At 38.1% G+C, this 72,089-nt stretch overlaps 3 protein-coding genes across 3 annotated transcripts; 2 read left to right on the top strand and 1 right to left on the bottom strand.

Annotated features, from left to right (window-relative positions):
• Nucleotides 1-15,106: 15,106 nt before the first annotated feature.
• Nucleotides 15,107-19,633, bottom strand: LOC139732853 (uncharacterized). Its single transcript, XM_071643692.1, has 2 exons — nt 19,425-19,633; nt 15,107-15,950 (listed from the first exon to the last, which is right to left on the bottom strand). The coding sequence occupies exons 1-2, from the start codon at nt 19,631-19,633 to the stop codon at nt 15,107-15,109; spliced, it is 1,053 nt and encodes a 350-aa protein (XP_071499793.1).
• Nucleotides 19,634-37,029: 17,396 nt separating this feature from the next.
• On the top strand, nt 37,030-38,127 carry LOC139732852 (E3 ubiquitin-protein ligase arc-1-like). Its single transcript, XM_071643691.1, has one exon. It carries the CDS (start codon nt 37,030-37,032, stop codon nt 38,125-38,127), a length of 1,098 nt encoding a protein of 365 aa, XP_071499792.1.
• A 31,265-nt stretch (nt 38,128-69,392) lies between these two features.
• Nucleotides 69,393-70,193, top strand: LOC139732850 (uncharacterized). Its single transcript, XM_071643690.1, has one exon. The coding sequence runs from the start codon at nt 69,393-69,395 to the stop codon at nt 70,191-70,193; it is 801 nt and encodes a 266-aa protein (XP_071499791.1).
• The last annotated feature ends 1,896 nt before the right edge of the window (nt 70,194-72,089 follow it).

Genomic DNA, 72,089 nt, shown 5'->3' with positions numbered 1-72,089 from the left:
GACAGTGCTCTTCTTTGTATAGCGGTTAGTTTCGATTCAGAAGTATAGGGATATAACAACGAGACCAAATTGGTTAAAAATTAATTTACTATGACTAAGCTACTCATTTGGAAATGCTATCATAGCTTGATAAGCATATCTATGCCCGGCAAACAAAATGACACCAAAAAGGTATTGCCACCTCAGATGGTACCAATATCTGGCCTGGCCCATGGACTAAGGGGGAGTGTTTGTACTTCCCAACCACCTACCTTGAGATATCTATTGTGGTATAGAGCGAGGCTTTTCTTTTCTTTTCCCCAAGTAACAAATACAATTGTAAGTTCAGCTGGAAACATACAGGCATTTGTACATACTGCTGCTGACATTTCCCATCGCGATGCTTTTAACATTGGAATTTTGGAATTTACACTCTTTGCCATTTGACAACTTGATGCCTCAACATTGTCACATTGTCACTTGCTGCCTTTTTGCCAGGGTGGGGCAGTCCACTCCGGTTGGACCGATTTGCTAGTGCATTTCAGTGTAATGAATAGGCGCAATGGACTTCTCGGTTCAAATTTTTGCCAAAGCCCCAATTTTGGCAAACATGGAACCCAAACCATACTTTTTCGATTTCTGACGGGCGCTAATGGCCATCCTCTTAAGCGGCCACATTGGCAAAATCTAATATCTCAGCTTGAAGGTAAAAAATGATAGTGAAAAAAACTAAAAGGGTTGCAATCATTTAGGGTGACCTTATTAGACAAAGTTGATCTCTGATCACAAAAATAACATATAAATCGGCTATATTGACCAAGAACACCTCTTTAACCAATTTTGTTAATCATTATAACCCTTAAGGGTTTTTTTTTTTTGAACTGCTATTAACCTTTCAAGCCGACACCATAGAGGGTGCTCTTCTTTGTGCCAGTCAAAAATGGGAATGCTGTGGTTATAAGGGCTATATCAATTATTGTGTGTCAAATGTGGTGTTTTTGGAAGGATTTCAAAGAAAAAATATTCCCTTTGCCCACCCCCAATAACACTGATAAGCGTATACCTAATTTGTCATAAATTAAAAGATTCTATCAAATATCCCCAGTTTGGTTTTAGAAAACATTTACAATACAAGTCTTACTCCATTGATTTCTTACAGACAAGGTAGCTAACGCTGTAGATAATAAAAAATACAAAAGTAGTTTTTCTTGACTTTTCGAAAACGTTCGATACGATCAACTCAATTTCAATGTGTAAGTTGAGTCCATAATTAATTATTATATTGAATCCGTGGGAGGGCTGTAGAATGGTTCAAGAACTACTGAACAGACAGAAAACGATTCGATTACATCAATGGCTATGACTCTAGGCTAAAAATGTATTTCGCGTGGTTTTCTATATAGGACTCCCTCTTGGGCCCGTTTCTGTCCAGTTAATGACCTCCGAAAATCATTGCAGATCTTACAATTCTTTTTTTTAAACTCAATTGAAGGCCAAAACTTGTTTCTTTCACACCATGACCTTAAAATATTACTGAACAGAATGAGCGATGTGAAGTTGAATTTATGCAATCTTGGATTTATGTCATAGAAATAAATAAATCTTCAAATGTTAAAAAGTCATATGATACGCAGTAATTCATTGAATGTCCGCTCAGATAATGTTGGAATAAATTATATTACTTTAACACAGGTAATTCTAGTGAGAAATACTGAAATAAAGAATAAACTGAACTGGAATAACTTACATTCTCTTTATGTCTTTTCATTGTTTCATCTACGCGCACACCCACCAAAACACACAAACACACATACACACACACACACACACACTCACACATACACACGCGCACAAACAAATATTGGTGATTGACATCATTGAAGTCAATGGTTTTACTGAAAAGAGCAAGACACGCATAAAGTATGATATTCCCTCAGGTATCTGTATACATACAAGTATATATATATATATATATACAGCGACAGTGACTTACAACATAACCAGCATATCAATGTGCAGGTCTTAAGACATGAACTGATAACACTGATAGTATGCACACAGTTAATAGCTCCTAGTACAAATCTACTTCGGAGGGGTTTAAATTTCAAGATATAGAAAAGAATATAACCATAGAAAAAAAAATCTGGTAGACGAACTAATATATGCGCAAACCAAATAAGAAGTTGTATCATTTAATCTACACTTGTCTGTCAGTAGCGTGAGGAAAATACATTCGATTCTTTAAACGTTTAACTTTTAACAATGTTCCTTAAAAACACCTCCGCCTGCTTGGCGTCAACCTCTTTTTAAAGATCAGATCTGACATGTCCTCCTTTCAGTTGACCGACATTCAAAACGAGCATAAGAATGAATATAGATCGGATAGGAAATCGACACACCCAGTTGCTGGCAGCGACAATGGTAAAGACAAACCTGATGAGGCATCCTCCGGCCACAAGTCTGCGAACACAACTGAACAGTCGCTGAGATGATTTTTTGTTTTTGTTTTTGTTTTTGTTTTTTGCTAGTGCCAGTTACCAGGTTAATGTCAAAAGGAACAAACAAAAATGAATAAAGAACAATAACAACATTATATAATAATGATAATAATAATGATGGTGATGATGATTATAATAATTATAATGATAATAATAATAATAATAATAACAATAATAATAATGATATCAACAATGATGATAATAATAATAATCACAATAATAATAATAATATCAACAATGATAATAATAATAATAATAATAATAGTCATTATGATAATAACAATAATAATAATAATGATAACAATATTGATAATAATAAAGATGATGATAATGACATAATTATGATATGACTGATATTTCACCAAATAGATAGAGTGCTCAAGGCGAATACATACTAGTACTATTATTTCCCAGAATTCTTTTGGTCAGTTTTTTGACAGTGTTTTGTTCTTCTACATCTTTCTGTTCTCCTTTATTTTTCAAGGAGAAAGATTAGCAACATCTTGGCTCAGGCTTTCTTTAACTCAAACAGCGAGGTCAAAATGGGGGGGGGGGGTGGTGGTATATGAGGAGCATAGCATCAAACACAATACTAGTTGAGTGATGAATCGACTTTGGGCTTCAAGCGCCCTGTCTCAGGCTCACTGACGAGAGCAATATGTGATCTAAATACATAATCACTATTGATTGACCCATACACAAATTTTCCTACAAAATTTCTCCCCTTTGGCCTGAGCTATATATATATATATATACATAAAATATATACATACATATATATATATATATATATATATATATATATATATATATATATATATATTTGTGTGTGTGTGTGTGTGTGTGTGTTTGTTTGTTTGTTTGTTTGTTCCTGTATGAAACGGGCATGTTTTTCAAAAGGGGAGGTTCAACCAAAAAAACAAACAAAAAACCAGCAGCAAATGTAAATGAAAGCCAACGTGCAGTCTTCGAAATTGGGGCGCACACATAGGTGTCTCGGGGAAAAAGCCTGTATAGTAAACTGTAGATTATTGATTGCGTATAGATATTCATTCTTTTAATCATTACCTAGAAGGCTTGAAACTGGACAAATGATATTTGTGCTCCGCAAATGACATGTTAGCCAACAAGAAGATTATTTTTTTTTCTTAAACGATTGCGGCATAATTATGTTTCTGTATGCATCCCTTTTTTCAGAACTGCTGGAGATATTCAACCGCCAGTTAATTTGTCAGAGTTTGGCGATCATGCATGCTGACACTTTACGCAACCCTTTCTCTGCCAATGAGTCAAATGTTCACAAATTTCACACACACACACACACACACACACACACACATACACACACACACACACACACACACACACCTATGAACAGGAAATTAATGTGGGAGGCAGAGGGTTAAAGTGCACCCTCGTCGTCACCGAGACTCGACTGTACTAGTGAAGAATAGAGAGGAAAGAAAGCGTGTCAGAATGGCGCCTTATTAGAAAGAATTTTTTTCGTTTTAAATTATACATGTACATGTACCATCATTTCTGTGGAGATGCTAAACGCACGTGATTTAAAAAAAAAAAGTATCCACGTTTCTTTCACGAAAGGTAATGACATTATAGATATTTAGCGTATCTCAACTTTCCGCCACGAGAACTTTAAACAGGATTTGTTATCATGATGAACCCAAAACAAAACAAAAACATTATTGAGATATCGCGGGATGTCAATACAAAAGCAATTTAGAAAAAAAAAAGCAGGCAGCGCCACTAGCGTGAAACGTTCCAACACGCACGTGCGCCGTCTTCGCTGTTCTCAAACTTATTCAGCCTGGCCATTACAAAACGTGGCCATACTACATAGCAATTATCCATTCCGATCAGGTTACAAAGGCTAGTGCGTTATTATTGCTCCCCTTTGCCTTATTTCCTTTATCCAAAGGGTTTTTTTTATCCATTTCGAGAGACACAGCAACAACGAGAGTGGGTGAGAGTGAGAAAAGCTGATCTGTCTTCGAAGTCCAATTACATGATATCGATGCCTACACAAATCCGCCAGAAGCTACATGCTTCTTCAATCATGGGACCCTTAATCTGACGGAGAAAATACGTGCGGCAGCGTCGTTAAACAGGTGGGCTCTCTGCGACCCTACGTGCACATGGTCAACTCGATATGTGTTCTGTGCTCTAGACTTTTCTCTTACATCTTTCCCCTAAGTAAAGAGAAAAAAGACTCGAATGAATCCTCGATGCTTGGTCTTCAGTAACCCAGGGGGAGAACATATACGCTGCAGTTACTTAATATCCTGTCAATAACGAAAGAAAGAAGATGAAAGTAAAGAGGATATTGGCGGCAACAAAACAGGATAAAAGAAAGTCTATAAAATTACAACACATTAAAGCAAAAACACCATACAGAGAGATTGGCAAATCGGTTTAGGGAATTGGTATACTTTACTGATTACTGTTTAGGGGTCATTTTACTAATTACTGATTTTACTTTCTTTATTGTTTGAAGGTCGTGTACCAATGGTCTAGGGATTGTATGTGACTCTACGTGTGCACAGGCACACACAAACACACACATAATTCATCCAACCTCAGACAGCACGCGACCCCCTGCTGATTTGGGGGGGGGGGGGGGGGAGATTACTGATCTCTTAAGTGAACACCAGCGAGATTAAAGGCAGAGAATGAGAACTTACCAGGTGAGATGGTTACATCTCACCAAGATTTTCTGCTTCGTTTTTTAACTTACATTCTATTTTACAAAATATTGTCAAATCACTTTTTCTTCCGGATGGGATTCCACCAACTCATTACAACTGATTATCAGTTCTTCACAGCTAAACAGTGAAATTAAGTGTCTGTGAACTGACATGTATATTACATAACATAGATTTCGTCTCACACAATAAGATACATTGCGTGAATTATGAACAACTGCAACTATGTACATAATAAAGGGCATATATATATATATATATATATATATATATATATATATATATGGAATTGATCATCTTTAAGCATATAATGTATTAAAATCTTTGTTTGTGTTGGAAGTATCTCTACACCAAGTGTCTGGAACTGCCTGTATTCTGAAGCCACTGGTCTGGTAACAACTACCTCGTAGAGGAAATCTTCTTTATCCATCAAATCTTCAACTTTGAAGCCACCTGCGGGATCCGAGAAAACTAAATCGAAAAACATGTCCAGATCATTCTCGCCGAGGAAAATGGTATTAGATAATTATCTGCTAAAGTTCAGACTGTCTTAAAGATCTTATAAAGACAAGAAACATCGCACCTTCAATCTGCATCTTCGTGAGTATCAATTTATGTGTATCAACGTGTCTGTATAAAATGACTCTTCCTTGTTGTTGATGGGTTTATTTTTTTCTTTTGCGTCTTCATCTCTGATGCCGAAGAAGAGGCATGAAAACATAATCTCCTTTCTGCACACCTCAAAAAAAGTGTGAATGTCACGAATTGAATGATCCGCGGTCTGTATTTCACGAGAAAGGAAAGAGATTTGGAACTTAACTTCAAGCAAGTGAGCTTTCCATGTTTTGCTTAATGTCGTCATGGAGTTCTTGCGAGCGGTGACATTATTCCAGCAATTTGACAACACTGACAATGGATATACACTCCGGCGAAGTTGGCTCTTACTTCCAGTAAAATGTAGGGTGAAATAATTGTTTTTCTAATATCAATACTCCTGGCTCCTTGGTTGTTTTGCTTGCCAGATCTGAAGTGCTAAATCTTCCAGGTATGTCGTAACGGGAAATTAACCGCTCTCCCAACCACCGCCATGGATAAAAAAAAGAATGAATATCTTGCAGCCTACAGGCGCAAAGGCATTTAAAGAACAACACGATTTCACCCATACCGCGAGAATAGCGGTCTATATTCGTGTAGAGCGCCCCCCCCCCCCATTTTGTTAAATTATTCTTTGATACTCTCTCCAAGATGGTGAGCCTACCTGAAAGGTGCTTGACTGTCTAAATAATGGTGTGAAGTAGAGGAGCTAAACATAAAATGAAGTGTCTCCTGTCGATGGGCGTACAATGTGAAGGGATTAATGTCCTGGACAAGCAGTATTTATACCATACGCCCAAGGAGGCAGCTTAATGCGTACTGTTCTGTTTTGTTCTGTTTGTCTCTTTCTTTTTGCACAGTTTTGCTGGAGGTTACGTTGATGTGTAAATGCGGTGGATCCATTTGCGAGGAAGGAAATTTCCGCCATCTTCACATCAAGTTCTCCTTAAGGACACCGCATCAGAATCATGCCGACCGATTCGGAGGGTGGGGGCTGGGAATACTTTTTTGTCGTGATCTTTGTGAATTCGAGGAGCATTTTCAAGGAGCGTTTCCTAAATTTTACTGAAGACTTCACTTTCCACTTTTATTCAGGATTAAAAGTTCCGAAACAAAGTCTTTTTTTGCGAGTTTCGCAGTTGCTCAGTGAAGATAAATCTCCTCTCTCTCTCTCTCTCTCTCTCTCTCTCTCTCTCTCTATATATATATATATATATATATATATATATAATATATATATATATATATATATATATATATATATATATATATATATATGTATATATTATATTTGCTTTATTCTCATGAATTTATGTTGCATCTTTTTGAAAGTATTAAATCTTACTTTTGTACCATCACTATTGTCGAACAGAAACATGCATTAAACTTTGAATTTGGAGAATGCTGTCTAATGTACCTCAAGTACATTTCAACTCATCTCTCTCTCTCTCTCGATCCCAACTTCACTTTCCTCTCTTTGATTCTTCCGTTCTATCTATCTCATTTATTCATTATTTTTTCCTCTCTCTCTCTCTCTCTCTCTCTTACTTTCATTCTCCCTATTCAACACAGGTTTCCAGACAAACACATAGATAAAATGTTTTGTTTAGCACTCATCCCCTCTGGGCCTATGTTGGGGTGTACACAGCCAACATCAAGACGGAACCTGCCGTAATGTCTTTGATGTTGGTAATATTGCAAGTGAATGTGCTGTTAGGTACGTTCGTGTTATCATTAAGAGTTATTTTGAGGAACACATGCTCGGGACTGTTAAAAGAAACCAAAGACAAAATAAAATTGTTCGGAGAACACCGCCATCAGGGAATGTCTGGGAAAAAATTGACAATTTTTCAAGTTTTAATGCCTTCATAGTCAGACAAGAAGACTACATCACCATGACGTCATTATGCACAACAATATAAAACAAATAAAAGGAGAAATCTACAAAACGCGTACTGCATTTTTATGAAAAGTACACCTGTTACTGATACTTTAACATGTTTAAGTTAAGGGTAATATCATTTCCCCTGCTTTCTGAAAGACGTAAGTCAAGCATTCTTTCATAAATCTAGAAAATTTAAAATAGGTTGCATTTTCTTCAGATTTTTCTATGTTGTTATGTATATAATGACGTCGTAAAGTGTAAAAGTTTCCTTATCCAACGATGATTGCACCAAAACTTTAAAAAAGTCATAACTTTTGAATCGATTGTCCTATTTTCCTCAAAGTGTTACTTACGTGTTTCTCAAATATTGCTGCCTTCACTCAAACGCATCTATATTTTGGATTTGGTTTCCTTTAATTGGCAGATTGATGTTTGTCTGTGCTCGCATTTGTGTATGTGTGTGTGTGTGTGTGTGTGTGTGTGTGTGTGTGTGTGTGTGTGTGTGTGTGTGTGTGTGTGTTTGAGGGCGGGGGTATGTTTGGGGTATTAAAATCGGGGACGGGGGGGGGGAGTGGAAGTATTAAGGTGGAAATTACGAGGATAGGGTAAGAATGTATCATGTCATATACTGTTATACATCAGAAGTGTGTGATTTCCTGGTTAGGCAAGAAGAGGAATTTTTGTTTTGTTTACAAGATAGACTTTGATAAGCTAACTTTTTACCATCTAACATTTGTATTTCTGTTATTTTTTATCTTATGACACCTTTATGTCAAGATATGACAATAATAGTTATGTTTAATATGTTCTCTGTTTTGTTTAATTAAAATACATGGTTGTATATATTTTCTATTCTTCTTGGTGTATTACTATCAATTATTTTGTAATCTCTTTAAGAAAAGTGGAAATGAGAAACTACATTGAGCTGAATCGAACTGAACATTTCATCCAATTTTTTTTTGTGTGTTCTATACTTTTTATTGAATGTATTTCGACAAATACATTCATTCAAGACGAGTTCTTTGCGATATTATCATCGAAATCAAAAGGGCTTTTTACACTTGTAAAATTTTGCTTAGCCCCGGACCAACGGTGGGGCTAAGGGGGGGGGGGGGGCCTTAGCCCCACCGTTGGTACGGGACTATCCTTAGCCCACTTTCTGTTTACACTCGTTTTTGCCAAAGTGGGCTAGCCCCACCGATAGTACGGTACTATCTGGCCCTGCAAAATAGCAGGGGTTAGCACCGCAATTGCGGTGCCAAGCAAGTGAGTGTAAACAGAACGAAAAAATAATCCTGGGCTAAGCGACAGAGACGAAGTCCGACCCTCACTGACCAATCAGAAACGAGGTAATCAAGTGCTGCCGGTGCGTGCGTGTACGTGTACAGTACACAGCGTAATTATGAATATTCATGTGGTTTGGAAAGTCCGGGGCTAAGAAATACGAGTGTAAAAAGGTCAGTTTTCTCCTTAGCCCCGGACAAGAGATAGTACGGGACTAATTGGCGAGTGTAAAAAGCTGAAAAAATTGGTACGGGACTAACGATAGTCCTGGGTCAGAGAAAGTCCGGGGTTAAGAAACAAAAGTGTAAAAAGCCCTATAGTGGTCTAAAGACCGTATGGGGGATTATGTTATGTGTGTGTCCTTTGTCTGTTGTGATCTGAACACTCTGTAAAGGACGATTGAAATATGGGAGAGGGGATGAATGTGGAATATTTGAAATGGTGTATAATGAGGACCGCTGAAGCCCCCCCCCCCCCCCCCCCCCCCGACATCTTAATCCACTGCTTACAACAGCCGGATGCGCCACATATTAAACGCTTGGGAATTTCGTTATCTCCGAGTCATCTCGAAAGGACACGACCTATATTTCTGGTTTTGTTTTTACTTCTCTATTAGTTTCTCGCGAACTGAAATCAAATAAAAGCGAAGGAAAAAGAAATTATTTGTGTGTGTGTGTGTGTGTGTGTGGGGGGGGGGGTTATAAAGTACATGTATGAGCTTATAATTGGTGTGTATTTTGGTGGTGGTCATATGGTGGTGGTGATGATGGTGGTGGTGGTGTGTGCAATACAAAGATATTTTATAGGTGGTGTAAATCTCTTTGGTGCAATGAGTGTGCGTCTGTGAGTGGACTAATGTGCATCTCACGGATAGATTTTGAAAATACTCATCTTTGGCATCCAACAAGATGTTATGCAGCCTGTGTCCCCATCTATGGGGAGCAAAGTGTCGCATGGTCTATTTCGTTACGAAATTAGTCATTTTGCATAATACTGTAGGGCCCGTTTCGTTACGAAATGATCATCGCCGAGATGCTGAGTCCTTACGAAATATAGTCATTTCATAACGAAATGGCAATTTCGTCGACGAAACGTTCATTTCATTACGAAATATAGTTATTCCTCTATAAATCGGCCATTTTGTCCATGAAATTACTGTATTTTCTTTGTTATGAAATTATAATTTCATAGACGAAATGATCATTTCGTAACGAAATGGCAATTTCATCGACGAAATGACTGATTTCGTAAATAGACCATGCGACACTTGGCACCGCCCATACCCATCGGCACTATCTGGGGGTTGGATGTAAGGTAACGACGTTTAAAGGTATTCGCCCACATTTGCAAACCCACGAAAATCAAAACTGCATAAAACAGGTTCAATATGACTTCAAGTACAAGTTATAACAGTAACATACCTCACCTGTTGCTCTTTGTCTATACCATTCGATAAAAGAGAGAAAATCATCGTTTTGAGATCAATTTTCAAACCGGGTCAACCCGACCCAAAATCGAATTACAAGCGCGGGCTAGCTACGTACACACTGTACATGTAACTTACACATGTATCGCATGCATGTAGTACGTACGTGGACCGGAGCTAGCGAGCGTTATACGCATGCATACGGTGCATTTTCATTTATTTTTATGAAAGTAATGGACTAATTGGAACGAAATTTTGCACAGGTGTTACTGCAATCATACCCAAACTCCATGCTAACTATGAGACCAATTGCTGCAGGTTTACAAATGTGGGCTAATACCTTTAAAGCCTAATTGATTCCTCTCGGAAAGTAGCATCGGTGACTCATGATTCCAGCGAGAAGATTGCCAGACAGCTACTCGAGCGTGAGCTTCGTTAATTTGTAATCTTTATTCACTGACCGTTCGGCACTTTGCACATAAGACACTTTCAGACAAGCAGCGAATACAAGCTGTAAAGAAAAATAATGATACAAATAGATACAATATGTTATATATGCATGTATATATTATGTACACATGGTTCCATCAAATTATGATTACGCCCTCTTCAGGAGCTTGACGGTATAATATAATTCAGTTCTAGAATAGAAAATGAGCAAAATGGGGGAAATCAATTATTTTGAATCTTCTGTAAAGATGATGAACATGACAAGGCTAGCTGCTCATTGAAAATACAAGATTATAATGATATAATGGACAATTCCATCCCTCCTGACAACACTGGATGGAATGACTGACATATTATATATCATCTTATGATCGTAGGTGTAGAAGACTTTCTCTTAACAAAGTCAACCGATCGATTTGCACAACAGCCAATCAAGTCCAAGAAACACTTTTTTTATTCATTTATCTATTGCTTTGTTTTGGTGGTAAAGGTTTGGTGCTATCTCGTTTTGTACCGTTTTTACTATTCATTGTAAGTGTTCCATCAGGTAAAGTACAAATTCCCGTTTCTTTTAATTCCGTTGTTGTTCGTGTGTAATTGAGTCAGTAGCAGAATTTTCAAAGCCTCTTCTACGAAGAGTGTTAATACGACTGCTTATTTGTAAACACATTCAAAGAGAGTAAAATGTACTTTTCTCTGTCTGATGGGTACTTTTTAAATATAATTCTGTCTGTTTTCTGCGGATTCAATAAATCTAATCAGTTTCTTCTGATTTGTTTTTTTTTTCCAACTTAGATATGCAGTTGAACTCACAGTGAAAGACGGACCATTGATGTCGCACGGGATCACACGTACAGTTATGCAGACACCGTGCTCTTTTATAGATCGGGGCAAAATTTGCATTTCAAAACATTTTTCGCAGAAACGCGAGTAGTTTTCAAGTTCTCCCTACGGTGGAGGGGCTGACAACATATACTCCTCGCAAACGAGGCACGATAATTGCTGTTTTCTGCTGTCATGCATACGTAAGTGGCTATGAGAAAAAAGAACACCCAACAACCAAATAGCTTGCTGAGGTAATTGTTCCTCCATGGAAGGCAAAGCTAGTTTTAGAGTTGGAAAATTGGATTCATTTTATTTCCTTCGATCTTTCGCAAGCCGGTGATGGGGGGGGGGGGGTGGGCGGTGATGAGTTTACGGGGCCCTAGTAAAGGGTACATGGATTATTCGTGCAAGCAAACATCATAACCTTCTTTTTTTTTAATGTCGTGTGTTAAAGAAATTAAAGCAACGAAAGGCCTACAACTGTCGTATTATGGTCTGACAGCAGATACGCCCCACGCGGCACTCTAGCGTACATTGCTTTTGTCTGAAATTTCTGCAGGGAGTATCAAAAGTGACTTTGCACAAAGAAACGTATGTCGGCATAATTACGCATCACTCTCTTTTAAATTGCTGTTTAAGGGTAGGTTTCTATTCTTTGGAGGAATGTCACGCATGAACATGTCAAACTCACTAGAAATCTCTCTGAGTGGTAAGATCCTCGCAGGGGTTGAGTGGGAAAATGCAGACAATATTGGCCTCAAAACTCTGTGATCATAAAACCATAAGTGAGGGATCTGTCGGATTGACCCGAAATTTGGTATTTTTCTGTTTTATATGTCTCAAAAATTCGAACGTCTATCTCCCCAATGAATCAAAATTACTCGAGGTTGTGTATTTGCGCACAAGCATATTATTCTCCCACTTTAATAATCCCTGAACGGGACACATCTATTACGTAATTTGTTTGTAATCTGTGCTGAAATACGCTCACAAACAAACACTTCTGATCAGCAAATTTACATATTAGTGGTAAATAAACATTATTATAACTTTATCAATCAGAAAATGTCGAGGATCGAAATTCGACTTTCCCAAAGCCCAATCATACCCTTTCAGCTGTTCACAAGAAGAAAAAAAAAAACGATGTACGACTAACTGGTTCGGATGAATCATGTAGTATAGTACAATAATGCGGCGTAGTGCCCTCACACTGTTTCAATTTGAAATTACGGTCGTTCTTCTTTCCACTCTCGTATCACACATTCAGCTGCTGCACTGTGAGGCTATACACGTCACAATAGATGTGATTAGTACCCCCTTTACGGAGACATTTTAACAACCAAGATACGCCACGACTTCATCATTATTGTGTGGATTGAAATGACTCATGGAAATAGCCAAGAGAAAGAGAAACATTGCCAGATGGATAGATTACTAGGAAAAATAGGAAAATAGTTCGATTGGAGGGGGGGGGGGGAGAAGGAGGAAAGACACAGAAGACAAACATACAAACAGACGACGCCAGACAGCTGATAGAAATTGTTTCTAATTTAGGAAAAATGGGAGCGGAATCGGATACCACATGACATACTAGGAAGCTTGACAAAGCAGTCGTTTTTCATTTCAACATGTATACCGTGAATCAATACAATGCTGAGAACATAACATGCATCTAACTTGGTTTGTTATCAACATGTGTTCTTGTACTATTTATGGCCCTCTCTCAGGAGGAAAAAACAATTCAATCGTCATGAAATTTGGTGTGTTTTCAGTGCCGACAGGCACGAAAATTTTCATTGCGTTTCACACACTGTCCATACCTGGTACTCCCTGGCAGAGCGCTCTATTTGTACTAGGTCCAGTAATTTGTACACACACCAGCAACAGACCGAAGGTGATTACGTACGTCTCTTATAGGTGCAAAACACATGTGTTCTAACATAAGCAAACAGTCTCTCAATCACACTCGCTCATTATACCAAAAATATAACAGAGCTATTGACTTTTATTTCATGGACGTCTGACGAAGCTTGATGCGAATTCCGTAAATACGCTCATGTCTTTTGAGGAAGATTCTTCCCAGAATATTGAATAATATTATGTACTTTGAATGTTATTACTGATCTTATCAGTAGGGAGCTTTAGATTTTCGCGACGTAAACGTGCACAGGAAAAACTAACAAACAAACAAACATGTTCTGCGCATGCGCAAATTTGCTTATGAAAATCGACCTCTCGTCGTCTGAGTCTGCGCGGTCGGTTCTTGGCTTACTTAGCGTCCGCTCAAATTCACACCGCAGAGAGCTATTTGATGCAACTGTGTGTATAGGCTGCGTTCTCGCGCAATCTAAGGCTACTTTACACTACGCAGCGCGAGAGAAGAACGGCCGACGCAGTTAATCGTCGTCTTAAACGTCCACGTCGCAATTCTAAAGCTCCCCTGCCCGTTCACAAAGGCCAGAGACAGTCATGCATTAGGAATTGGAACAACCAACAGACAGAGAGGCATGCAGAGACTTCGCATAGTGAGAACCATCAAAAAAAATACAAGACACATAACATTATTAACTCAATCTCGATATGCCCATGATCGATCTGCGCTTGAAAAGGAAGTAAAAAACAATAATATCCCTGAAATTTCAAATATCTAGTTCTCTTCTGTCGGCCTCAAAACTTGGTGCGTGATAGCATAATAGGCCTATATATCTCGAGTGAGATTTCATAGAAAGTCGAGTAGACTAAAATCGAACAAACAGAATACTGGGGACTTTTATCAAAATCTTACCAAAAATAGGAAAGTAATGACGTATAAGTTTCAAAGTGTTTACTTGAAGCCGTGATGTTACTAGCAACCACGTACTATGTGAATGAGTAGAGGTGACGATGAATAAATTAACTCGCAATTGTCGCATTGCACCATTAGTCTTCACCACAGTTCATTCGTAAGAATAAAAGAAATCAAGAAATCAAAACAAAAACTTTAATCCTTCAAATCCTTCATTAAATGTTTGTTGTGTTGTAATCACCCCCAATATGACAACTTTGAGGGGTGAAAGCTTGTTGTAGTTCCTAATTCATTGACCAAAGACCTGATTAGTGTGAAAGATAGCCTATTTTGAAGAAAGTTTTGATTTGATGACTTATCATCTCACCTATAATTCGCATATGTTATGTAGTTGTGCCCAATATAATTTTACAGTGAAAAGAATGTAAACAAGAATAAATACCTAATGACTCCCTTATTCTGTTCGTTTGATTTTACTAATCACACTGCATTCTAGTGATTCTCACAAATGCACTCAAGAGACGCCTTTGCACTGTTCTTTTTTTCCACAAGCAAAGAGACAAATGGAAATCACCAGAACTTATCGAGCGAAAGATTAAGCTCAAATCTTTACTTTTCGTTTGTTTATTTCTATAGTTTGAAAGAGATTTCGCAGTTTTTTCACACTAGAATTTCTCGAAACATAATCCCATCGTCCGAATTTGCTTCCTCCTTCATTCCTTGAGTGTCCGTGGTCTTTCCAAGCTGCTTTGTGGTGTTCACTGTCTGCGCTTTTTCTGCTAAGACATCGTCACTGAATGGTGATTCCACAACGCACACTGTTGTCCGTGTGTGGCTATTAGTGTCCGTGTTGGCTCTGAAAGGAGCGCCATCGCTGCTACAGTGGTTGATCGCCTCGCGCGCTTCTTCCACTGCGAGGTCGACGGCTCTTGCCATGTCCACGTTCCTCGCCTGACATTCGTCCGAAGACAAGCTATTTTTCGACACTCTGCAGCAGAATTTGGAGCCACTGACGTCGTGTGATGAGCTGTGAATGCTGCCCTCACAGCTGGTTCTGCACGATTTTGAATGACCTTTGGGTGCGCGCTTGCCGGAGGTCTTGGTCTTGGAGCACTTGCGACAGTCATTGCGCGCTTCGTACTTGTTGCGCGTTATCCACGAGTTGTTGTTAACCTTGTCGCCTGCTGCTGCTTTGACGTGCTCGATGAAATGGATTGCGTTGTGGCTATCGCCGGTACTCCGCGTCGGGAAATTCCTGTAGGTGACGACGCCGTCGCTGTTTCGCTCTGGCGGCAGCGTCGGGGTTCGAGAGAGCGACGTCTCTCCACCGTGGTGAGCCCCGACGAGTTCCCCGCGCGGACAGTCCGCAAACATAACCCGGCCGGGTTTCTTCCGCCGAGTGCCGTTTGGCCCGTCAGACGATGAGTTGGGTCGATTCTGGCGGGAAGAATTAACGAGGATTCCCTTGTGAGCCGGGTTAGTCAGCTTCCACTGGCCCTGTTTCCTAGGAGACATAAGAAAGCAGACAGCATTAGTGTAAAGGTGATATACTGTTATGGATTTACAGGGATGAAGTTGAGGACATTATTCAGTCGAACCTTAACAATGCCGAACGAGGGCGCTGTCGAGGTTTGTCGATGACCAATCGCAAGGTTTGGAATTCGACTGTGGACTAAGAATTTGTGTTATCAATCTGCCATATGAGAAATGTCGATACTTCCTTTAACACATAGTTGACATCATAGGAAGTTCTAAAACATTTGACTTTCAGATCAACTTTTCTATTTTGAGCAATTTTTTTGGAACCTATTCGTCTTGAAATTAACAAAATCGTTATCACTCCTCACAGATTGTTTTTCATTGAATTGTGTGTATTTAAATGTTGTAATCATATGTGTTGGAATTGAAATAAAACGAAATGAAGTGATGGGGGGGGTATATTAAATGATATAGGTACGATTAAATCTACTTTCCCTTTCAAAGTCAACGTAATCATGGAGGTGCATTTTTGCCGAAGTTTGTCTTTAAGATTATAGATCGAATAAGGGATGGGTCCAACGTCGGATATCACGAGAGAAGAAAATCATCGTATGCCACGTGATATGGATCGATTCCCATGGGGAACATTCAAACAACTGATTCTTCGTGGACCTCTCAAGCTTTTTACTGTGCTTCTAGAATTTCCTTGAACCGTCCCACTGTATACGGTTGCAGCTCGTTACTCCTAAGGTTCGTTATTCCGAAGGCTCTTTAGTCCGAAGATTCGTTATTCCGAAGGTTCATTGTTCCGAATTTCATTTAAGGATTAACGAATCTTCGGAATAACGAACCTTCGGAATAACGGCACAAATGTTCGGATCAACGAACCCTTTTTCATTTTCGGATTAACGAACCTCTAGGTATAGGGAATTTCTGCGTTTCGGATTAACGACCCTTCGGAATAACTGCCCTTCGGAATAGCGAACCATCGGACGAACAGCATCCCTTTATACATATGAAACTCCGTTCAATCAAATCTGTTTTGATACAATGAATACAACGTCGAATAGAATGGACAATCGAATAGAGGCTATTGACTTTCGCACCACGGTTCGATTAACGAATTCAATTCAATTCAATTCAATTCAATTCAAATGATTTTCGAATGCAGAAGTCTGATCCTTATTTCTCACAAATTATCAGATAATGCAATCTTTTGATGAATTATTCATTTGTTACTTGCTTTCTGGCAGTAGCCATCGGACAATTAAAAACAAAAATATCTACAATGTACGTTGCTGGATGTATTTAAGAGATGATCTCTGTAAAAATTCCAAGGCATAAGATTCCAGAATGCTTTAAATCCCCATCTAAGCATAACAAATACGATTTAACGTGTGAAAAAAAAATATTAAAGATCTTTCAGAAATATACAAACAACCAACAGCTCAGCAAACGGAATTCCTGGTTTGAAATACACGTATTAAAGGAACGCTCAGGTGAATGGGTGAATTGTCTTATTGTCTATGTGCTTTGTCTTTTTTTTTGTGGAAAGGGGGAGTAGGTGCAGAAATGAAACGAAAAATGATATGATGTATCATCACATAATATACACTATCGTTAGCTGACGTCAGAACCTGACTTTAAGCATGCTAGGTGTAAAAGATTTGAATCTCAGTGGATACCCTTTAAAGACAGCGAGCACACGACCGAAAAAAATCGACCGTGGACATAGATTTTTTTTCCTATCACTTCTTTCTCTCTTATTTACTACTTGCACCGCGAAGGACAGGGCTGAATGAAAATAAATCGGGCGTGAAAGTGGTCCAAATGTGTGTGCTTTTTTCTGTCTCTACTTCTTCTTTTCACCGCTAGTACTTAAAATCTCGATTCCTGAAATAAGTTTACAGACATTCTTAGTATGAAAATAAAAAAGGACCCGGGAAAAGAGATGATTCATTAAATCCTTTTTACTTATGATTGGTTTTACATAAGCTACATTTTTCTTCTCTCAACATCTCCGTCTACATTCCAAAAATTGACAGCATTATTCTTTTATGGTCAGATTTGTTTTGCTTTCCTTTTTTTTTTTTGGGGGGGGGGGGTCGAATTCATCGATCACTTCTCCCTGTCCAAATAATGACGTAGCGCTGTTGGCATCTCAAAATGCACACTTACAGGTATATTTGCTGAGGTGTTTTTTTTTTCGAGTAATGTACTGAAGTATTCGAAAACGAGATGCATGCATTATACTCATCCGTGTACGTTTTGTTTACAGATAGCTATCTAAGGCCTACTTGTAACCCTTCTTTCTGTTTATTCTCCTCGTTAAGTTTACATTGTCACCTACAACACGCCATTTTTCTCCTTTTATTTCTTAAAAGGGGTTGGTCAGTATAGATAGGATATATGAATTATTTCCTTCCATGTAATCGTACGTCTGAAGAAACGCTCTCGGTCTGAATTTAGCTTGTGAAACATAAAATATGCTGCACAAGCGAGTAGACCTAACCGGTATATCAAATGAGACTATCAAATATGAGGTTTTTTAGGCTTTGTATAATATCTCCATATATCTTTCATGTATTAAATGTACTCCTTTGAAATTAAGGGAGCAGGTTGTACAACATCACAAATATTATTTATCTTCGATGTGTACGTGGGATCTCCATGCCAAAATGAAAAGTTTTAAAAGCTGTGCATATAAAATGTGGCTAATGTTTCATGAATTCAGTCCACTGAGTAAGCAAATTGGAATGGATCGTACTGTGTGATACAATACAACGCAATACAATACAATAAATACGTTTGTATATCGCTTTTACAAACTATAAGTTGTTTCGCAGCACTTAACATCACATCATCATCTATGGCGCAGCTGCTTCTCAATGTCTGCATAATTTCTCGTTGAACTATATAATAGACATGTATACCCAAAACAGTTTTAAAATGTATAACCAAAAACCACTTATCAAAATTGATACACCGTCACAAAAACACATAGGGGTGCTGCTGCAAGAAAGATGCAATCGACTGCAAATCCCCCCCCCCCCACAAAAAAAAGAAAATTATAGTAATCGCAAGTCTTGCAATTGATTGAAAATTCGCAATCAATTGCAAGTTGCAGTTAATTGAGAATTCCCTTCTAGCAACGCAACTTCTGATTGACTGCAAGTTGCAACTGATGTATTGTAATAAATATTGGCAATCGATTGCAACTCGAATTTCTTGCAACGTCCCAATAGACTGTAACAAAGAGACACAAAATCCCATAATAGATAATTTCTTTAGTCAATGTGGACGGGTCACATCATGATGTGGGCATTTTTTTCTTTTCTGTTCGGTTTGTTCGTATGTTAGTTAATGTGTGGGGACTTTTTATGTGTAGAAAATTATGTCTTTTTTTTTTTCATAGAGTATCATGGTATCTGAGCAGCATCCGAAACAGCCAATCCATCTAGTAATAATAGCCGCACCCACCAGCCCAGCACCAACCCACCTGCAGTATCGCAAGAGGAGGATCCGCTTGAACGTGAGTCTGAAGAGCGGCTTGCAGCAGATGTAGATGATCGGGTTGAGCAGGCTGTTGAGGTAGCCCAGCCAGAGCACGAAGCGCTCCAGGGCCAGTGGGATGTGGCAGTCCACACAGAAGGGCTTGATGACGTAGAGCAGGAAGAACGGTAACCAGCAGACGACGAATGCTCCCATTATGATGCCTTTGGAAGAGAATGGGGAGGATGAGTACAACTTTAAAGGCATAATTTACCATTGGCAGATGAAACAAATCCCGGCATTAGTGCTTTACAATCAAAATGGTTCTAAAATGACAGTTTAGGATAGAAACAACCACTGTAAATATTTGAATCCGTATAATCGATATTAAGTATTGTTAATTACACAAAATGTGAACAATAGTGGTAATAATTTTATTTTCCATACTATACCGTCTGCAGTTATGGTTTATTGAGACAAAATACTGATATCTCCTTTTATTTTAGGTTTTATTGCGTCTTTTGTGATACAACAGACCTACACATATGCATCAAATGTGATATCTTGAATATTTTTCAAATCACTGTTCCCAAAGGTAAACAGGACCTTTAAGCTTGTCATGTATACAAAAAGCAATAATTCTTAATTACGAAATCAGTCTAATGAAACTTTCTTACATCCTTTGTGGCACAGAGGAATTGGTGGAATCATGAAGTATTTTTCATCCCGACTGAAGCGTCATTTAATCGATGAACGTCTCTTCTACCATAGAGACGAATCACTTTTACCACTCCTTTTAACAGACAAACGCCCACATGCACGAACGCAACCACAAACGCATACAAGCAAACACGCACATATTATTCGGGCAACGAGGATCTAGGCGAGCAAATTAGGCCTTCCTCTTTGGTTCAGGCTGGTGGTAGAGTGCATGTGGCAAAAACATTCATTGTTCTTTGCAGATACATTTCCTGTATAACTACGTTATTATGCTGATCGGTACATTGCATTCATTGTGTGAGTGGAGTGGAGTGCAGTGGCGTATCTAGGGAAAACGGCGCCCGGGGCAAGCGCGAAAATTGCGCCCCTAATTTCTGTTAAAGGGCCGTTCACATTGGAGCGGTTTTGCGGCAGCGGTAGCGGCAGCGGCGTGCCGCAAAAATCCCTCGCGTGTTGTTCATGTACAACCGTTCACACTGGAGCGGTAGCGGTGACTTTTTAGAGCGGCAACCGCAAGCGGTTTTCTCGAATCGCTCCGCTGAGCGATTTTTCTAGTCTGCCGCTGCGGCGAGGTTGCTATTGACCAATCATGATAGAGTATAGTTCGTGACGTTATTATGTGGGTGGGGTCATAAACTTTAGCTTGAAAAAGAGTCTCGCGAAGGTACAACACGTCGATCGAAGAGCGGAACGAAGACGTCCAGAAAAGACAACTTTTGTACAATAAACTCAATTATGTTCACAAAAACACTCCTGAGGAAAATGTCGAATTGGAGACCATTGGTGATGAAATCGGGCTAAATGGTAAGTTGCTCGTTTGGTTTTCTCAAGGTTTTGCCATTTGTTTCGACCCTTGACAGCGGTCACTCTCTTGCAGAGGCTACATTGCAGATTGTAACTTTCCACGTATTTTGCCATAGACGCAGACTCGCCAGCGAAAGAAAGCAGTCTATCAATATCACAGTCCCATATACGCGTATCTATGTCTAGCGTATTCTGCCAACGTGGTACTGAGTCTGAAGCCTTGAAGTCTAGAGTAGATCTAGAACTACTAGGTCCAGTAGGAGCACTCCTACTATCCGACTAGTCCAACACCTACTAATGACCAGTAATGTATGGGGTCCATAGATGGGAAGGGCTTCTCATATGATAAATGGGTGGGCTATCCTGGGTTTTAGGGGTCTAAATTATTTTGGGCTTCTAACTTCAGCACAGGCATAGACACGGACTGTGGAAAGCCAAATAGGATTAGGGTTAGGGTTATAGGGTATGGTTAGGGTTCGGGCTAGGGTTTGGGTCAGGGTTAGGGTTTGGGTTTGGGTAAGGGTTAGGGTTTGGGTTAGGGTTTGGGTTAGGGTTTGGGTTAGGTTAGGGTTAGGGTTTGGGTTAGGGTTAGGGTTAGTAGGGTGAAACCATTTTGGCTTTCCATAGTCCGTATTTATGCCTATGCTGAAGTTAGAAGCCCAAAATAATTTAGACCCCTAAAACCCAGGATAGCCGATAAATGGACCACAATATGGTCGATTGTATACCGGTAGTCTGGCGGTAGGGCCTGGCCCTAACATCCTCATTAAAAAAAAAAAAAAAAAAAAAAAAAAAAAAAAAAAAAAAGTTATGTAGGCAGGCGTATACAACATATTCAACGTTACAATATGCTTCTTAGTAGACTAGACACTCTAACGTGAGATATATTTGATATCATAGAGTATTTTTGAATTATTTCTAATAAAATTAAAATAATGTAGGCCCTGCCTAGAGGGAAAATTTTTTTGAATTAGAAAGTAATTCATAAGTAAAAATTTGGCGTTAATTAGAGCTAATACGTTATTACGTTAGACATAGTTCTAGACTCTAGTCTAAAGTTTCTAGACCTAATGTGCATTAGGCCCTTTAGGTATGTTCTGGGTATTGACTCTGCCTCTATAGGCCTAGATCTAGGTCATGTACTACGTAGGTGTTTTTGTGCTGCCATACTGCAACCGCACTGGTATAAATGCATACACATAACCACAACTTTGTCCATTGGCATTGGCATGACAAAGACAATCTACTTGAATTTACTTGCGTTCAGTCTCGCATCATCAGACAGGCAGTGAAGTAGGACTGATTTGTCTTGTTAGAAAGTGAATCAAATCCTCTCATGAGTCTCAGGCCGAGTCTGACCAAGTTAAGGGTAATGTTTTAAAATCACTTTAACTGTAACTGTACTGTAGCTGGTAAGCATATGTGTGCATTATCTTGTCTTGCCTTTCCAAAGATGCCCACATTTCCCACAATCAATAGACTTGGACGGTTTCTTCAATGTATGGTAAGGGTACCAGCTATCGGCAGGGTACATCGACACCCTGCGTATCATGGCTGTTTGCGTATAGAACAAAAAGGTACGCGTGGGATTAAGTGCCATTTTATATCTATGAAAACAGTAACAAAGAAACGAAAATCAAGCCAACAAAACAAACTAAACACGTTTCAATTACACATCCACACAGTATAACGCATGACTATGAAATTCACATGTATTACCTATGGAGGGAAGGGGTGCAGATCGTGAGGTACCCTTTTTCAGCCACGCGAAGAAAATGCATCGCACGTACTAAAATTGCATAATTTTACAACAGAGATTTGGAATCAACAGAACGGTCACAAGATTTGAAACTGCAGTATTTACAGCTTATTTGAGGAAAAACTTTGGTGAATTTGTTTTATACTTTTGGAATAAATGAGCTGCAAATTCATAGGGTGCCGATAGGTGGTACCCTCATTCATACAATTTAAATGCCAGTGATGCAGTGGTTGGTTAATTGCTGATCCTTGACATATTGTATCAAGGGTTGAAGCAGCCATTACTTCTTATGGGAGGCTGTGCCAGTCCTTTGTGTTCCTCGGTAGGAAAGATGACACTCTGTATTGTGTTCTGCAGGTAATTCAGTGCGTTAATTCATGTTGGTAGCAATACCAAATGTATATTTTCATGAATAGTTTCATGAAGCACTTGGCATTTTAGTAGCACCTACAATGTACTGCAAAAAGAGCAATTTAAGAGCAAAAAACAGATATCAAAAGTTCAGGCAATCAATTCCTGCATGTGGTGTTGGTTATGGGAGTGAAGGGCTAAGGTGCTTTTTAAAAGAGACCTGTTTATATTACATTTTCCTTGTGCTGAGTAAAAAGTTCCCCCATTCATGTAAGGAAATAACGTTATAATGCATTGTACATGTATAACACATCATTTGTATAACACCTCACTTGTATGAATATCATTTACCCTCAGGTAAACGGTGATTGAATCTGCTTCCCCCCTATTCAGCGAATGCAGAAAGACCATGCAAAGGAGGCTGCATCCCTGACCAGGCTTTGATGCAAGCTCACTCATTGACTGGAAAGCTGTGAGTTTCAGCTTTCAGGATTTACTGAAAGTGCATTATTCAAAAGATTGACATTCTAGGTACATTTATACCATAACCATTGTTCAGAACTTGACCTTACTCCTGTGGGAGGAAAAAACAACAACTTTATTTTGGAAGTGATGGTACATGTATTGTACCGTACCTGATAATTCTAATGACAACACAGGTACATTATTTTGTATGTCACCTAGAACTAAAGAGTGAAATTTCTGTGAAGGCACATCTTTTAATCTTTACCCTGACCCTTCATTCAAGGAAATGTACATGTATGTAGATTCTTCTCTTTCTTTATACAGTATGGCAACATCCCATACATTTGACAGGTATGACAATATGCAGCATGGACCAATCAATCATTTTAATAGTGTATATTATAGTGTACCATAGGTGCCTATGTCTAGTAATCGGCCCATACCAATTCAATCAGTTTCGGAGGACATGAAAATGCATGTCAAATATAACTTTGAATGTAAAATTGTCTGTCACTTTTATTTTATTTTATTTTATTTATTTATTTATTTTTTTTTTTTTGGGGGGGGGTTGGTCAAAAAAAGAATTGACTTAAGACAAAGTTACACTTCTTTGCAAAGACAGTTCTGGTTTGTAATTAAGCTAGACATGGGAAAAAAAAAAACAAACAAACAAACAAATAGCACCATGAAGGCCAGAATTGTGTGAATTGTTCTGTTGTGATCTGTAGCTTTCTTACAGGCCTGTACTACCTCCCCATTCCCTTCTGAAACAATTTTGTCCCCTGTTCCAGATATCATGTTTGACTCACTCCTGCATGTGCATAGTACATGTAGATCTTCAGCTTTAAAGAATGACCTTCTGATCTTGGTCACTCTTGCTCCTAGTTTGCTGGAGGTGCTAGTAAATATATGATACAAAATTACTGGAAATATCATGTGTATAAAGGCATAAGAAAATAGTGCACATCAATATGTCTTAAAATTTTTTACGCTGTTTCCATATATGCCTGCCTTTTTCGTTCTTCCAGGAAGGACTGTTTTAACTACTCATATGTGGTCGACACAGAACATCCGCAGTCACAGCCCTTCATCCTTCTTATTGGAGAAAGCAAATTATACCCTCTTCAGGTACATGTATCTGCAGTTGTGGAGCACAGGGCACAGTCCTCAAGGCATTGTGGGTGCAGCTGATCTTGTCTTCAAGTTGATCTTCGTTCTAAATCGCAACTACTGGCCACATTGCATGGCGGTGAGACCATTTTAAAAGGGACTCCTGTACAAACAAGGAGGATTTGAAACTTTGGCATCCATCCCTTATTTTCTAAATTTGCCGAGTCAACCATAATGCAACCATTTATTTATCATCTCCGCCCTTCCCGTATCAAGTCTGCATAATAAAACAGCATTTGCTTGAGAAGTACATACAATGTTATAGGGAAATAGGCACTGACCCATTAATTGTGATCTCCTCATAACAGTGACCATGTTATTTCACAAGACATTTGCCATTTGGATATTGTTGTATTTTGACTATACACCTGTACCATGTATGAATGATAAGGTACCTTTATATTGATACTATTAGTGGTTAATGCTTCTTTGAAACATGTACATGTATTCACTTTTCAAGGAGTTAGTTTTACTTATGATAATGTAGACAAGTATTGAATATGTGAAAAGCTGCTAATTCCATTATTACACACCACGCCCACACATAGTGTGTACAAGTTGGCAAGGGATGTATAGAGCACCAAACTGTGACATTGCCATGGAGACTAGTTCTAAATGACCTCACCTGGCCTAAATATCTGTCAACAGTATTGTTGCTAATCATGCTTGCACCTGGTTCCAACCCAAGTTACAACAACTCTCTTGCTTTTTCAGGAGTTGACCTAGAACTTGGCATATGTGGCCACTATTACAGGTAAATGTGGTATGTAATTAATGTGTTCCCATGGTAATGAAAAAAAAATCTATAGAAAATTTAACCAAGATATTGTGGATCAAACTACTTTCAGTCTTTATAATGTGAATGGTAATTTGAAAACACAAGATATAATTGTCTTCAACTGGCATCCTTCATGTATCACTTGAGTAGTGAAGATGTACCCCACGCAATTTCATCTATGTTCGTAAGAAGTGATCAAGTTCTTTATGATTATCATACAAGGCAGGCTATTGTGTATCACTTCGCAGTTAGAACTCGACTCAGGAGAAATGTGATAGCATAATACATGTACAGGTCCACAACACAAGAATTATGTGTATTGCTCCTAGTAGCCAGTAGCCAACATACTATTCAAAAATGTGATGAAATTCCACCTTTCTACTATGTACCTACATAGTACCTGTCACATGTGTGTATTTGACTTTGGAGTATGGATGCAATATTGTGTTATGCTGCATGGCAATGAGTAAAATGATTAGCAGTAGACCAAGCACTTTATAGTGTACCTGAAGCATGTTACTACAGATTTTTGAAAGCTTCAAGTTTATCTTGAAACCCAAATCTATGAATGTTGACATGGCATCGAATATTATTTTCATTACATGTATAATCTTGAATACTCAGTTTGTACCTTCCTTGCATTAAATTAGTATTTGATGTCAGACAACTCATAACAGGTCATTGCATTGGATATGCGTAATATGTTGCTATTCTGTTTGCTACTTGATTTTGTTATCTGACTAGCTAAATTGAACCATGTAAGCACCTAGGTGCCCATTTTTGTTGTATTCCTTTGCTTATCCTGATTTTCTTGTGTTTGTGTTTGTAACTTCAATACATGTTCATATCATTGTAAATCTCAAGCCTCATCCACCCCTATGTATCCACTCTTTCTTGCTCACTTCATTTGATGAACTCTGTACTGCTCTTTTCTCTCAATCCTATTCTCTCCTATATTTTTCCTGTCCTACATGTATGTACATGCGTATCCGAGCAATTGCCCCAGAGGGCAATTACCCCCTGGCTAAATACTGGTTAGTGGTAAGGTTAGAGTAAAGATTAGGGTTAGGATTAGGTCAAGGGTTAGGAGTTTGGGTTAGGGTTAGGATTAGGATTAGGTTCAGGATTAGGATTAGAACCAGGGGAAGGGTCCGGGGTAATTGCCCAGGGGGTAATTGCCCTAGACCCGTGTACATGTAATACAAGTACTTTTTGTTTCTTATTACTGTACTTAGAAAGATTGGTCCTTATGAGGTTTGAAAGTGAAATATAAACAACTGATTTGTTTTATGTTGTAAAGTATGCATTTCTGCTAGGAATTTGCACTGAATTAATTCTTCTTCTTTTTTCAGATGTAGGAGATGAGAATAATATGCTTATAGAAAATTGGTCCAAGATACAAATTACATTGGTGTTAATTATCATACATGTACTTCAATCATTCATAAAATCCAGTACCATACTACCTTACTGTATTGTTTTGACAACTCGTGTCTGTCCATTCAGATTTACAAAGTTGCTCATACATTGTCAGATCTTGTGAATTTTAATTTTACATGTGAATGTGCTATATTACTTCCCTTCGCAAAAGTTAACAGTATATGTATACACTGTACTTTATTTCTGCAACAGACTGCCATATTAGATCACATCAAATGAGATTGTATGTTGGAACAATTGTCCTGAATTAGTGTCTCAAGTGCTAAATTTGACATGTGTGGTTTGTATTAGTGTATGTACATTGTTTGATGTGTATTTCGAGTGATGTTTGTCATTTACCGACATAAGTTGGTTAAAATTCCTGTTAACTAATGTTTTCATTCGGTGGTTTTTCGAAGAAAAGATTTAGTGCAATTCCACAAAACTTGCTTAAGATAAAACCGACCTCAGTTAGCTTTTGGTAATCACTTTACCCAACAGTTGTGTGGTTCACTTGGAAATCGACTGTCTGTTAAAACGCTATCCAGATTTCTGAAAGCGTAGATTTTATGGTGTAATGCAGATGTATGAATTTGACATCCAAACTGACATTGTGTGTGTGTGTGTGTGTGTGTGTGTGCGTGTGTAGTTTTTGTTTTCGTTTGTTTGGCTTTTTTTTCTAAGAGGATGCAAAACTGCCATTAATTTCTTCCCCATGCTTAATATAAAACACATGTTGTGGAGAGTGAAAATGCTACTCTTGTTTTTCCATAGCTGGGAGTACAGTATGTGGGTGAGTTTATTATGGGCCGTTTGTGGATGACATTATACTCTACATACATAGATCTAGTAGGTTTGAGTAGGAGAGTGGATGGTAGGCATATTCTCTAAAACATCCCCTCACCTTTGTAACTACACTTCCAAAAAGAGCATGAACTGACATAAATCAAATCAAACATTGACATTTCATCCATATAGAGTTCATCGGTAATAATGATAAGAATAATACAGTATACATTTAATGTGCCAATTCCACATGACTAACGTGCTCTAGGCGCAGTAGGAAAAGTGAGTTATGAAGTACAAAAATCATTACACAAACATGTACATGAAAATGAATGACAATCATGATGATCTAATATATATATATATATATATATATATATATATATATATATATATATATATATCATAATACCGGTATACTATTCTATGGTAAAAGATTGGAATGACAAGTAAAGAAGTATGTTGCTGGTTTTTCTTTTTTTTAAAGAGCTCATCTTTCATAAAGTTGACTACTTTACCGACACCAGAAAAAAGAAATACCAGTCATTTTCTCGTTAACATGAAACAAGATAAGATATCATCACTTTGGATGCTAACTAATTTTGTAAATACAAAATACAAAAAAAAATTAAACAAGAACAAGGAAAATGTGACATTCGCAGATCATATTTGAGATATTGAGGTGTTGGATGCACAAATTTTATGTACCGCCTATCAGTATATATGGCAGTGGTCCGATGCAATAATTTCTGCGTGCATACCAATATCAGTAACACAAGGAATATTTTGCAGTTTCATTGAACAGTCTGTGTTGAAAGTGTTCTCTTTTTTTTTAAAGCAAAAAGTTGAAAAGCTGAGATTCCAGTACTGATTGTCCAATAGTCTTCTTGCATGTTACGCATCCTTGATTTCCTTTATTGTTTGTTTCGTTTTGGAAAAGTGATTTTGTAAATTCTCAGATCCATGGGGAATGTATTCACCGTATACATGTGCATAATAATTATGTAATTGATTACCTGTACTAGTAAACTGGTGCCCAAGGGCAACAATCTAATTTGCATATTACGCGCGGCAAACCGCTCCAGTGTGCACAGCGTGCCGCTGCGGCAGAGTTTAGCGGCAAACCGCCGCCGCTGCCGCTGCCGCAAAACCGCTCCAATGTGAACGGCCCTTATAGCGACTGGGCCGGGCTAAGTTACTTAGTTAGGCCTGCATGTAACGTTTAAGTAGAGTCTACTATTACTAACTCCATCCCGGTAGGCCAAGTCCACATGATACAGTATGCTTTTTCAAGCACTTTAAAGGGGTCTTTTTGAGGGTGATTTAAATGTAATGAATTTTGATAAATTTTGGCGAGCGAGCGCAGCGAGCGAGCCGAAAATTTTGGTATTTCAGCTACAAAACATGGAATTCTTGTCATTTTTTGCTAATCAAATCTTACAATTCCAATCAAGATATAGTGACGGCCTTATAGATAACGATTTACACCAACAAACTGCATGAGGAATTTCAAAAGTACTCTAAATTAGTACGCGCGAGTGAGCCGAAATTTGTATATTTTCACATCATCATCACGTTTTGTTCTTATCTTTTTTTTTCCTTTTTTTTAATTTTGGCGAGCGAGCGAGCCTAAAATTTTGGTATTACAGCTTACAAAACATGGAATTCTTGTCATGTTTTGCTTATTAAATCTTACAATTCTAATCAAGATATAGTGACGACCTTATAGATAACGATTTATACCAACAAACTGAGGACTTATAATGCTAGTACTCTAAATTAGTACGAGCGAATGAGCCGAAATTTGCATATTTTCGCGTTATCATTACGTTTTGTTCTTATCTTTTTTGATTAGTTATTTTTTGCGCCCCCCCCCCCATAATTATGTCCTGTCTTGATCCAATCGGTGATCGCTTCAGAACGAATGAAATTGCAGCCGCTGCTCCGTGTAACATTTTTCCTGCTTAATATAAAATGACATGTGTGAACACAATAGACATTGTCATTTTGTGCGCGTCATCGTCACGTTTTGTTCTTATCTTCTTCTTTTCTTTTCTTTTTTGATAAATTTTGGCGAGCGAGCGCAGCGAGCGAGCCGAAAATTTTTGTATTTCAGCTTACAAAACATTGAATTCTTGAATACAATGAATACAATCCTAATCAAGATAATAGTGACGGCCTTATAGATAACGATTTATACCAACAAACTGTGGACTTGTACGAATTGTACGAGCGAGTGAGCCGAAATTTCCATATTTCCTCGTCATCATTACGTTTTGTTCTTATCTTGCTTGCTTTTTTTGCGCCCCCCCCCCCCCCCGTATGTTCGAAACCGTTGGCGCATTCTTTTGATCCAATTGGCGATCGCTTCAGAACGAAAGAAATTGCAGCCGCTGCTCCGTGAAACATTTTGCTTGTTAAATATAAAATGACATGTGTGAACACAATAGACATTGTCATTTTGTCCGCATCATCATCACGTTTTGTTCTTACCCTCCTTATTTATATAAATTTTGGCGAGCGAACGCAGCGACCTAGCCAAAAATTTTTGTATTTCAGCTGACAGAACATGGAATTCTTGTGTGAACACAATAAACAGTGTCATTTTGTCCGCGTCATCATCATGTTTTGTTTTTATCTTGTTTGATTTGGTTTTCTGCCCCCCCACCATGCCATTCTCCCTTCCCCCCCCCCTTTTCCAGGCGAGTTTTTTTTCTTCTTCTTCTTCTTCTTCTTTTTTTTTTCTTTTTTCTTTTTCTTCGTTTTTTTTTTCTTCTTTTTTTTTCCCGTTTTTTGCGCCCCCAAGGAGTGGCGCCCGGGGCACGTGCCCCCCTTACCCCCCCCCCCCCTAGATACGCCACTGGTGGAGTGACCTATACGTGTCGAACTGAAGAGGAAATGAAAAAAAGAATAAGAGAGTAGTCTGATTTTCAGGATTTGGAGTGCCTATATACACCATCGTTCCTCAATGATGCAACAACTCCAATCAAGACTAGCACTTGCACTTGCTTCCGTCGGAATATTTTCACGCATAAAGCCAATAATTTCACAGGTCTTTTGCAGATAGTTGGAGATGTGGGTTTAATCAACACTGCCCCATCGTCCCACAATTTACTGTTGAACTTTGGCTCTATAAGAGATGGAAAGATATCATCCCCCTGTCACAAGACAAACATAGAATAAAAACCGCTTTGCACAACAACAACAAAATCCACTTCAATTCAGTTCGGTTCAATTATACTGTTTCCACTCAATCAAAAGATAATACATAGTATAAAGTACTATTGACAATTCATAATCAACGATTTGTAATTCATATTGTAGAACGTTGTAAAAGACTATTCTACTTCTGTTTTTGTCAAGTTTCTTCTGATTCAGGCATGTGCATACAATAATCATGTTTATGACGTTCGTATTATATGCAAGCCACTTTCAGAAGGGAATGTATTCAAAATACAATCCACACTTTCATTTTTGGTTTAAAAAAACGATTGTACCGATATAATACACTCACAAGAAGAAAATGATAGACGTCATTTAATCGGACCTAAAAAAAAACCCCGGAGAGAGTAATAAAACTTTGGAGTTTCGCAAATATTATCTTCACCAAAATAAAGACATACGTCGCAAAAACCCAAACAAACAAGTGCATCAGGTAAAGTGTAGATGACATTAACTTATGTAAACTGTCATATTGATTTATGCAAAGATGAACAGATAAGAAAAAATATGATAATAAAAATTATCTGTTCTGCTGGTGATTTACAGTTATGCGACCCTTTCGGCTCTTAAACACAACGAAAATTCAAGTTTCTGAGAATAAAGGCACATTTATTTTGGGATTCCATTTTTTTCTGAAGCTTGACAGGTGTAAATTTGTATATGTGTCGTAGTAGAGCAGTGGGCACATTTAAATACATCACCTAATGCAATCTGCATTGTAATCACAATCACACAGTTTTTTTGATACACGGGAAAACTTGAAAGGGTGTGTGCAGTTCTGGTTGAGGTGAGGATTTAGCTTTCAACGTTTTGCGAGATATTCAGAAACTGTTCTATGAGATGTCAAAGAGCATGCAATTTTAAGGGGTATCAAAAGTTTATTTGATGAAAATCGGTTTTGAAATGGCTGAAATATCCAAAACCAAGGTGAAGCAAAGAGCTACTAATAAAAGGCTTGGCCTGTCGCCTTTTATTATTATCACTTTTTTGGATATCACAACCAATTGAATACCAATTTTCATGAAATAGACGTTGAATCGTACTTAAGATTACATGCTCTTTCATTTTTCATAAGAGGTTTCGCATTATTTCACTTAGGATTGTTCATGTTTCATTTGCTCATTTCATATCCAATCAGATCTTGATGAAATTTTTGCCATCTTTTTTACTTAGTAACATTAATCTTTTTGATCAAAAGCATGAGACTTGAGCATGTGTAATTGCACTCCAAAGATTTTACTGGAGTCTGCAAGTGTCAGAATATAAAATTACATAAATAAAGATCCTTATTAGACGTTTCAAAATCAACAGCAATCAAAGAAACGTCTGCTAAAGTCGTTTCTGACCTGAAATGCATGTGTCCAAATGACAATGGAACCCCCCCCCCCCAAAAAAAAAAATGATAATTAGTTAATTAATTAATTAAAATCTAATACTGGTAGTAAACTATTTTTTCACTCTTTTTCAATATGCCCCTCTTTTTATTATGAGAGAAATGGGCTACGTGTCCACTTCCTAAAATACAATTGCATTTCCTAGAATTCCGATATGATTGTAGCTTGGCATGCCACTGGGACATGCGTATAGTATTTGCCAAAGATAATTGAAAACGGGAGCGGATCGCGAATGTTGGTTTAATCACGTACAGACTTTCTTCTCCACACTTTCGTGAAGGCTGACAGATTGGAAAGAAACTTTGAAACGATGAAGGGTATTATATGACAACATTGATATAGTTTTAGAACCATCTTGAGGTGTATGAGAGCTGCGCGATACACCGGTAGACGTAATAATCAATCAGAAGCTATACAACAGTCAAGTATCTAGTTTTCAAGGTTGTACTTTTCTGTTGTGATCGTAACATGTTGAAATCTGCATGCACAAACATGATCACGAAAAAGGAAGACATTAATTTTGTTACACACTCTTCTCTCTCCTTGTCCGGCTCTCTCTCTCTCTCTCTCTCTCTCTTCCTTGATGAGGTCACAGTAAATAGAACTTTGGACTTTGTACTCTATTCCGGGGAATTCCACGTCTATAAGGGAAATTTCGCGCACATCTGAATACACAATGTGGCTATTGCTGAAAAATAGTTGTGAAGACCGTGTATCATATTACAGCACTTCGCATATTGCTCCAGATCGTTGCTTTCTCCGACAAAATTAAAATGAAATTTTGGCAAAATCTTCGGCGATAGAACATTCTTCTTGGCGACTGACTTTCTTGTTTTCAGTGAGTCGAACGTGAGTATAGATTAAATTCTTGTTTCTGCCCATGTTAGTATAGCATGACGGGATCAGAAATATTATGTTACCGCCCTAACACTATAGTTGCAGCACGTACATGATTGCGTTCATTCATGCACCATTTCATTATCCGAGATAATGTATACTGAGTAGCCCCCAACAAAAGGGTACATGTATCAATAGATAGTACGTACATGTACAATGTACTTGCAATCTTCGCGTGTGCAAGAAGAGGTACAATGGGTCATGAAAAGACATACATACTGAAGACAAGGGGATTTTATCGTTTATAGGGGTAATCTCTTTGATTGCAGTACTGTTATTATGCGCATACTACATCTTTGAAGTATTCATGGCGTTTTGAAAACATGCATGATGGAGGCGATGGGGCTGGGGACATTGTATGGTTTCATACATAAAAAAGTCTGTCAGAATTCATTTTCGTGGGGATGGCAAGAAAAAAACAAGACACTCTTATGCAATGACCAGTGGTAAATAGGCCTACTATTGCTATCTCTATGCATGCATATACAAGCGTGAATATATGTATATGTATAATATTACATATATATATATATATATATATATATATATACTAGGTGTTTCAAAAAACATTTCCCACTTTTGATCATTAATAGTTCAAAAATTATTCATCCGATAAAACTGTCATTGATATGAGTAATAGCTGAATAGTGTACAATTTTGTTGAAGTTAATGTGGATGTGAAAGCATAAATCAGTTTCATTAAATCTAAGATTGATTTTGAAGTAAGGTTTCAGATTTTGGTCAAATTTTAACCCTCTGTACAAAAATGAACTTTGCACAGAACCAATGGTGTGTATGTGAGTGTGTGCTGACAATGGCCCTGGACAATGGACATGCCTGAACCACCTGTCGACTAGGCGTCAGTCTCGCGCTCCCAGGCACATGAATGCTTAATAATTCATGTGGATTGCCCTGGGCACTGCTAGTCTGAATTCATGCACGGTAAAGGGTAAAATGCATGCACATGGAAAAAGTAAGCACATGTTCCATGGGCTTGCAAACACCACATTTCATTCCAGCTGGCAATCATTTTCAAATTTTGCTTCACATATCACTAAATCTGGTATTGAAATAAGCATAAATGATCTAAAGTTCTTCATTTTAAGACAACGGTCTAATAATAGTCTGACAAATTTGTCGCTTTTTCGATAAAAAGAGATCATTTTTGGTAAAGAGTTCAGCGGCATTTTTCATTGGGGCGATTTGTTTCACAGTAGACTTATTTAACTCCATTTACACAAGTGTATACTCTGATTGATTTTCTTTACTTCCTGTCACCACGTTTACGATAGAACAAAAGGTATTCATTGTAATTTCGTTTTTCAGAAGTAGGGAGAGCACTGTCGCCACTCAACGACAGTATCGGTAGGCGTTTGACTTTACATAGATACTGCCAGAGGCTGAATAAAGACTAGTTGTGATAGTGGAATTTCTCATGAAAAAATAATGAAGCATTCAAACCCTGGCCATTGTTCAGGGCCATTGTCAGGGTGTTAACCACACATCCCATACACACCCATTGACCCCTGTGCAAAGTGAAAGTTTTGTACAGAGGGTTGAAAATAGAGCAAAATCTGGAACCTAACTGTGAAATTAATCATGAAACTGATTTATGCTTTCATATTTAATCTACTTTCAACAAAATTGTACAATATTCAGCTATCACCCATATCAATGACAGTGTTATCTGATATATAGTTTTTGAATTATTAAGAATCAAAAGTGGGAAATGTTTTTGAAACACCTAGTATAAATATATATATATATATATATGTAAAGATGTGTGTGTGTGTGTGTGTGTGTGTGTGTGTGTGTGTGTAGTATTTTGCTTTCGTTCACTTCGGGGTTTTTTTATATGCATCATAGTTGTACTTTGATATCTAACATTTTCATTAATTTTCAAAGCGTCTTTCTTACGTAATAGATACGATAGGTTTAAAAAATCCTCAACATAGAGAACGTCCGAGCAAGGAGGACGCTATGGGGGCGGGGGAGGGTATTTCCTCCTCCCACAGTAAATATTTGTAAAACATTTTTGTTTATCAAAATCGCATCATTAGGAAACTTTAAGATTAGTATAGGGTGTAGGCAATTAAGCAACTGCCTATACCCTATACAAATATGGAAGTCAACACAATATTTGCTCCTTTGATTAAAACAACATATTCATTCGTCCTCATCTGAGATCATACTTCGTTAATGATTAACAGCCTTCTCTGAATAGCTGAGCAAAGTCCATGAGATAAAAGAGTGCTATATCTTGAAAAAAAAACCACCAAAGTTGACGCACGAGAAGTCAACTTTAAGACAGACACTGGATCCTTTGTTTGCCTGTAATAATTATACTAAGTGTTATGGGGCTCGTAATACTAGCGTATGAATAGCCACTGTAGCTGATTGACAGATGTACATTATACACTTTACATGAAATTTGATGAATAGTATAATCATCATGATACGTATACCTGCGTACGTCTCGCTCACCTGAATGTTGTTCGAATTGTGAGGAAAGAAAATAGATATATGATGACGTATCAGAACTGAGTGAGCGAGCTCTAAAATTTCACATTTTCGTCTTCCTGAAAAAGCTCCAAGATTTTTTTTTTTTTTTTTTTGGCATGCGATTCGAAGGGTAAGAGAAGAGAAGCTCATGGAGTGGGTCCTGGAGAGTATAAACCAATTACTATTACACGTCAAGTTAGAAAAAGGGATACTCCTTTACATCTTTGCGTTATACCTCGAGACGAGCACACAAGTTAGGGGCCCACATGCAATTCACTGGAAAATTAATATGATATATCCTGTCTCTGTAGACGAGTTATCATGTACAGGAAATTCGCTTTCAGAGACGAAAACATGTAGGCAATAAGCTTAAAGGAAAAGAAAGAATGTCACTTGACTCAGTATAAGCATACATTAAAATAAAAACACATTTCACTCAGATGTATGTTTGGTATGATTATGAATCTATTTACAATTGTGTTATACACTATGTACATAATTATCTATATCATCTAGGCCCTATATAGGCGTAAGACAGTGTTCCACGGGAGACTATCACTGTCTTACGCCTATATAATGTCTCAACGACCTGGAACAACAATTGGCACAACATTTCTTGCGTCTATGTAGGGCCTACATACATGTAAATATATATATTTGATAATGTGCGTGTGTTTGCATGTATGTATGATATAGGGACTATATAACACTTCTACTACGCAATGTTCCATCAAAAAGGGCAGAAGCAGAAGACAAAATTTATACATCATAATGATCATAAGCGGCATCTTAAAAACAGAAAGACAGTAAGTCAATTATCCTACCTCATATATGCTTGTTGAAACTGTAACATGACCTGTATGGGGGGGGGGGGGGGTACACAGAAATTGTCATTGCATACCTTAGATGCTTGTCTGAAGAATAATGTCTCACATTATAGTCGGGGGAAAATGCATTAAGTAATGGTGCAATGCATTATATTCTTCAACGTTGTCCGAATTCAGATTTTAAAAGAACAGTGTAATAATCGGGTTATCATTGCAAAGTCATTGTGTAGTGAACATAATGGGGTATCCATAGGGAATTTACTATTTTTCGGCTAGAAGGTGACTTAAGTAAGCTTAAATGCGACTTCTCAAAGCTCACCTAGGTGAGAAGTCTTTCTTGTCCTAAGCATGTCCGAACAAGTTGCTTGGCTTTGTAGTATTTTATGCGAAGTTAAGTATACAGTCTCTCTGTCCGCGATAAAACTTAGCAATTGCTACGTGTGTTTTTCGTCTTGTTACGGATTTAATGGGGTTCTCCTTTACACTCTTTCATGTAATGCAGGTAGCAGGTGACGAGCATGGCTGCAGCAGAACAGACTTCGACGGACGAGTCGACATGTCCCATCTGTAGAGATGACCTAAGTGAACCGAAAGTACTGAGTTGCATTCACTCATGCTGCGAGGAATGCTTGGTGCGCTTGCACAACTCACAAGGACGGGGTGAGAGTATAAGTTGCCCCGTCTGCCGTACCGTTTGCCCAGTGCCAGGTGGCGATGTATCTAACCTAACAACCAAGCAAACCACCGACAGACCATCCGCTCTGAATGTGAGTTTCACGCGCTGCTCACTATGCGACGTAGGCGAGGAAGGCAAGGCAGCACTTGCCGAAATCTACTGTCAGAATTGCGCTAAGCCCATTTGCCCATCTTGTCTCGCCACGCACGACAGCCTATACGAAGAAGCCGGGCACAAAGTGGTTACCTTGCAGCAAGTCGAGAGCGGGGAAGAGAAGATCCGCAGCCCGTGCGAGGAACACTCGCAGGAGCTCAAAGAGTTCGTCTGCCTGGACTGCCGCAAATACCTCTGCGTCCTTTGCCGCCTCCCTCGCGACCACGAGGGACATACCGTCGTCGAGTCCAAAGATTTCGAGGAGAACCTGGAGGCCGATAGGGGCCGCTTGCAGAGCAGAGTGAACGACAACGTCGGTGATATCACTGAATACCTGGAATATCTAGATCACGTGAAGGAGACCCAAGTGACGGATGCTATCGAGGCGCAGAAGCTGCGGATACACGAGGTGTACCAGGAGTATGTGGATCACCTCAAGAGTGTTCGCGACGCCCTCTGCCAGGAGTACGACCAATTCAAGGAGACGTTATCCAAAGAACTCGATGACGAAGCCAACTTCCAGCGTATCGTACTTGAATCCATCGGCGAGCAGGCCAGCGCAGTAGAAAAACTAACGGAGACGGCCCTGCTCCAGCAGTCCATTCCCGACGAGTCGCCCCGACAGGACCTGGAGAAGGTGTTGGACAACGTCTATCTTGACCACAACAAGCTTGATGAGATCTCACGCCGCGCTTCCAATCTTAAGTTCTATCCTTCCAGAGAGATCGGGAATGTTGCCGACTTGCACCTCGGTACCGTCGAAGCGATTCAAACAGACAATGCGTAGATCGTCCCGTTCTGAAGGTATAACGCCTGGCCAATAGAGGCATGTAAATTAGATCTGCTGGACTGGACCTGTGAAAATCACGGCGAAAAAAAAGAAGTTTCGTGACTCGTTCGAGTCACTTCTTCAGCTCTGGCTGGCTGACGAGCATTCACCCTTGGAGGGTGAATGGGCGATGTTACTGCCTTTATTGTCTGTATTGCCTAGCCAATAGATTATTATGCTATCTCCAAGGGCATGGGTTTTCGTGATCATGCTGACAGGGGTTTAGATATTTCCTTGACAACGCAATCATGAGCAATTGCTATCTTTTGGCCTTTCAATGTGTAAGTTTCGGTTGCAATTATGTCATGCATTTTTGTTATAATGTGTGTGTCACCCTGGTCACGGTTTAAAGGGATCATGATTCTCAATGTTCATACGATGACACCATGCAAGACTTCGCGGTTTGAAAGAGGGACTTTCAAGTATGTAAAAACGTAAGACATAACGTTTTATTCAGAATGTTTGTTTATCCAAAAATAGGGTTTGTTTAACATTCTGAAGGTTCGTTAATCCAGAAATTAAATAAGGTTCGTAATTCCCAAGGATCGCTATACGGTACACACCTTCTTTTAATTTCCTTTAGTATAACGAAAATTGTTTCGTTTTTAGATTTAAGAACCTTCGGAATTAACTTACCTATTTTTATTTTCGGATTGATGAAGCTTTGGGATAACGAACCTTCATAACAACGCCACAATTGTTCTGATTAACAAATCCTATTACATTTTCGGATTGACTAGCATCTAGACAAAATAGAATTTGTGTGTTTTCAGATTAACAAATATCACCAGATATAAAAGAGGAATCCGTAAGAGATGTCATGCGAAAAAAACCTGAAACGCAATTGTTCTGATGTTTAAGATAGACGTTTTCTTCTTCTCTCTCTATCTCTCACTTTGGTATAATCTATGACCGTGGCGATAATTTCTCTATTATCAATGCATTTACGTGTTCAGAATTCATTGTTTATTTTGATTTTGTACCTCTCATTCCATAGGTATTACCTTACAGCAATGTTATTGTTCAGAGAAAGAACATTTCCATTATTTGTGTTGATAAATAAAATGTCTTTCTTTAAATGCAGTCTTTCCCACCTTTGCTGGATTTACATCCACTGTATTGATGTGCAGATACATTATATTGTTATAGTTTTTTGTTTGTTTCTTGTCATTTCTATGATATGCCCACCTATGAGCAAGCTATATATGTACAAAACAAAACAAAAACAAGCATTGAATCTATGACTGAAATAAAGACGTCAGATTCCGAGTAAACTATACGTAAGTGATATTTACTTGAGCTATGACAAACTGTATGAGTAGAATTGTCATTCAAAGTATGATACTGGGGATAAAATTCATACTCCTGCCATTGACCGTGTTGTTAAGATTTTCTTGTATAATTAGCTTAGGTTTATGCTTTCTGTGTTCTAAAGACTTTGTACTTAAACATTAGCTAGATAAGCGGTGTAATTCAAGTTCTGTTGGTCAAAGAAGTGGAGATGGGAGGAGTCATTAATTGGCAAATATACCAGCATTACACGGCATATTGACCACGCAATTGTGATGTCATTTATTGAAAGGCTCTCATTGGTTCATTTATTGAAGAATGATACACCCACTCAATTTTGAATATTCTCTAGAAAAGGATGATCTGTGAATGTACCTCATCTTGTAGCAATGTGTTCGATCATATGATAGTATTAGTGTGTCCATATCAAAAATAGAAAGAGTCAATGACTGTCCGTTAGTCTGAATAGTCTGATAACGACGAGTATGAGACAAGTGACGTCACAACAGTAACAATCATACGTCAACCGCGTCTACGATCTGATGGCCGTAAGAGCTATAGTAATCATCGTGCTTACATTCACAAGTCACGATTCCGGTATCATTATGTGGCGCATTTCGCATGAATTCCCTCCGATTGTGTCAAATATGGCTCATGAATTTTATCAAAATCAATAACGGTTCACATAGACCTAATTATGATCATGCCTCAGTCAATGAACCCTGATAAGGGGAATAAAGAATAAATGTATCATTTAACAGTTTTTAATCAATATCTTTCATACAGTACTTATCCAGATGGTTATATCCAATGTATGTAGGCTACTTAACTTACATGACTGCAATGGATTGTGTGGTTATGTCTCGTACACATACAAACATTTGCTTATGTTAATGTGTGAAATACATGATTTTGAGACTCTGTATAGTACACTGCCTTCCGTCTGATTATTTTCTTTGCACGATATTATTATAAAGTCTAACTTCTTACTCTATATTTTTATATTTTGTTTTATTTTTTGTATATTGTACTTTTATTTTATGATGTTATAAACAAAGTCTTACTCATTATTTCACACTTGGCATGCGGTAAACCATGGCATAGTAAGATTCCATCACAGTTTTGTAACTTCTTTTCTTGCGCATGTCAGGCAGTATAGCCACAGGACGGTTTAAAATCAAATCATTTCAGCCGATGACTAGCTTCAATATATCTTTTAACAATTCCATTTTGTTTCATTTCTGTTTTGTTTACACAGTTTTAACAAAAACTGTAAAAGTAAATACAAACAACAACAATTTTCTTATGACACCTTAATATTACAGGTATAGGGGTCGTTAACGGTTAATCCGAACTAGGCCCATGCTTCACTTTCGGATTTACGAATCTCAAGAAGTAATGAACCCTCTTGATTATCCAATAGATGTTCAGAACATGTCCATGAGTGAAGTAAGGTTCAATTTTTCTGGAGACTGGGTTACCCTGGTATAAAGTTTAGGTCCCCGTGTGTGAGAGTGACAACCTAATGTACGAAAAAGATTCCCATTCATTCATTCATTCATTCATTCATTCATTCATTCATTCATTCATTCATTCATTCATTCATTCATTCATTCATTCATTCATTCATCACAAAGAGCAGTGCTGCATTACCCGGTTAAAGTGATCCGTCTCACACCCAACTGGACCCCATGGAAGACCAGTTGATGCTGATGAATACAGGTTATCAACCAGTCTTCTCGGATGGAAAATTAAATAGACAAACAGATTAACAAATAAAGAAATACAAATTAAGATGCGTTATTCCAAAGGTTCGATAGTCCGAAAATGAAATAAGGTTCTTTAATCCGAAAAAACCCCCAGAAGGCCGAGTATTAACGAACCGTCAGAATTACGAACCTTATTGCGTCTGCGGACTAACGACCCCCATTGGAATAACAACCAAGCATTCACTATCAAGCACGTGTGTATTTACCCTGATATTTCTTTCGTTGTTCTATCCAAACAATCTGCCGCCCTTATTATCATCCACGGCACTATGACAAGCACGAACAGATTATCACTTCCCATACCGTAATTGTGAATATATGACAAATAAAGTAATGAATGATATGACCCATTGGAAATAGTCTCAGAATCGTGTCTGTGCTATCCAAAAATAGAAGACAACGATGCACTGAACACAATTTGCAATGCACTATCCGATATAAGATCTCGATGCACATTGAATAAGGGCGAATTCATCGTTCTCCGTGGCCGTAGCAGGGCGAAGTCAGACCGAGGCCTTATTTGCAAAGTCTTGAGTTTCACTAATATGGTTGGATTGCCGGGCAGAGCTTAAGGTCGAATGCAAGCTATACTCTCAAAAGACCCATGGTGTTTCACCTGTAAAATCAAATCCTGGGACTCTCGCCTCTGTCGAGCTCTGCGAATTTTCAACTCTTTCCTTCGACTGCAGTGAGATTCACCTAGACCTGTCACCTCCAACATTACTGTTGTAAATTATCACTTTATCAGTATATACTTAAATAGGATTAAGTTTGTTTTTATCCATATACAAAAATCTGTCTCCCCAGGTATCTCTTTCGATCTCCTCAACCCTAATATCTCGCTTTCTCTGTGTCGTTAGATCTCCATTCGACTTTGCTTGACTTTGACCACGAGAGCTATCTAACTTTACAACAACAACAACAAACACCTGCAAGCTTTTGCACAGGGATACGATTATAACTGCAAAATTTTATCTAAAAATGTGTGCCGTGCAGTATTTATCTTTGATCGACTGGTATAAGATCTACTCCCACAACAATCAAACGCCCAGTATTTTTCAATATCGGAGGAAGAAGGGGGGGGGGGGGAGAGAAAGAGTGACCGTCAAGTGCTCCAGGTTGGGCCAAGGGACAATGGTACTCCCCCCTTCAGTGAAATGAGAATACTAGTAATCTCTAAACGGAACCCTCAGACAATCATGAATTTTGTCTTAATTTGTTTCGATTTTCTTGTGTGTTTTTTTTTATTTTAGAGGCAAAATTGAATGCGTGGAAGGGAGGAGGGAGGGTGTCTAAACCCCCTCTTCTTCTATGCCTGATAAAAACACATACCGGTATAATGTATAATTCCTGCAAAGCTGTTCGGGAGAAAGGGGCTCAATTTGTAGTAGGAAAAAAAAGACAACATTGTACATCAGTAAAAGCAAGCAAGAGAGACAGATTCAAAGTGTTTCCGTAAACATCGATGGCAAATGACCTTGTTTTTCACAGAAGGTGACAACATGTTGCCTTCTTGTATTCAAGTAGTTGATAAATGGGTGTTATCGAGACGATACAATGAAGAACGAGTATGCTCCGGAGTCCTATCAATGGTCCTATAATGTTACGTACTGCGGATACACGTTACAGTGTCAACGACCATATTTATATGATTATTGACCTATTTTGTCTCTCCGTTTTTAAGCTGTCGCTTCTGATATCATGATTACTGTGATATAATTCAACGGTTTTCTTTTGCTAATGCTCTCTAAAGCTTCATGAGCATCTTTTTATGGACTATTGACATTGTGCTGTAGAAGTGTTTATCATTGATTACAAATACATAATCAAATAAATAAACAAATTAGTAAATAAATATATAAATGAATATATAGATAAGTATATATCTATATAAGTACATATTATAGGAAGAGCTTCCTTCAAAAAAGCGCTAAATCCATCAGCTCTTCATACGTATAAGCACAAAAACACACGCACTCACACATATATTCCTTCATATTTCTTTAGCATTCATTCACAGATTCCAAACTTAACAGATCGACCACTATTATGTTTTACATATTTGCAATTTTCTATGTATGTCATGTATTTCATTTAATTTTGTTATATTTGATGTAATTTTTCATCGAGAAATATGAAAATAAATTGAAATTGAAATTGAATATATAGATGTATATACATACATGTAATATATATCATCATGTACATGTGTCTTCCTTCAAGGATTCTCGGAATACTTCAGGAAACTGTACATACATTAACAAACATATCAACTTTAACTTCCAAAAGATATTTCTGCAGAATCCTTAAAGGAAGTCACGTGTTTACATGTTTACATGTCTCCGTATGAGATAGCTGTATAACGTCCATTCGTCATGTCTTGGAACGGGCCCACCCAGCTGTTGTTGGCATGAAATAACAGAAATTCCTGCCAGTCAGGGCAATCGATCACGAGTGCTTCGTCGATCCCTTGCATTTGGCGTCGACATCGTGCGATGTACTTGTGTACCGAGTATTCAACATTTTGGTGCGTTGGTTTGTTTGACAATACTTTGAGATAAGGGGTTGGACATTGGTTCAAGCATTGGGACATATCCCCGACGTGATTTGTTAATATGACACAAACTCAAAAATATCATAATAGGTCTACATCTATATGAGATCGAACGCTGCTGTATACGCGTACGTACTCTATTGTAGTCCCATCCGTAGCGTTTGTGAGTTTATAGACCACACTAGTCCGCGGAGCGCAAATCTTTCATTTTATTACATGTAAGCACTGTATCCTATGAATTACATACTATCAGAAAGCTTACATTATGAAGATTTGCTTTTCTTTATCAAGGCTTTGGATGATTATTGAAAAATATGTACATCATACGTAAATTATTTAAATAATGACATGACGCTGATTTGGATCTCATATAGAAGACCATCACTTTCTCTTTCTATTGATAGGCCTATATATTTTCTATAGTTTTCTTTTCATAAGTGTCGATATCATCACGTTGAATTTGAGATGGCACAGTTCAGCGAGCGTACGCGAAATAGCCTCCGGCACCGACAGCTTATAAACCATGTAAACTGCATTACGCGACCGGCGGATATGAGTTAACTTCATAATTGTCTATCTATCTATCTATCTATCTATCTATCTATCTATCTATCTATCTATCTATCTATCTATTTATCTATCGATCTATCTATCTATCTATCTTTATACATAGAAAGAGTGAGTGTGCGTGTGTGTGTCATTACAATTCCCAGCGTATCAGAAGACGAATGCACATTAATACGGTTGAACAAGTGTTGAAGACTGCAACCCAAGTTTTGCAATCCTTCCGCGGTCTGAATATCTCATTCCTCTTTAAGCAAACCGTGGAATATTGGAGGATTTGGAGAATCATTAATAGGACCTAATGAATTATTCAAGATTAGGGTTTCTAATCTCAGATAACGCTAGCATTTTTATCACTGCACAAATCAGGCACTTTTTCCCCAACGTGACCATAATGTTTATCTCCTTCTCCTTTCGTCTTCTTATTTTCTCCTCCTTCCATCCCCCATTACTTTCAACTGGTCATCATCATCACCTCTGTTCATTTTTCTCTGCCAGCTCCTCCTCCTCCTACCCCTCCTCCTCTTCTTCATCATCATCATTCTTCTGCTTCTCCTTTTCCTCCCCCTCCATCCTCCTATACTGTTCATCATCCTTATAACTTTTTTTTTCCTAAGAATCTCCAAATGAATATGCTTGTTTTTGGTTCAATGTACTGACTATTGATTAAGATAAATATCAGCTTTTGTTGTAATTTACCATTTCATTAAATCCATACGACATTATTATCATTCATTATTATTTACAGAAGACATCGCAATGTTGATATTGAAACTGAATGATAACACGAAGGATCTCTATCTTGTCGTGTGGACATCAGGCAATTTGCAGGCAGAAATAAAGGTAATATAAGGAATATGATACGAAAATGAAATGGAAATTGAAAAAAAAATGGACAAATGTATTCGTATTTCTCTTGTCATTTGTCCAGGAGAGAACCTGTTTAATTATTCGATCATTTGGTTGTCTCCTTTTAAGATAATCTTAGGATAAAATTCTAATTTGAGACGATTCGGAAGAATAAAAACATATATCAAGGGTAGGCCATAATGAAAAAACTCTTGGTTTATAGACTCGCCCACTCTAAACATTGCATGGAATTTTCCTTGAATCCTGCAACAGTAAAGATTCCCTCAAATACAACACTTCTGAAGACGGTATATCGGTATTATCCCACAAGACCGACATCCACGAGTCATGCATCCACGAGTTTGACACTAGGCATAAGACGCATATATGTAGTTACTATATACAGGCAGTTTGACAGGTATAGGTTAAAACAGCCAGCGAGTTTCGACATTACAACATGTGTCGGTCAGTCGGTCTTGTGGAACTCATGGGCTTTATGACTTGTGGGCTGTGTAACTCGTGGGCTGTATGAATCGTGGGTTTTGGTCTCGTGACGTATACCCCAAAGACGATGTATCATCAGAAGGCATTGTGAAAAAAAAAAATGTATTCATAGGAGCCGCAAGTCTGTTATATTGAAAAAGAGCGGTGATTTGGCTCAGTCGGTAGGGCGTCTCCCTCGATATCCAAACGACCCGGGTTCGATTCCCGAGTCTAACTGCATAATTTTTGTGTTTAATCCTTCCGTCCCCTCTAGTTAAAAAGGTAAAACACTCTGTCCCTCGGATAGACATAAAATGGAGTTTGGGAGTATGAGAGAGTCACAACTCCTGCACATAAAAGATCCCGATTCGTCTATTCATCGCAAAGAGGAGGATCCATAAGCCGATGAAGTGGTCCCGCCTCGCACTCAACTGGACCCTATATGGACGACCAACTTCATATTAGTAAATATGGGGCATCCAGCAATCTTTCAGACGGTGTCAGATGGAGAAAATTTTGTCTTATACTGCTTTCTTCAACATTCCCATATCCGTGTTGGGACCTTCTAGCTGTTATTTCTTCGGCATTTGCCGGATTTGCTTGCTTCTAGCCAACGCCCCATTTGGGAAATTAACATTTACTGGATAATTTCATCGCCATTTCGTTGCCTGGAGTCGGTTTTGAAACTGGGCTCTAGCAAAGGAGAGAGACTTTTTTTTATTCCCCCTAGCCTTCCTGAATTCAATTCAGCTTTCGATCAAATTACAACCTCGCGATTTTTCAGGGCGTTCATCTCGAAAGACAGAGGACATTAAGAAACATAACAGCAACGAAGAGACGGACACACAATAACTCGTTCTTTTGGAATATGGACTTCCCTGAAGAGATGACAGTTGCTTTTTTTTTCTTCCGGGATTATAGTATTAAAGTTGTGTTTTCCTTGAGCTATTCTGTTGTGTGTGTGTTTTTTCTGTGGTTGTTGAGGTATAAAAGAAAGAATAAAAAAGGTACCACACAACAGAAAACTGAATGGCAGATGAATTTTCATTCAGCCAGTCATGTTTAATCTCCGGTGAATTGTATAGTAGAATCTACAGTCCCTTAACAATAAATTGTATCGACTTTGTTACATTGGTGTATTTCCATTCGAGAAAATGAAATAAACAAAGGCGGGAAAAGTGGAGATAAAACAAGGAGAACATTCGATCTGAGCAATCTGAGAGATTATATTCTTCTATCACGTTTCCACCACGAAGAAAATCCCGCCTGCGGTGCTGATTCAGATGGGGGTGGGGGATGGTGGTGGAGAGATGGAAGCATATAACCCTCTTGGTACAAGAATGTTGAATGAATGGTTGCAGACGTCACAAAGATGGTAAAGAACCTACGCAGTGCAAATGTATGTGGATGTGTGCTGATTCATGATACCCTCAATATCACTTCTGTGGCCGAATGAGTATCTAAATATTTCTATATAATTAACAAAAGACCAAGGGATTAACCTTTCCGTATAGATAGAGCATAACTTGCATGTTTTACGTGACTAGTACAATTAGTCAAAGACATCACAGAGCAACATGCGGTTATACGTAGTCAGAGGAAAGTAACATTCCAATATCTTTTGTTATCAAAGCAAATTAGTACTTTACCAGTAATTGAGAAATGACGTCATTGACAGAATCTTGGTAATCAATTAGTAATAAAAACAGTAAAAATCTTATTACATCATTATAAAGGTATTGCACTTTTTTATATTCTTTTGACCACGTAATTCAGTGAAGATCAGGGTATTATGAATCACAAAAGCCAGCACACATTGCATGGTCCCTTTAAAGGACAAGTTCACCTTCATAAACATAAGGATTGAGAGAATGCAACAATATTAGTAGAACACATCAGTGAAAGTTTGAGGAAAATTGGACAATCGATGCAAAAGTTATGAATTTTTAAAATTTTTGTGTTGGAACCGCTGGATGAGGAGACTACTACAGCTTGTGAGTCATATGCGTACAACAGTATAAAGAAAATGTAAAAGAAAATTCAACATATTTTCACTTTTTTCGCATAATAAAAGAGCTCTTGACTTGCCTCTTTCTAAAGGCAGGGGGAATAATATTGCCCATAACATTTGTCGGTAACGAGTCAGGGGAATGTGTACTTTTTTCAAAAGATGGAATTTTGTGAAATTCTCTTTATATTTTCCTTATATTGTTGTACGCAAGTTATTCATACACTGCAGTAGTCTTCTCATCCAACGGTTGCTGCACAAAAATTTTTAAAATTCATAACTTTTGAACGGATTGTCTGATTTTCCTCAAACTTTCAATGATGTGTTCTACTAATATTGCTACATTCTGTCAATCCTTATGTTTATAAAGGTGAACTTGTCCTTTAAGTGGAAATTGATATTGCACAATAAAGATTCCACAAGCTCATAAAGTTTCTCTAAAACAGACACACATCAAAACAAGTTATAGCATTCCCCTTTTTAATTCAAATCTTGAAACAAGGACCGGGAAAAAGACAAATGACATTATACAGATTGTAAAAGTGGAAAGAGATAAAAACAATAACTCGGTCCTTTGGAATACTAACTTTTATGTTCACGGAGTGCGAATATTCGTTTTTGAATAGGAGTAGTGTGACAGAAACACGTGTGTATAAATCATATATGATTTAGACAGATTTACATATGATATGATATATATATATATATATATATATATATATATATATACATACATATACATATATAACATAAAATAAATACCTCTCTCTCTCTCTCTCTCTCTCTCTATATATATATATATATATATATATATATATATATATATACCTTTAGAGCTTTTTTCCCCTGATCGGTTGCCTTCTTCACATCGACAGGTGTTTGTACATTTTTTTTTCTCAGACAAGGCATAAAATGAATAGATGAATGGAATATCAATTGGAAATCAGCCGGTGATCGTCATGGTAGCGAGTGGAAGACCGGAGCCTTAGTTCTATATGATTTCCTCATTTCATAATGAATAATTTTCAAAAGATACTGTGTCAGGTGAAATCATGGGGTAATAGGTAATGAACCTTGAAAATATTGCTCTAGGTACATGGGGTACCTTATTATAATCATTACATAATGATTGGTTTCTACAGGTGTCAGACGTTTGCTCGATTTTTTTTTTATTGAACACTATATAATGTTTGCCATAAAACAAAATACAAATCATACCTGCAAAAATGTAATGCTCAATAGAGCATAAATGAACACGCAACCACGACAACACAATACAATACAACACAACACATCACAACACAACACAACACAACACAACACAACACAACACAACACAACACAACACAACACAACACAACACAACACAACACAACACAACACAACACAACACAACACAACACAACGAAAATGTCTTTCTGCATATGCAGTGGAGTCCCACCATAACAAGAGCCATGAAAATGAATTACGTTTTATAAAATAATAATTCAATATGTTGAAATCACACAATAACAGGGAAAAGCATTCACAGTCCTTGCACGATAATAGTTGATGCAGGCTTCTCGTTATAGAATCAGGAAAGTATGCAAACTTGCAAAGTTAAACCCTATGCTTGCCACATTATATTACCTGCCCATATGTACTTCCATATGTTATGTGTGAAATTTGTGCACATTTAATTTTATTGGCACAGAAAGGGTTAAAGGTCATATAATGTAGGTCATATGATGTATAATAATGGTAAGTGAGCACATGTGTGCAAATAAATGAAGGCTTAATACCAGCCTTTTAGACAAGTAACTTGTAAGAGATTTCAACATTGAGATGTCAGCTCCACGCCCTGCGTCTTTGCGTTCATCTATAGGCATTTATATTGTGAACATGAGGGTGACTAATCCTATTGCTGAATGAGTGAAAATTAGTTAGAAAATACATAAATATAGTTATAGTCAAAGCACTTGTTGACTCATCAATCACATAACTTTTGTGTTTAGGGTAGATTGTGATTGTATGTTTTCTCTGTTTTAGAGCAATAGAAAAGGACAAGATTTTGACAATTCAAAACAAAATCTAGCTGATATATATTTAGATGTTTATAGTCAGAACATCTAAATCTTAATACAAACCCACCCATTTTTGTTGTCTTTTTTTTCAACTGTTGTAGATCTCGAGTGCTAGTGAGCCCGAGACTATAGGTAAAACGGCTGGATCGGTAGACTAATACCTTTCCCTCACCTTTACGTCACTCAAATTGCCACTTTGCGCTGATTTCGCCCACGGTGGATTTCACATTCATGTCACGCGCGCTGCTGGATTCTTACAAAATGTGCACGCCAAGAGAATTGCATCGATCGAGAATGTAGCAAGTTCAGCCAAACGAGATACCGTACGATGCGATCTTTATACGATGGGTCAAATTTAGATTTTCCTCCCGAGAGCCCCCGGTCATGGCAAGCGTAATAAAGGCAGACACTCATCATTGTGTCGATGAACTCAAAATGCGAAAATGATTGAAGAAGTGAGCGACTTAGTGGGTACTATTTTTACATTCCTATGCGATGGAGTGTTCACTAATGCTTAAAGAGGAGTGCAAACAGGCAGAGAGAAAGAGCCCACAGTACCAATATCATTTTGAAGAGAACAAAGAAAATGATAGCCCCTTTTTATGTACTCAAAGCATGCAAAGGGTTAAAGCAGAATATATCCCAAATATGAGGATTACGTAAATGCAGATATACTCTTGTGATACGCAACAGTGTAGTTTTGAAGAAACTTGGACAATCTAAAAGTTTCAAAGGTTCAACAGTTTTGAATTTTTAAAGTTTTGGTCAAATCCGTGTGCCGTCATCACTGGATGAGAAGATTACAACCATTCGTGATGTCACAGTAGGGCAACGATATAAGGAAATATGAATAGAGTTCAACCATATTTGCATTGTTCTAGCATAATAAAAGAACACTTGACTTACCCCTTTCAGAAGACAGGGCTAACAATATAACCCTTTACAAAAGTAATTATGTCAATAACAAGTCGAAGGAATGTATACTTTTCATTAATAAGAATCAAAATTTGTTGAATTCTTGTTCATAATATACACTCTGGTAAGAAGGAGCGCAATGGAAGAACTGTCTTGTTCAAGGACACAAGTGTGATAGTGGCAGCTAGGGCTCGAACCCTAGACCGTCAGATTGGCAGCACAGTGCGCAAACCACTAGACTACGTCAACGATCTCCGCACAAGCAAGAGCAGATTAATGAGCAATGCAGAGTCGCAATAGGAGAGTCATCGTTTTCGCTAAATTTCATCTACTATGTGAGAAGATTTGTTGAGGAGGAGGAGGAAAAACATGGGAAAGAGGGGAAAAGGAGGTGTCTCCCAAAAAGGGAGGTGCGGGTTGATGGAAGAAAATAAAACATTGGGCAATGCTCTTTCAAAATCTTGCAAATCCCAAATATTTGGCACTTGTGCTGTTGATTAAAAATACATCTCGTTATTTCATCGAACAAGTCACGGAGGTAGAAGACAACCATTCGTCATTGTCTTGCAATGGCTGTTTGGTAACAGTTGAGCAATGCAACGAAAGGGTGAAGGAAGTAAGTGACAAGAAAGAGGTTTCAGTAAACATCTGTCAAGAATACGTGACAAGAAATCCTGGGGTGATTAAGGGTGAAGCGACTACTTGCTGGTACATCAAGACTGAAGTCATTTTGTCACAGTACTCGTTGTCAAGGTTTATGTAATAATCCTCACCCATAAAATGTCATCATATGGAAATGCAGTGGCCATAATGGTTCCATGACTTTTGCTCCTGCTAGTTAATTGCTCCCGTGAAATATCTATTCCAAATATAAAATCTATACCCACCAGCATAATCCTAATCCTAATCCTAATCTTCACAACAAAATTAAACTAAAACACTATCTCAACTTTAACCGAAATTCTAAGTCCTTTGAGAAAATAAGACCCGAGCAATTGTCGCAGGTGCGAATATCGTGTCATCGGTCATAACGCGTAGCCGAATTTTGTCACATATTTTGTGACATATTTCATCTTTGGAAGAAAAAAATAGGCAAGCAACAGTGAAGACGTGCATATCCACCTCCCCCTCCCCCCCCCCCGTCCCTTTCCTTTCCAACCTCTCTCTTATACTCCCTGCCATTTGGGGATAAGATTGGAAGATGACATTTTCAGCTTCTGATTGTGCTCTCGATCTTTGGCGCTGTTCACTTTCCGGAACGAAATGTCCCTGAATTCAGTCACAGTTTAAGGAGAACAAGTTAGAGACTTTTGTGGCTGCACTTTCGCGGTAAACATAAACAGAGATTCCGCCGGGAAAGTGTTACGTTTGCTGAGTGAAATGTCACTCATACGGCTGGTGGGGTCTCGCAAACACGTCAAAGCCATGACGACAGCATTAAAAAGCCCACGATGTTCAAAAAGTCGCGAAAATGCAACGCGCAGTGTGTATGTGGATCTCCCTGTGCGCTCACGTGACTGTATGGGCGAGGCCTATTGTACTTCAGACAAGACAAGACTATAGATAAGGCAATCGCGGTAAATCGATTGACCACTTCATGCGTGTTTAACCCAGATTTCGGATACTTTCTCTAGCCTTCTCCCTCTTTTGTTCTCACCCCCCCCCCCCTCTCTCTCTCTCTCGTCTCTTCATCGCTAAAGTGTAACGTAGCAGAGATAGGACAGACATACCAGAGAGGTGAAAAGAGATTCCCCGGACGTTCACTAACTCTTGGGTGGGAGACAATTACTTTGCTTTACACAGACTTAAGACGTGATCCGACTCTTCAAGGCACTTTTGTTGGAGCCCTCGGGTCCCGCAAAGATTGATGGTGTTGCATGTAGGTCTTAATTTTCGTATATTTTTTTTTTCTTGACCAAACACGTGCAGGGTTTGTACGTGACATCACCTGATGTTGACATTTGTTTATCCATTTACCACTATCAGGAGATTAGATAACCCATTATCTGTAGAACCATTGCGACACTCGGAATGAGTATCTCCCGCGGGATTTATTTTATAGAGTGATGCTTGTTATTCCGAAGGTTTGTTTATTGAAAGATGTAAAGAAGGTATTCTTACCAACGAATCTCCGGAATTACGCACTTTATTTCGTTTTCGAATTAACAAAACTTTCAATTAAAAAATCCCGTGGTTTTTTTTTTTTGATAATTTTTTTCTGAATTATAAACCTTCGGAATAACACCACAAAATGTGACGATAAACGAACCCTTTTTGAATTACACAGTAACGAAAATCTAGGAATAAGGATTTTGTGTGTTTCGAAATATCGAACCTTCGTAATTACGAACTATAACTATCTTATACAAGTTCATTAGCTTTCCAGTATATTTCTTCCACTGAAATTAATAATTTGAAGTTAAGTACATGGACGATAATATTTCTGTTTCGTACCTCGAATTATCATGTCATATATCTGAATGTCATATACTTTAAGATTATATCTAAACAGTTGTTTTTGCTTAACTTTAGAATTGGTCATCGCTACTTATTCCTGTTTTTGTTTAATACTGCATTACGTGCACTTATCATTATCAGCATTCATGTATTCATTTCGTATCATGTTTATAAGTGAAAGTGGAATTAAATATCAATGTCAATGTCAATGTTTATGTTAATGCTTATGTGTGATATGATAATGATAATGATAATTAAACTTCTATAGCGCATATGACAAATTGATGTTCCCTAGGCGCTTTACAATGAATCTTACCATTTTACAATATCACAAAAACATGTTTATCAAGTTACACTCGATATCATAAAAATAGATGTAATCATTCATACAACACACAACATAAACTGTATACATTAATGTACATGATACACACACACACACACACACACACACACACACACACACACACACCGCACACACACACAAATGCTTACTTTACAAATAAAGTCTAACCAATGTAGACGACTGACGGATATAAATACAACGGTAATGAGTTCCGCAATCTCGGGGTCTGTCACTTGCCACCATAAAATTTTGCATCAACTTTCCGAAGAAGAAGAAGAAGGCGCAGAGTATGGACAGACCGTATATTTCATTCGAAAAATAACCTTGTACTTATACAGTTGCGATAAATGAAGGGACTTAATCAATTTATCAATTCTTATTGTCTTCTTTGCTAACTTGGACTGCTCTTTCCTACATGTCATCTTAAGATCTTCTGCATCAGACATGGATGGTGCGTGGGCACTGTTCAACAGTGAACGTTGACGTGAGCTCTAATTTCACGCCACGTCGACGACTCAACTTCTTAACGGAGACACCTACGATTATTACGCACATGCCGGGAGAGGGGGAGGGTAGGAGGAAGGTAAGGGTGTTCGCAGCTCTCAAATCCCCAACGGATCTATCGACCGAACACTCATACTGCGCGGTTATTGGATTACTAATGGACAATACCTGAAGTATCTTCCATTTCATGCAATGCGGCTGTAAATAAGCATGCGTCGCGAGGCATGACGTCCGACCAGAAGAAGAGAGCGGGAGAGACAGACAGACAGACAGACACACAGAGACACACAGAGAGAGAGAGAGAGAGAGAGAGAGAGAGAGAGAGAGACGGAGAGAAAGAACTTGGTTGCTCAAACTCACTTCATACCTTAATCATATTACTTGTTCCACGATATTTTTTACAGTTTGAATTAAGTTAATTTTTGTATTTTACCTTGTGCAAACGGTAAAATTTAGATGTCATAAGCAAACATGAAACAAGCATAATCAAAAACCCATAAATGATAAAGAAAACGTCTAGCAACGGATTAAACTCACAGCAAACTCAGCTTACGAGTCATAAAAGCAGAGCACCTTGTGTGCTATGTAACTTCTTTCTGAGTGGAAAGATTACCTGCCCTTCCTTCTCTACATTTTACATAAATACTCTCATCAACAGGTCGAGGGAAGTTAATCTTTTTATTATGAGAAAAGAAACTGGTTAATTTCTTTTTTCAAGATAAAACATTCTTTCTACATTTTCTGAACATTGATGTAACATTATAACGTCATGAAATGCTACACAGTTCCTATTTTGAGAGGGCTAATTCATGATTTAGTAAAAACCTTTTGAACTGATGGTCCGATTTTCCTTCAACTTTCTTTGACTGTCAAACTATAACCTACCTGCCATAACTAATTATATCCGTTCAATCTATGTAGAGTTTCTTGTTCATAAACTTTAAGGCTGTATTCACCGAGTCACCGTATACGTTTGTCACCCCCTCCCCCCCCCCTCACAAATTCTTATACATTAAAGATATTTGAGCATTAAACCTATAACTGTACCGGATTATAGAGCTGATGAAAAGATTTGTGTCAATTTAATCATCAACTCTCAGTCCACCTCTCTCTCTCTCTCCCTTTCTCAATCCCTCTATATCATTTTGTTTCTAAGAAGCCGTGCTCCACAGGTGCACCTGCTAATCTTCGTAAGATGTGAAATCTTGAATTTTATCCGTCCTCACTGCTTTGTTCTACATTCTTCCCTCACCGTTCTTTATCCCGATGTATACCTCCACATATTTCGTTACAAAGATGTGGACCTAGATATTTCTTGACCCCAAACTTCTTCAATTTCTTCCACTCTCTTCTTCTTCTTCGTCTTCTTTGCCTTTTTTTTTTTTGCTCCCCTTCCTTTCTCTTGCTCTCATTCCTGTGAGCGGGGGCGAGAATGCCTGGTGAAAGTAGAGTATGTTACGATGGCATTGTTGATCGAGGCGTTAGCGGGAGCGGCTCCTATTTGCAAACCCATCAAAGTTCCTTGAATTCTCATCCTTTTTATGCCTTCGCAGTCAGTATGGTAGGTGTTGATTATTTTCTTTGCCTTCATCGAGTAAACATAGCCCCCTGCGATATTTGATGTGGTTTGTGGTACCCTGGGGCAACAAACAGAAATCTTCCATTTTTATCTTCGTTTTTTTAAGCGCTGTACCGTGAATTACAAAAAAAAAAAGATGAGTGAAAGCATTTTTAGCGCCTCATGCATGGAAGAATTTTTTTTTTTGCAACAGTGATTTCAGTGTGCAGCAGCATCAAAACATTGACGCTCATCACACACACTACGCCAGTGATCTTATTGCCATACACAGACAGAAGCATCGCACTATAATGCATTAACATCTACGGAAGACGTAAAAGAAGTAGTCAAATGACAAGTTCTTGGGTTAAAAAAAAATGATGGTGCATTATGTCAAGTGATGAGTGGTTATTTACAGTTATGCATGGACTCATTTCACGTGATATACCTGCGATTATGTCTTGCTTAATATGTAATAACCCTTCCTACAGTACGCCTTTCAAATAACTGTTTGAATTCTTCTGTTTTTTTTTTTAGCTAAGAAGTCCCCATCACTGTTGATTAAATCACATCGTAATCATATATGTCTTGAGATGGTACAATAAGGACGTGCGATGCAATATCACATACTCGTAGCTTTTGCGGATAGCATAAGATTTAACAAAATGGAGTCTGCTGTGGAGGTGTCATGAAACTTGGACCTAAAATAAGAATGTTATGGCATTCTAGAGTGTCACGGATCAGTGGTACTTGGAGCAACCACATGTGCAAATCAAACTAAGCATAATGTTGGAAAGGGATTGGGCTGCTGAAAGACGGGGCTTGTAATTTGCAATTCTCTCGTGGACAATAACTAATCACTGTCGCTGAAAAGAAAAGGATGGAAAGGGGAAGATAAATAAGAAAAGCACCACGCACACATTGAAGCACACATACACAATCAAACTAAACAAACAAAGAGACTTCATGTCGACGTCCTGCTAACTGGAAAGCTGGGAGAATATTGTGAAATAGATACGGAATGATACATTGATGGGGGACTAGGACGATTGATCAGGTAGACAAACTACCGTCATTAAATTGCAACTTCCATGAATATTGGATGGTTCGCCTCTTTGCTGAACGTAATCCAATAGATGAGCTTCATGATGCATTCAAATGTCAAATGAGTGAAGTTTTTCCTTCACGTTCGCAACACTAATCGACACCTGCATCGGCTCGTTCGCGTCAGCGCCAGAGTGCTCCATTGGCCCTAATCCACATTCATACGCCAACATGGACAGTTCGGTGAACCATCCTTCGGCGGGCTCATGGTTGTCACAGACAACCGTTCCCATGACGATGCGCTTTAAAAGTAGTATTGTTGTTGTTATATCGATGTAGATTTTGATTGATCCATGTAGTATGCTAAAAGCGTGTTTTCTCCGTGATTTTCACAAGTAAGTTCAGTCGAACAGATTTAATGTACACGCTTTTTGTTGTTGTTGATGTTGTCAACGTCCTTTAAACAGCCCGTTTCATTGATGTTTTCATTAATATGAATGAATTTGTTTTGGTTCCCCGTGATGGTTAAAACATTTGCGTTGGTTGATGGCACCCTATGGAATCCTTAGAAAAAAAACTTCTCCGCAAACTTATGGGATTGGATGTATGAATAATAACTGGAACGGCTCGCGAGCTTACAGAACTCGTCGTCAATGTATGCTATTGAATAAGGGAGCCTGATATCAGTTTACTATGACGGATCGTGGTCTAACCATTTCAGAGGAGATGAATTTTCGCAGCTTATGGCTGCAAATCTTTTAAATGCTACATGTACTTTGATACATAAATGCCTTATAACAACCCAAAAGCTTCTATCGGCTACACTGAGAGGTTACAATACAGTAAACTAATATGATCATGACCATGTTACAAGATATGTTATCATTTGTTTGTATTACCTGTTTATATTGATTGGAAATTAAAAAAAAAAACATGAATGAATGAATGAATGAATGATGTTGATGATGCTTATAAAAATGACAATAATGATAACGCTAATAACAATGATAATAACGATAAAGATGATGACAATCATAATGATGATTATGGTAAGGATACGGTAATAGAAAAAGTTTTGGGAGAAATAATAGAAATAAAAGTTCGTCACTTGACATTCGTACCAGAAGCAAATCAATCTGATTACAAGACAGCTAAAGTGCTGTTGTGAAATGATGATTGTATAGAGCTTTATCAATTGCTGGTAGTTAGCCTTGATAAAACCTAAAGGAGGTTTTGTGAATTCTATTTTATTTCTAAACACTGTGTAATATCACAAGTGGCATAAAATGTTCATAAATATTGCTCTTAAGTGGATTTCCATTTTTTCCACTAAAGGTAAATTTCACTAAAATTAGCAAAGAATTCTACGAAAATTTAATTTGCTATTGCTTACAGTGTGTGAAGTATGTAATATCGTATAACTTTTTTTATGAAATTTGAAAAGCAAACTTGACGCAGTTGAATCAACACGCACTGACGTACTGTGCAATAGGATAAAAAGAACACAAAACAACCAAAACAACCAAAACACATCGTATCTTTATTACTGACCTATAATATCAAGTGACACTATAAGTGTTGTCAATTACAGCGCTCTAAATGAATGGTCGACACTTGATAGATCGTTAAAAACAACGTTTTGGAACGCCTGCAGTCCTTAAAATGTCAAAGGCATTTGACTTCTCATTCTCGAGTATCTTCTCGCCGAATGATGGTATTGACAGTGTGCCATGGGATCCGTCGATTAGGGAAGATTGAGATACGAGGGCAATGCCCCGGTAGTTCAGTTGTTCAGTATACTGTCCGTCTTCACATAAAACGCCAGCAAGGTGCTTTTTTCCAACTCTTTCTCTCTCTCTCTCTCTCTCTCTCTCTCTCTCTCTCCCTCTCTCTCTCTTTATCTCCCCCTCCCTCTCTTTTTTCTCTCTTTTACCGAAAGTGTATATTTACCGTCAACATCGTTACAGATGGGGAAAGATTTCTGTACAACCTTCAACTCCTTTTGATTTCTTAGTCATTGTAATGATGATGTTATCGGTACAATGACAATAATAGCAAGAACACTTTAGCATGTTTAGGAAACAATACTGCTACCTCCTGTTCTTTTAGCTATGTCATGATCATGATTACTGACATTATCATTCCTAGTATAAGGAACATTTTGATAGTAATAAAAAAGATATTACAATTTTTTTGTATTAATGCGCTTAGAAACGTCAGTATTAGGCGCTATACAAGTGTTATTTAATTATTCATTTATTCATACGGTACTATTATAATTGTTATTATGATTATTATTATCATCATTATTATCCTTATTACTATTATTATTATTATTATTATTATTATTATTATTATCATTACTACCTGTTCCCATCTCTTCTCAATACACGAAAGGGTAATACTCTTTGAAATGAAAGAAAATGAAGTTGAAAAGACACACCAAACACAAGCCCGCAAAAGTCTGAAATAAAACAAAATCTGAAATCATTTTGCCATTTCCGAGTGTGTTTATTTGTTTTGTTTTGTTTTTTTTTTTTTTTGCTAATTACAAGAAAAACTTTATAATTTCAAGTTTAGATGTCAGTTTGAATAACAATGCAGCAGATCGAAGAATCAAGCCTTTGGCTCAACTCAGCGTGATCGGAAAAGTTCTCATTTTGCCGTTCTCAAATAAAGTGAAAAACTCTTCATCTCACGACGATCATAGAAAACAAAACACTTCTGACAATTAACATAATTTGGGAAGCTGAAGTTTTGCAAGATGGGCTCCCATGGTTTCCAGTTCTTACTGCTCCATTAATCGTCCATCTTTCCAATCGTTACGTTAAAATGATCAAGATGCTCCTCCAGAAACCCTGACCGGAACTCCTTGGCCCCATCCTAGGTCCTATGGTTACGTCTTATATCAACCCCTCTTTGTTACTTATCACTGACTTGATAGGGACGAAGGGGACACCGACACTATAGTTTTAGGATTGGTTGAAAGACGAGAATGGGCGTTAGGAAGAGTGCATGGAGGTGTGCTTACGGGACATTGACCCCTGGGTATTTTTTTAACCTCCTTGAATCTCTGCACACTGCTGACACGCGTAAAGGAAGTCGCCTTCTTCTTATACCTCCCTGAGGAAACGAAGGAAATTGCTGCCACATTCGCAGTTTTAGAATAAATCGAGCGGAATAAATGGGCTGGCTTTCAGAACATTTCGATGGCAATCAACCGGGTAAGCAACACCTTATTTAGTGAGCCGTTTCTAGAGATGAAAATGACAGAACCGCTCACAGTGAGTATACCGATTTGTGTGTCAGGAGGCCCGAAAGATAGATTTGTGTGTGAATATTGAATATTTTTTTCTAAGGAGAACGAGAGAATGTAAATGGTTAGAACAATATTTCATGACTGGATTTCAAATTCAAAAGAAATTTGACAAGACGTAAAGACAGTTATCACTTGGCACTCATTTTGAAGAGAAGATAGAAACACGGAAGGCATCAAAATTTTTCTGAAGACGATGTTTATCGTGCCCATCGGACTTGAGAATCATTTAGTGTGTATATAGCTTTACTTTACCCACTATATTGTGGTAATCTAATCTAACTGATAGTAATTATCATTCACGAGGGTCATTGAAAAACTCCCCTGACTGTAAAAACATATTACCTTTCAAATCGTGAGAGAGTCTTTTATTTAGCAGAAATTCTCCTCGTCATTGCATATGTCTTAAATTAAAGCCATAGAGAATTTGGTTACAGGTTATTTATTCCAAAGGTTCGTTATAGTCCTTTATAGGGAGGAAGGAAAATAATCTATTCTATTATAGCGTCCCACAAGAAATATATATGTATATATATATATATATGTATATATATATGAATATATATATACTTACATATATATATATAATTATATATATAATATATTATCATAAACATATATATTTATAATTATATATATAATATATCATCATATACACATATATATATATATATATATATATATATATATATATATATATATGTTTTACCTAACAAAAAACTCTCTATACAGAACAAGTATCAAACATATTATGACAAGAATGTATTCAGGACGACACTATACCACACGAAGGCACAACCACTCAAACTAGGTACGAGGATCTGCCTTTATACCAGGAGCGTCTTACGTTACCGAAATCAACCTAGTTTTGCATCCTGGAAGGCAATTCAAAACCAATTTTGAAATCATGACCGATAGAAATTTCACCCACGAGGCATTATGAACCAGTGATATCCGATATCCGTTATCCGAAATGAGAAACGGGGAAAATGTAACTAACCGTATTCAGATAAAACATATAGCGCACAACCCTAGCAAACCCGTATATTCCAGGCACTGATATCTTATATCTATTTATATGTCCATCAATTTATCATATTATTTTTCTTCTGCTCTGTAGTCGTATTAACCGTGATTTCTCATTCTGCTATGTCTCTTTTTTGTCATTTATTTTTATTCCGTAGGTGAAATTATCTTATTTGAAGGATTCACGTGTTACAATCATTGTTCTTTCGTGTGTACTCACCCTCCCCCCCTATTAACTCTTATTTGAAGAAATGTCAAATAATCGATGTTCTTTACATTCTGCTGAACATATTATGCCGCAATTTTGCATTTTCATTCGCTGTCAGTCAATCTGTTGGAAACTGAAAAAAAACCCGCTAAAGTGAACAGAAATAGAAACATCAGGAGTATACATGTTAGTATCATTTCCTAGGACTCGAGGCTTTCCAGACAGCACGAAAAGCAAACGTCAATGGAGCGTTTATGCGACACAAGGCATAAACAGTAGGCCCACTCAGCTAGCCTGTCTCACTTTTCACTTTTTTGTTCGCCCTCTTTTCACATTTCATCTTCATTTCTTTCTTTTTTTTTTGCTTCATTATACCATCTTGTTCTTTTTCCTTCTTCCCATAAATCAATCTTGCATTTTGTTCCTGATAATTTGACTGAATGATGAACGATTTTCCATTTTGTTTGTGTTTGCCAATAATTTACGGATATAATATTTCATGACTGATACATGATCATCCATAATGTGTTTATTTTTTGCCCAATGTATAACTGTATGATTAACTTTTTGAAAAAAAAAAATGGTTTGTTATACGTTATACTGACCATAACGCAAATCTCTCGTTTGAAGAGGCTACACCCCCGTAAATAATGCCAGTGTATATCTTGGCAATCAATGACTTAAAAACCAAAGATATAAAACACCTGTTTCTTGACCCTGGCCTAATCTAAGCATCAGTCATCGCCACAGCGCCACGGGGGGGGGGGGGGGGGGGGCACCGCGAGAGGAGGAGATTGTTTTGGTTTTGGCATGGGCTATATAGCTCCTTCTTATTCCTGTATTTTCGTTATTTATGGGTCAATTTTTTTCGTTCGAAATGTAAAATGGATGACCATAGAATTTCTCAATAGAATATAAAATTGAAAACTTTAGAAAGGATAGAGAAAATTGAGTTCACTTTGAATGGTCTGCCACAGGCAGATATCCTTATCATGCTCTTACGTAATACGACAGCTGCTGTAGTCATTAAACACTGGCTTGGCCTCCAGGTTTGTCACGCCTGAGCAGAAAGTTAATTTGCAATGGACAAATACTTCGACTCCTAACTCTCAAACGAAGAATCGTTAGGGGGGTATAGCACCCCATCAGCTTCGTTAAAGTGGGGTCTCGCCTTAAACGAGGGATTGACGGCATGGTTGTAAAAAAGCAGAAATAAATCAAATCAAATCAAACTTCACTTCTTCTTCCGCCTCTTTCGGTTCTCATCATCTTCTTCCTTTTTCTTCGAATTCTCGTTATTCATTTCCGTTTCTTTTTTCTTCTTCTTACTTTTCTACATGGTTTCATCTTCTATGTCTCTCTTCTCCCCCTCTTGGTTTGCTTGTTATAACAAGGAAAACCAAAAACCAAGAAAAAGAAAAAAGAAAAACCAAAAAACTTGAAAAGGAAGCGCGTAATGATTTTTCTCGGAATGAGTAAATAGATTTGAAAAGTGAAACCGAGAATGTGAATAAAAGCAAAACTCCCTCGGCCCAAAAATGGAAAAAAAATGAACAAACAAATACAAACTAGAACTATCACTCATTGTGATTGATATACCCCCACCCACAACTGAGGGAATTAGCTCAACCAGGACTAATTTCTTTTTTACTTTTTAATAGCAAAAAAAAAATGTTACCATGGCAATGCACTTTTCAAAAGTGAATAAATGTATTGCTCACTGTTAGTCATATGTCCCACATCTCAAGTCAAGTGCTCAAAAACTGAGTTAGCAAGATAAATAAACTGACAATTTGTATGGTTTTCATTAAAAATTGTGTTATCATGGCAACACAATGTTGGACATTAAGAAAAAAATGAAGTTTGCACAATAGCCATTACATGTGCCAAATTTCAAGCCAAATGATAAAAGGCTGAGGGGCTTAGTTGAATTCACAATATTAGTGTATCATTTTCATTCAAAATATATTGTTACCATGGCAACACATTGTTCAACAATGATGAAATATGAAGTTTGCATATTTCTGTACTGTAGTGGTTGCATGTGCCAAATTTCAAGCCAAATGCTCAAAGACTGAGGGAGTTACCTGAATCCACAATATTTTTGTATGATTTTCATTCAAAATATGCTGTTACCATGGAAACGCATTGATCAACATTAACAAATGGTTAAGTTTGCACATCTACGTACTATGGTGGTCACATGTGCCAAATTTCAAGCCAAATGCTCAAAGACTGAGGGAGTTACCTGAATCCACAATATTTTTGTATGATTTTCATTCAAAATATGCTGTTACCATGGAAACGCATTGATCAACATTAACAAATGGTTAAGTTTGCACATCTACGTACTATGGTGGTCACATGTGCCAAATTTCAAGGTAAATGCTTAAAGACTGAGGTAATTACCTGAATCCACAATATTTTTTGTATGCATTTTAGTTAAAAGATGCTGTTACCATGGTAACGCATTGTTCACCACTGACGAAAGATTAAGTTTGCACATCTATATGCTATAGCGGTCACATGTGCCAAATTTCAAGCCAAATGCTCAAAGACTGAGGGAGTTAACTGAATCTACAATATTTTTGCGTGATTTTCATTCAAAATATGCTGTTACCATGGCAACACACAGATCAACAATGACGAAAGATTACGTATGCACATCTAGTACTATAGTGGTCACATGTGCCAAATTTCAAGCTAAATGCTCAAAGACTGAGGTAGTTACCTCAATCCACAATATTTTTGTATGCATTTTATTGAAAAGATGCTGTTACCATGGCAACGCATTGTTCACCACTGACGAAAGATCAAGTTTACACATCTATACGCTACAGTGGTCACATGTGCCAAATATCAAGCCAAATGATTAAAGACTCAGGGAGTTAACTGAATCCACAATATTGTTGTATGATTTTCATTCAAAATATGCCGTTACCATGGCAACACAGTGATCACCACTGACGAAAGATTAAGTTTACACATCTACGTACCAAAGGGGTTATGTGTGCCAAATTTCAAGCTAAATGCTCACAGACTAAGGGAGTTAGCCGAATCCACAATATTTCTGTATGCTTTTCGGTTAAAAAAAACTGTTACCATGGCAACGCATTGTTCATCACTGACGAAAGATTAAGTTTACACATCCATATACTATAGTGGTCACATGTGCCAAATTTCAAGCCAAATGCTCAAAGACTGAGGGAGTTATCTGAATCCACAATATTTTTGTATGATTGGTTTAAAAAAATCTGCCGTTGCCATGGTAACAGATTTTTGAATGCACACACCACAGATGTTTTGGCACAACTATACATTACATTGATCACATATCCCAAATTCAAAGCGAATTGTTACAAAACTGAGAGAGTAGTTTGATCCACAACATTTTGTAAGATTTTTATGAAAATCTGCCGTTGCCATGGCAACGCAGTATGAAATACTAATGAAAAAGGTATCTTGCACATCGGCCTGAGGTAGCAGTCACACATGTCAAATTTGAAGTTAATTGCTCAAAAAATGAGAAAGTTGTTCGATCCACAAGATTTTAGGAAAATTTACCCTTGCCATGGCAACGCATTATGCGATATCAACGAAAAAGGTGTCTTGCACATCTACCTTTGACAGCGGTCACACATGCCAAATTTGGGGTCAATTGCTCAAAAAATGAGTGAGGAGTTCGATCCACAACATTTTGCAAGATTTTTTTTAAATTTGCCGTTGCCATGGCAACTCATTGTGCAATACTAACGAATAAGGTGTCTTGCACATCTTCCTTTGATAGCGGTCACACATGCTAAATTTGAGGTAAATTGGTCAAAAAATGAGAGAATAGTTCGATCCACAAGTTTTTATGAAAATATGCCGTTGCCATGGCAACGCATTACGCGATACTAACGAAAAAGGTGTCTTGCACATCTACCTTTGATAGTGGTCACACATGCCGAATTTGGGGTCAATTTGCCAAAAAATGAGAGAGGAGTTCGATCCACAAGATTTTGCAACGGACCGACCGCCCGACCGCCCGACCGCCCGACCGCCCGACCGCCCGCCCGACCGACCGACCGGCCACCCGACCTCAGAGTGATTCCTATATACCCCCCCCCCCCTCCCCTACACACTATGTGTGGGTGGGGGTATAATTATATAACTATGTAGCATAGCACTCTATTTATATGCTGTCATTTTGTTGACGTTATTGTGAAACAAAGGGTCATTTAATTTCGGCCATATTCTGCAAACACTAAACGTTTCTCTTGCTACATACTCCTTTGTCTGGAAAACATGACAAATTGGAACTATAGGAAAGTCAATTTCTCATTACTCCTGCTGTGTCATACTCGGCGTTGTTTGACATGGGTCACAGAAAACAAGTTCAATGCAATTTCACGAATTAATTCTATTCATGCTTGTATATACCCCACCCCCTCCCCCCCCCCCCCACACACACACACACGCAAGAGCGCACATACATTGAGATTATTGGGAAAAACAAACAAACAAACAGACGAACCGAAGTGTAAAGATCTCAAAGTTTTGCCTGAGTGACCGCGGCTATATAAACGGACAAAATACCCACGCGGTGGAAAGTGGGGCCTACCTCGAATAGTCCATAAAAATTTTAAAATTTCATATCATGATATTCAATATGTTCAGAACTCATTGAACTCATACTATTAAAAAGAAGTTATAATAGAAACTAGAAACCTCCCTAAAAAGCCATGGTTATCAAGATAAATTGTTCCGTATGGTCGCGTCCAGTCTACACCGGCCAGTCATCAATCATTATGATTTCTGAGACAGTCTATGTTATTACCCCCCGTATCATAGATGTCATCTTGGAATCGAAGTGAATGTGATGGAGTCTTCCCTGAATCCGTCGTTGTACGTACTTGAGAACGAAGAGAATGCGCAGCTCATTCAGATGGCGTTATTACATACAAGCCCATAGAGATATATACAAAAAAACCCTGTATACTCAGTTTTTGTGTTATAACTCCATTTTCCTGCAAAGTATAAAGAGTTGTTTCATAATGTTTTGCTTTGTTTTGTTTGTTTGTTTTGTTAGTTAAGACTGAAGGCATGTCAAAAGCAGTTTATCATCAGTTCAATTCACTGGGCTTTTTCTTTTTGTGCAGAAAAAAAATCCCCTTCCAAAACAAGTTGACATGTAAACCAAGAACTAAAGGGAGAGAGAAGAAAAATACAATCTAAGTGCAATGAAGTCACACTAAGCAGGACGATATGCGTCCCTTGATTATATAATCAACCTCTGCTTATAACAGTGACGAGAGTTGCACAGCAGGAGCTTCATAGACCATGTATTAATAAATTATTATGACTTTATACTGCGTTATCTGGATCCATGGCCTGTCGGGACGTCACATCGGTTGATTACGCTAGAGGTGAGAAGGATCGATCTCAAACACAGAGGGGGAGAGAGAAAAAACAATTAAGAAAAAGAGTAACTGGGGCAAGACGTAAACAACACACTTTCTAATTTTTTGTTTTTCGTGCGTTTTGAACAAAGAGGTTCTCTCAAGGTTTTGAATTGCATCTTGTGCGTTCTATCGCCGCTAATCAAAAATCAAAAATATGACTGCATCAGTGGTCTATACTCGCGATTCCACTGCCATCGTTGTTGCTGCTACTACTTCTTCTGCTGTATAAAGCAATACAGTATGTAAATCAATACGGGTACTGGTATACTATGATGCGACACATCTGTTTGACACTGATAGTTTTTCTTGGCTTTGTGATGCAGGGTCACGTTGTACGCGGTGTATATGTTGCCCTCCTCTTTTCATGTATGACTGCATGTTTAATACACTGTAAAGGCCTCGGCACACCGAGCACGGTAACTTCAAAGGTCCGCTTTTTTGCTTTGGTATACGCCAAAGGAGCCATGTCTGTTCTGTTACCATATCACTTCTCCAAATCTTCAACTGGTGATTTTGTTGCTCTTGATTTTGTACCGAATTATCGATTATTTTTTTAACACAGGAGGAGACATGGTTCCTTTAGGCTCACCATAGCAAAAACAAACAAACAAACAAACAACAACAACAACAACAACAACAGCAACAACAAAAACGGGCCGTTGCCGTTACCGTGCTCGGTGTGCCAGGGCCTTGAATGTCATTTGCTATTTTGCTACAGATTGACGGGGTGTGGGGTATAGAAGTCATGATAATTAAAGGTCCTGTTTACCTTTGGGAGCTGTGATTTAAAAAACGGTTCAAGTCATCACATTTGATGTAGTAGAAAGTTGTATCACAAAACATCCTACCACATAAAATTTTCGCAACAAACAATTTATTGATAAAGCCTGAAATTAAAGGAGATATCACCATTTCTCTTCATAAACCATAACTGTATATCACAGTTTAGTCTGGAAACATTTTAATTTTAACTATTGTTCACATTTTGTATATTTAACAATATTTAGCGTCTATCATACTGGTTCAAATTTTTACATTGGTTGTTTCTACCTCCAACTCACATTTTAGAACTATTTTGAAGCACTAATGCAGGGTTTTTGTTTCATCTGCAAATGGTAAATTATGCCTTTAAGTTTACCATTTCTTGTCACTGGCAGCCCTGTTTGTTATGTCGCAATCTAGGCCTGTTTTTTTTTTTTTTCATTTCCGCTTTGTTGCTATGATATAATTCATTGCATTCTTTGTCATGCTGTTTCTAATTCGTTTTGCGTTTGTATTTGTATACATGTCTGAAATGCCGAATAAATAATAATGATAATTGATTATGATGATACTGTTTCTCCTCCTCAAGTTTATCGCACACGAGCTTTACTTTTATAGAAGGGACTATAAATAGTAGAAGTCTTTTTATGACTTTCTGTTTGATACACAGTGAAAAAAATAAGTAAATGGCTTCAGTTTTATACATGCTGACACCATAATGCTTGTCGCCCGAAGGTGATCGCAGGTATGTTATGACTGGCATCGTCCGCAAACGAAAAGGATGTCACCAAGTTTGTCAGAGAATTTGAAGGATGAATACCCGAGTGTCTTCATTAAAACCACAGCCCGAAAACAATGCAATCGATATTATGAAGCGACAAATTGGACAAGATTACTGACGGTAAAACGTGCATTGAACTCACACGGGCCGTGCGCACCTGAAAGTGGCAAATATTCAAGGAATGGAGAAACGGGTGTAATCTGATCGATCAAGTCTATTTTCTCGTTTGGGGGGATAGGAAGCGAACGGCTTCGGGGGAAAAACAGGACGACATTTCTCCGAAATGACTCAATTAAACACTGCGCTTCTTACGAAGGGATGCTCGATGTGTATTAAACGACTTGTCGTGCCAAGAATGAGATAATGAACATCTCTCACTCGCTGTATCTCCATAATCCCCGCTCTCCACGTAGAGCTCAATCTTTTCCCATTCTTTCTTTTTCCTCCAACTCAGTCATCTCGCCCATGTTCAATATTTTCCCGTAAACATTGTTACTTCAGAGTTAATTGTTGTGTGGCAAATATTCATGGAATAGTAGTCTTTGGCTGCACCCGCTTCCATACATACGTTTTTGGAACCAGATTTACAGTAGAATCTGACCACAAGCCCTTGGAGAACATACAGCACAAGAACCTTGCTGACACCCCACCAAGGCTCCAACGGATGATGCTGAAAATACAGCCATATGATGTGAACATTGTCTACCGCCCTGGAAGCACGATGCTGTTAGCAGATGCTCTGTCCCGACTAAGTCCACTTTCAGGACAGACTGTCGATGTGGAGCAGACAATCCATGTCATTCACTGCTCCAGTGCCAAACTCCAAGAAATCCAAGAGCAGACAATGAAGGATGACAACCTCAGAACGCTCGCTGAAGCGGTCATAGATGGATGGCCTGACAATGCAAGGGACCTTCCCAAGGGAATCAGAGCATTCTGGTCTTGCCGAGACTCTCTCTCTGTCGAAAATGGAATCCTCATGAAAGGAGACAGAATCTTCATTCCTCCAGCAATGAGAAATGAAATCCTTGAACAGATCCATGTGGGTCACCAAGGAGTAGTCAAGTCACAATCCCTTGCAATCCCTTACTGGCCCGGAATGGACAAAGACATTGAACAGATGACACGTTCATGCGTTCAGTGCCAGACACATCAAAGGAAACAGTCACCAGAACCACTCTTGAACCATGAAGTGCCCCAAGGTCCATGGCAAGTGGTAGGAACAGATCTGTTCCACTTCATGAATGACGAGTACTTGATCATAGTTGACTATTTTTAAAAAATGCCGTTCTTCAGAAGACTCCCCTCCCGATGCACCAGTTCGGCTGTTATCCGACTGACGAAGGCGATATTCAGTGAGCAGGGTATCCCAGACAGGGTTATCAGTGACAATGGTCCACACTTTGCCGGTGACGAATACAAGAGATTTAGTCAGGTGTGGGGATTCAACCACATCACCTCAAGTCCGCACTACCCTAGAAGCAATGGACAGGTGGAACGCACAATCCAGACAGTCAAGTTAACCCTTTCCACAGCAAGAGAAGGCAGACAGGATGAGTACTTGGCCATGCTCTCGCTTCGAAGCACCCCAATCGACAACAATCTCACATCACCGGCTGAAGTCCTGTATCGAAGGAAAGTCAGGAACACTCTCCCGATGAGTGACGCCAGGCAAGTGCCAAGTAACGGTGACATCCACAAGATTCTCAGAGAAAGGCAAGCGAAGCACAAGGAATACCATGAACACCACGGTACTAGAAAGTTGCCTGATCTAAAGATTGGCCAAAGAGCCAGTCTGAGGGACACCAGAACTGGATTGTGGACACCAGCCGTCATCAAGGATATCTGTGCCGAGCCCCACTCATACATCGTGCAGACACCAAATGGCCATACCCTCAGAAGAAATCGAACCGCTCTAAGAGATCTCAGCTCCCCATCAGTAAGGAAAGTCCACTTTGCACTCACTCCTGACATCATTCCACTCGGAATATCTGAACGTCCAAACACGCCTGTCCCACAGACTGCGTATAGGACTAAAAGCGGCCGTCTAGTCAGGCCTCCCAATAGACTGATAGAGGAGTGAATTGTTACTCATGATTGAATATGTGTTACATTAGCTATAAGCCCGAATGTTGAAGACTTTAGAGAACAATCTATTGTTACAGTACTTTTGCAAAGCAAAGTTTTTGTAGGAAAGGGAGAACAGTATGGTAGTAACAGCAATCAAATCATTTTTCAATTGTTTTGCTTTGATTAATGTGATTCGAGGAAGTTTTTTTTTTTTTGTATCAACGGTACAATATACCTTGCACTTCAAAACCTGACCAAAACCAAAAAAAGAAAGAAAGAAAGAAAGGAAAGATATTAAGTCACCTTATAACGATCGTTTTAAGTTACAAGCATGTGTAAGTTGCACTATTGCTTCAATGTCAAGTTCAAATCCACGTTATTGGATTGTTATAGGATTATCATAACTCCTTAGAGGCAAGTAAGCATGTCAAGTGAAACCCACAAAATGCGATGCTTTAAAAAAAACAAAAAAACAAAACAATTACTGGGTTTTGAGCCCAAGTGTTTGCTATTTCTCCTGTGTTGAAGTTTTGACGTATGACCTTTATCTTGTTTAGTCCAGTAGTCTAGTGTCGAGTATGTCATATTCACAGTTGAGATAGTGGTGAGTCCTTTCTTTCAAAAAGAGGGGGATGTTGTGTGATATGCGCTATAGCTCCAACGAACTATATTGATGCGCGTATGCATTAAATGTAATGCGGCGCGCATAGTAACTGGCTCGTTGCCTTGGTAATAAATGGATCTCAGACTCGTAGACTCTCTGGAATATCTGTCTCACGTCTCCGTTCTTCCTGTACCAGTTCTAGCAATCGTACAATGTTTAGTCCAGTACTAAAGGAACATGTGAACACCAAACATAACATTAATAAGCGATAAAGGGATCAAAGTGATCTGCAGAAACACGCACACACACACACACACACACACACACACACACAAATGAGCAATAAAATGTGAACCGCATTCGAAATAATACCTTAAGAATGTAATACCGTTTGATTATCAGTAAAAGCTCGTTAATGCTGCGTTCTACTCCTGACCGCCTCGTTCGCGTAAATGTGCTTGACCATGAATTTGCTCCTCCCGTGTGCAAAAATATTCGATTCCCCTATACGCATTGTACTACATGAGTTGTGTGATGAAATGGACTAGAGAAAGTATGGGTACTTCATCCTGCCTCTTGGTCGATGTATATTCATTAAAACAATAATACATGAAACGCTTTCAAGAACATTTTGAATTCAATCGTTGGTTATAGCACCATGCAAGGTCTTAGTGCAAGGTCAAGAATAACTTTGTACGGAGAAAATAAAAAAAAAATTAAGAAGTAGTATAGATCATCATCACTTTATTGAAGCATATCAAACATCAAAGCTAAAACTGAAAGACATATTATTATAGCAATAACAACGTAAAATAGAATGTAAGATAGAAAATAACAATGTTAATACAACATTGCACTGCCAAAGACATAAATGAACATGCTGGGCAAGTGAGAATCACACCTAGAATAGACCTTAATAAAACTACTACTTACTTAACAGGCAAAACAAAGGTGTATACGATCACGTCAGAATTTTACAAAAATGAAGGGAAAAGGGGAATAATTTAGTTATTTTCCGACGGAATATGTCTTTGATATGACGGCGCTACTATAATGCATTCCATGTAGACATTCAATAACAGTACTCTCTTGATGATTATGACCCCACTCCACCCTGTACTGTGTTTGTTTCCCGCTTCTCTTTTTCCGATATAAGACAAAAGCTAGTATTTTAGGCTCCTGTTTTCCCTTTTGAGATTCATGATAATATCTTTAGTTATTTAAATAAGAAGCAAAATTATGCTGACTTGTTGGCTTTTTGGAAAAAGCTGACAAAGATTATTTACGTTTATCTACCAAGACTTT

The sequence above is a fragment of the Diadema antillarum genome, unplaced genomic scaffold (genome assembly GCF_040938485.1).
Source record: "Diadema antillarum isolate AM-2024a unplaced genomic scaffold, OU_Dant_1.0 seq00000454_RagTag, whole genome shotgun sequence".
Taxonomy (NCBI): Eukaryota; Metazoa; Echinodermata; class Echinoidea; order Diadematoida; family Diadematidae; genus Diadema; species Diadema antillarum.
The sequence above is the reverse complement of the archived record's forward strand: the minus strand, read 5'-3'. Positions and strand labels throughout refer to the sequence as shown.

Excerpts from the sequence above, each read along its gene's own strand:
- LOC139732853 (XM_071643692.1), bottom strand. The coding sequence starts at position 19,633 with ATGGGAGCATTCGTCGTCTGCTGGTTACCGTTCTTCCTGCTCTACGTC. Across the intron at positions 15,951-19,424 it reads CTCCTCTTGCGATACTGCAG|GAAACAGGGCCAGTGGAAGC; the intron begins GTGGGTTGGTGC and ends TATGTCTCCTAG.
- LOC139732850 (XM_071643690.1), top strand. The coding sequence starts at position 69,393 with ATGCCGTTCTTCAGAAGACTCCCCTCCCGATGCACCAGTTCGGCTGTT.
- LOC139732852 (XM_071643691.1), top strand. The coding sequence starts at position 37,030 with ATGGCTGCAGCAGAACAGACTTCGACGGACGAGTCGACATGTCCCATC.